Source organism: Spermophilus citellus, assembly GCF_964194105.1.
Source record: "Spermophilus citellus genome assembly, chromosome: 2".
Lineage (NCBI taxonomy): Eukaryota > Metazoa > Chordata > Mammalia > Rodentia > Sciuridae > Spermophilus > Spermophilus citellus.
In genome coordinates this window covers 84570946-84643034 of record NC_138183.1, presented here as the reverse complement: position 1 = coordinate 84643034, position 72089 = coordinate 84570946, and positions in this window count along the sequence as shown.

Sequence of the window (72089 nt, the reverse complement as noted above, 5' to 3'; positions counted from 1 at the left end):
ATCAAAGATGCATAGCCATCTTTATGCAATAGCACAGCTTAGTGGGTGAGTTCTCAGGAAGCATCCCAGATGCCAGAGAGGGAGTCCAGGCCCCTCTCCCATTTTGTGCACTTGAAAAGGTTGCCTTATTACTTGTTTCTTGCCCATCTCCTGCATGGGCAATGAAATTTGGGGTTCCTCTGCATGAAGTGGGCTTGCTGCGCAATAAAGTTAAGAAAAAAGGCAACAAAAAAAATCACACAACACAGAAAGGAATTTGAGGAAGTGAAGGCAGTACAGCTGTTTGATGGTAGGTCAATTTCTACACTGGAAAGAGAGAGGACAGCCTGTGTTTGCTTTATTTATATATGGGGGAAACTTCAAAGGTTTTCCATAGAATGTTCTTCACCAAATAAGGTAGGAGGTGGGCTGTCCAGTTCCCAGTGGGTCACACCCAACTCCAGAGCTATGAGAAGTCTTCCTAGCTGAGCAAAGACTGAAGTCACTTGCATTGTGTAATTCATTAAGTGGGAAGGGCCGCAAAATAGTGTGCAATGCCAGACCAAAATCTCCTGGGCTCAAGGCCCAGTGAAGATGCTAAATAGCTCAGGAGTGGCTTCCCACACTTGTGTCTCTCCTTCTTCATTTCCAAAGTGGAGGTGAAAGTAGTTGTACCTATATCATAGACTTGTTGTGAGATTTGAATCAATACATGTTAAGTGCTTATACACATGCCCAGAGCAGAGCAAGCATCAAAATGTCATTTCTCCTCATTTTATAATCATCATCATCATTGTCATCGTCATATTATCATCATCATCATCATCATCACTGTTATCATCGTTGTAATCATTGCTATTATCATTACCATTGTTATCGTCATCATCATCATCATTATTTCTGGGTAAGAAAAGTAGCTTATAATCAAAGTAGAGGGAGCATATCCAAAGAAATAATAAGTCTGGGTTGGGGAGATGAAAATAATTGCTTTGTATTATTAGGTTCCCAGCGAAAGGATCTATTCTGGGAGTGGAAACAAATGTAGGAATCCTGCAAGGAAGGTCAGACAATAACAGATGTACAGATTCAGGGCTGTTCCATGAGGTACCTTAGGAAAATAACTAGACATATCCTTGTGGCTCCACCTCCAGAAAAATCTATTAAATATTCTTTTAAACCTTGGAACTTATTTCTTCATAAGAAACTGAGAAAAACAGATTACCCCAGTGTTATGGTTTGGATGATTTTTTTCCCTGAGAAGCTCCTGTGTTAATGCAGAAATATTCAGAATTGAAATAATTGAATTGTGAGAGCTATAACCTGATCAGTGCATTCCAGTTTGAATGGACTGACTGGCTGGTAACTGCAGGCAGGTTGGGCATGTCTAGAGAAGGAGAGTCCCTAGAGGCATACACTGGAAGGATTCATCTGCTCTGTGGCCATTTCCCCTGTCTGTGATTCCTGGCTTTTATGACATGAAAAGTTTTTCTTCACCAGGTCCCCCTGCCATGAGTCCTGCCTCACCTTAGGCCCAGAGCAATGAACTCTGCCAACTGTATTCTAAATCTCTGAATTCATGAGCCTAAAAATCTTTTCCTCCTCTAAGTTGAACGTGGCAGGTATTTTGGTCACAGTGACAAAAAGCTGATTAAAACATAAATTGGTACCAAACATTGGGGTCATTACTGTAACCAATCTGATAATGTGGTTCAGAAACCTTTGAAAAGTGTTTGCAAGAAGAATTTGTAAAAGTTTATAGATGCAGGCCGGAAATCCTTCAGGATGTTGTAGAAGGAAATTAATGGGTAATTCTGGTGGGAGCACAGACCAGAAGGCAGGCAGTAAGACTGGGCTCATGAGGTTCCTGAGTGAACTGAGGACTCAATTGGAAATTGAACTAGAGGCTGTTCATGTTATATTCTTGCAAAGAACATGTCCACATTTTTCCTATGTCCAGAGACTTTGTGAGGATAAATTTAAAGGCGATGGTTTAATTAATTTAGCAGAGGAAATTTCAAGGCAGCACAGCATTCAGTCAGTGACAGAGATATTGCTGGCAGCTTTTAATCAAATATACTGTGAGAATTGGGAGCAGAAAATAGAGCTAAAGGATTTTAAAATTTTGCTGTTTGACCAGAAATGTGCTTGTAAAACTGGGGCCAAGGGATATGTGGTTACTAAAGAGATTACAACCACTGAAGACATGCTGAGTATTTCACACAGAGATAATGGAAAGATGGCTTAAGAACAGCTCAGGAATTTGCAAAATCATATTCACTACAGGATCAAGGTTGGAGAAGGGAAAATTCTTTTGAGAAAAGATTTGGGAGAGCTCTGCTTTCATGGATGCAGGGTGGAGGGTAGGAAGTTGTTTCATCATACTCAGCCACTTAGGCACTCAAAGGCCACCGCAGCCATGATTCTAAGGAGCTCAGCTACTGCACAAGCTAAAGCAAACCTTGGCATTATCCACAACATGCTGCTTCTGCAAGAATGCAGAATGCTTAAATTAGGGGTCATGGAGGCTTCTATAAAGATTTCAAATGAAGACCTAGAGGCCTGGCAATGTATAATAGGTTCAGAGTTCCTGTATGCTTTCACTGAGAAGATAATATGTGACACTGTAAGGTGAATGTGAAGCTGAAGCTGAAATGGGGAACCCAGGAAATGCCAGTAACATGAAATGTCTGCTAAGAAAAGCTGCTGGCTGACTGTGAATAGAGTAAGGCTAAAAGAAATCCCGTGTGCTCTGCAACTGGCAGGGTCAAAGGGGCAGAGCTGCATAAGCCCTTTGCAGAGCACCTCTGTCAGCTATGCATCCTAGATTCTACACAAGGGGTTGTGGGACCTATCTGATCAACTGTTTTGGTCTGGTTTGATCCCATACTTTCTTTTTGTGCTCCTAGTCTTCCATTTTGGAATGGGAATGTTTATTCTGTTCAATTGTATAATGGATATATGAAACTTACCTTTGATTTTTACAGGGACTCACAGCCAAGAGTTTGCTTTAGTCTTAGAGGAAACTTTGGACTTGGACTTTGGAGCAATGCTGAAATGGTTAAAACAATGGAACTCTTGGAGATAGGCTTTGTGCATTTTGCATTGTGAGATGAATATAAACTTTTGGGGGCCATGGGAAGAATATTATGGTTTGGATATGAGGTGTTTCTTGCAAACTCCTGTGTTAATGCAGGAATTTTTGGAGGTAGAGTGATTGGATTATGAGAGCTGTAACCTAATCAATCCATCCTAGTTTGAATTTATGGACTGGTAACTAGAGGCAGGTAGGACATGGATGGAGGAGGTGTGTCCCTGGGGGGTGTAACCAGGAAGGGTTTTTCTGATCTGAGACACTCCCCCACATTTCCTGGCCACCAGGAATAGGCAACATTTCTGTTAGAGTCTGTAAACAAGTCTGGATGGCGCCTGGCAAAATGCCAGAGGGAGTGGTTTGTGAAGTAATGCCAGCAAGCCATTAAGTGTGGAGATTCCTTATTTGTCGACTGCTGTATCTAGTTTATGTTAATTAAATAAGCTGTGCAAAATGTATAAATACCTCTGTTGTCCTACAATAAACGGCTCCCACTCCTGCTGTATCAATGTATACAGTTGTTCGTCACCCCCCCCCCCCCCGGCTATTTTGCTGCAGCTGGACTGTGGCACATTTCCTCCACCGCACCCTGTAATTATGATTTACTGCCACTCTTGGGGCCCAGAGCAATGGATTTGGCCATCTATGGACTGAGATCTCTGAAATAATGAACCTAAATAGACTTTTCCTCCTCTAGTTGTTCTTGTCGAGATAGACTAACTAAAACCCCCATTTATTATTCCTAGTTTACTTTTATAAATGGATATTTGGTTTTAGATTAAAACACAAATTCCTCTTTTTATTATTCTAAAACAGTCTAGATAGTCTAGAGCCTAGGATTTAAAGAAACAAAGCTTTTTACAGTTTCATTTTTGAATGTTGACCTTTTAGAAACTGAGTTTACTTTTCTTCTGCTTACTGGTGGTACTAGACCTTCCTTTATCACTGGTTTTCTTGACCTCCAAATGATTCAACTTATTTTGGCTGTTAGGTGTGAGATTCTTACCTTCATATTGAAAAATTTAGCATGGTGAAGGAGGTTGCATATCAGTCAGATTATGAATGGGAATCTGTTCTTTTATGTCTACCTGGCAGACTTTTAACAAGGTATCTAACCCCTTGGATTTTAGGGTTTCTTATCTGTAAAATGGAAGGATTACAAAACTATAAAATTAAAAAAGAATAAATTAAGTATCATGAACAATATGATTGGCATATAACCAATTTTCAATCAACTTTAGCTTCATTTTGTCTCCCTTTTCTGAAAAGACAAAGCTGTTACATATAGTTGTAAAGTGTACTATTGAAACTAGGTTAAGTACATATCTGTCCTTTCACCTGGTTCTGTCTTCTCAGGTTATTACTCTCCAATTCTGAATTAACTCTTAAATCAAAGAATAAACTAGGGGCTGGGTGTAGCTTAGTGATAAAGCACATACTTAGCATGCCTATACTCTGGGTTGAATCCCCAGAACTCAAAACAAAACCAACAATGACAGAAAAAAATCAAACAAATAAACAAAAGAATAAGACCAAGTAAGGAAACAAAATCAATATTCATATGGTACTTGCCTCATGCAAAATATGGCATTTAGTCATCAAGTCAGCCTTGTTAGGGTGATGTTATCCTGTAGAATAGATGATAAGACCAAGCCTTAAAGTATCCCAACTGGCTTATTTAATAATAAATATTAGGGAAGAGTCTTAAATTATTCCTATGACTCTAAAAAGTTCATGATTTTTATTAGACTTCCTCTGTGAGTTCTGAACTTTTAAAGGTAAATGGCATTTCCTTCTTTTTCTAAATTACATTGAATAATACAGTGTCTACAATAAGGTGGGTGTGACTCTATTTTCCTGGGATATAGCAATGAACCAGAGACAAAGTCTTTGCTGAAATGGAACTTATAAACAATGGAGGTGGATTAGGGAGGTCAGAGATCAAGCAAATAAATCTATAACATTTTAAGGGAAAATAAGTGCCATGAAGAAAAATAAGGCATAGTGAATGATTAGAGATTAAAGCATGAGAATGATTAATGCTAGGAGGAGATCCTCTATTATATAGGTTGGCCATGAAAAGTCTTTCTAATGAAGTCACTTTGCAACAGAGTAAAATGAGAAAACAGCATCAACACCATCCATCAGAGAGGTTTCCATGCAGAAAACATGCAAAGGTCCTGTGGCAAAAGCATAGCTATCTTGCTGAAAAACTGAAATATGATCAGAGTGGTTGAAGCAGATTGTCAAAAGAAGAGAATGAAGTAAGTGCTGGTTGAAGTTATTTAGACTGGGTATGTCATGCTAAGGACTTTGAACTTTGAGATGGAAATCACTGGAGATTTCGATGAGAGGAGTTACTTGATCTGACTTAAGTTTGAATAATTTTACTTTGACTGATGAGAAGAATACATTGTGAAGAGAACAAGAACAAAAGCCTAGAGATTAAGAAGTTATTGGAATACTAAGATCAGATACTTTTTTTTCAATTATCTTCAGATCAACACTGTTTTCTTGTACTTCCTAAATCACCTAGTAACTTCCCACTTCTCATTTTCTTGGATAACACCAACCTCTAAACATGGGGGTGTCTTACCAGATATTTAAGGATGGGAAGATCTGGGCACAGATACAATCAGTGTCCTTCCACCCTTGCTCTCACATTCCACTCCTAGTCTTCCTGAAACCTTAACATGTACCTACTTCCCCTGTCATCTCAACACTGAGGCTCCCAGCACAGCCAAGCTGGTGTCCAAATGCCCTCTGAAGGCAGCTGCATGTACTGGGCCAGCTTGTCTTGCTGCAGTTCCCATGGAAATCCTCCCACCCACCCACCTAGAATTCCCCATCAATTCCTTGGCTTTTGCCCTCAAACTCCAGCTGCATCTCACCTCCCCACTACCATCCCAGGGTGGGGAAAACACAGACAATGCGGTCAGCCCCTCCTTCAAGGAGACATGCACCAAGAGTGTCTCAGGGCATCCTACTGTATACCTCATTATAAAGTTTAAGAATGAAGAGAGCATAACACTGACACAGAATTACATTTCTGGACCAAAGATGTCAGTTGTTAAGGCCATTGTTCTGCCTCTCAATGTGAATCTGCACATTCAGAGGCAAAATGCACATGTGCACAAAAATAATACATGATAATCAATATGTCACAATCAATATCACAATCAATATACCATAACTTAGTGGAGAGAGGATTGACACTTCATTAAGTGATTCCAAGACATTTGCTGATACACCCAGGGCAAATTTTAGATCTCTACTTCAAATTTGGCACAAAAATAAATACCAAGTAATTTGAAAAAGATAAGAAAACCATTTCTCCCAAATAAAATTCTTAGAAAAATATAAGAGAATCACTTTAAGATTTCAGGGTAGGAAAAGTCTGCTTAAATAAGATGCTCAAAATTATGAAACCATGAAGAAATGAAGGAAAAGAAGAAACAATTTTTCCTCCTCTTATCAGACTTTGTTCTCCAGAACATGATTAGAGATTAACAGTAGGAGGATATCCTCTATTATATAGGGTGGCCAGGAAAAGCCTTTCTCATAAAATTCTTTTGCAACAGTTAGCAAAAGAGAAGAACTTGTCCTCATACTGTAACTTGAAAGATTTATCCTCTCTATACAGGAAAATTATGGGAAAATTATAACAACAAGACACCTGGTCATATGATTTTATTCTCATTTTCAATACATAGAATAGTTCAGATTTCTTTCTATTAAATAAAAAGAATATTTTCCCAATTTCCTAGAAATCAGAAATACAGGTTCTACACCTGACTATAAAGCACCTCAATTGTTTCTATGAAGTTTAGCCAATAAATTATTTTCCACTTACTTTATAAAAGTTAAACTCAAATAAGTTTATTTATGTTCAAATATTTTCAATCTTTCAAGCACAAAAAAAACCCAACTTTTATTAACATTAAGTCAGATATATCTAACAAAGTAGACATCTAAGGCATGAATTAGAAAACTGGAATTTTAAAAATTCACTTCTATGTAGGTTTTATGAATATTTTTGATGAAAATGAGAAGTCTTGAATTATCAGATATGTCGTGTTTCTTCTGCATTTCATTCTATTAAAGTAGACTTGGACTGTTAGTATCTTGACAGATTTGCAATCTCTCTGGATAAAATGTAACCACAATGATTATTCATATTAATCCTTAGATTTTGCAGAAAAATAGAAAACGTAAGAGTGGTTTCTAAAACCTAAGACTCATGGGAGCCACAATTTTTCTCAATTGCATTTTCTTTTTTCTAAGATATTCAAACTGCTTTGGTGGGATATTGTTCTGTGCATTTTAGTGAGACAAATTGTGCTTGTAAGCAAATGATCCCAGAATGCAGTTAGTCGAGCAACCACAATGCAGTAGAGGAATATATATGTATATGTCTGTGTGCACATATGTACATATACATATGTACTCACACACACAATACTTGTGTCTGAATAAACAAAACAACACTATAAAGAACTGGGACATTCAGTAAGATAATTAGCAAAATACATTCCACTTTTGTTACCAGTGATATATTTTAGAAATTTGTATGCATACTTGAATGACAATGTAGAGACAAAAAGACAGAAAAGGAAGTAAACAGGGTTAGTGAGAGTGGGTGTTGTAAGACGCTGCACTGCACTACAAATGGAGGACACCACACAACACAAATCACCGGAGAGGTTCCGCTTTATTACAAAAGGCTGTGGGTTTATATAGATCTAAGGAGAGGTGACAGGGCTGAGGTAGATAACGGGTCACCCATTTATTGGCAAGCTCTTCCATATGTCAGTTCCGGAGCCCAAGAAGTTAATTCTTATAGGGGCTAAGGTTTCCCACCCTCAGGATTTGAACATTGGCGCCGGCGGGAAAGTTTCACACCAGTGAAAGAAAAAAGAGGAGAAAGAGGGTCATTAGGTGCCATGTTGGGGTTTTTCTCTGGGGTGCTGCTGCCATTATATGTTTTCCCAACTTTCCTCCCTTTTTGTTTTCTTAGAAATTGGGGCGTTGTTGGTCAGATCTGGCTGCTTCCGGCTGTGCAGGGGCAGCGTAGGGCCTAGAAGGGGAAGTGGAGGAATGTTTGGGTGGGGGGCAGGTCTGGGGATATCATGGCAACCAGAAATAAAACCCAGTGGCTATAGACAGCTACTTTGGAAGGGGTGAGGGCCAATGGCAAAAGATTGGGCCAGGACAGTCTGAGTTCAATAGCAAGTTTGGTGAGATGATTCTTGAGAATGCCATTAGGGCCTCTCAATCTTACCCAAGGATTGGGGTCAGTGGGGGATGTGGAGCCTCCAAATGCTGTTAAGGCCTTTGGAAACTAGTTAAACAATCTGAGAAGTGAAGGCGGACCGTTGTCTGACTGGATGGAGGCAGGAAGTTCGAACCTAGGAATGATCTGCTCAAATGAGGATGGAGGCGACAGTGTCAGCAGTTTTCCTGGAGGTAGGGATGGCTTCTATCCAACTGTAAGAGAGTGCTATCCCCAAATTACAAACAGTTAAATCCTGTGTCAAGGCCTGACCAAACTGTTAGGGACTGTCCCTGAAGCCTTGGGGTAGGCTTGTCCATGTCAGCTGTTGAAACCTAAAGAATGTAGGGTCTTCCCATGTGAAGACAAAGAGGTAATAAGAGTCAGGATGCAGATGCACTGTAAAGAAATCAACTTTAAGATCCAGGACAGTAAAGTGAATGGTCAAAGGGAGGTATGAGAAAGAAAAGCATGAGGGTTGGAAACCACCTAGTGGATGGGAATAACTACCTCATTAATTAGGTGGAGTTCCTGGACTAAGTGATTGGCTCCTGAGAGTTTGCATACCAGAAATATGGGAGTGTTGCAGGGGGAGTCTTAGGGACCCAAAGGAAATTTAGTTTGGGGTTTCAGCTGGATTCGGACTCGCTTGTGGTGGGAGGCTATGACCGGTATGGAGATGTCCTAGATCTGGGGATCAACTAGATCAGAGATCAATGGCACAGTAGGTACTGGTGGGTTATTAGAGAGGGTAAGAATTAAAGAAAGAAGGAGATGGGTGGTAGTATTCTTGGGGTGTAGTTGTGGGGTGGCTCCTAGTAATTGGAGAACATCTCTGCCTAGGAAAGGAACTGGACAGGATGGAATGACCAGAAAAGAGTGAGTGAATGGGTGTCCCTCCAGGGCACAGGCCAGCTTAGCAGTTCAGTTTGGGGAGGAGGGTTTGTCATCAATCCCCATAACTGAGACCTGGAATGAAACAGAGGACTAGAGTGGCCAGGCAAGACAGAACAGGTAGCCCCTGTGTCCACAAGGATGGTTATGGACTTACCTGCTGCCTGGAGCATTACCCTGGGCTTGGTGAGGGTGATGGGGGTCTTCGAGTCTGGGCTTCTTCAGTTTTCTACAAACCCCAATAGTTCATGAGAAGGGACTGCCTGACTGGTCATACCCCTGCATAGCGGTGCCGAGGAAGGGCCATCCATGAGACAGTCACTCTTCCAATGTCCTGTCTGCTTACAGGTGGAGGATGGCCTGGGAGGAGGCCGTGGGTTTGGGCATTGGCGAGCCCAGTGACCTTCGCATCCATATTTGAGGCAAGCCTCTGGTGGAGAGGAATGCTGGTTCCCCTCTGAAACTTTTGCTGGAGATGTAGGCCTCAGGGCTGCTGCCAAGGACTGGGTTTGGGGTGTTACTTTTTTCTGCAATGGAGCCTGCTTTAAAGGCCATTTTCACCAGATCTCAGATAGAGGTCTGAGGGCCCTCCTCAGTTCATTTGAGCTTTTTCTAATACCATGAACTGATTGAGTAATGAAATGGGTTGGTAACACTGTAGCCCTGGTGGGAGACTCAAGATCCAGCTTAGTGTATTTGGTGAGAGCCTCTGGCAGGTGGTTGAGAAATAAGGCTGGATTTTCATCAGAATTCTGGGTAATTTCCCTCAGCTTATCGAAGTTAACTACCTTATTAGAAACTGCTTGCATGCCACTATAAGTTATTGAACCATGTGAGCACAGTGACAGCAACCTTGTTGGCCATCTTGATAGTCCCAGTTAGGTTCGGTTAGGGGAACAGCTGCTTCACCTGTGGGGAGAGTCATATCTGTTAAATGAATTTGGTCAGCATGATCTCGAGCAGCCTGCTGAATGCGGGCTCACTCATCTGGGTCAGAGTAGAGGACAGAACAACATGGACGTCGTGCCAGGTAAGATCATAAGTCTAGGAGAGATATTGGAATTCTTTAATATAAGCAGAAGTGTCAGCAGAGAAGGACCCAAGACATTTTTCAATCTGGGAAGGATCTTGAAGTGAAAACGGGATGTGCAATTGGACTATCCCTTCAGCACCAGCTACTTCCCTGAGAGGACAAAGGAACTGTGGGTTATCTGATAAGAGGGATCAGTGGGACTGAGTGTGGGCACTGACAGGAGAAGAGAGGTGTGAGTAGGGGGAGGGAAAGGGCTTATCAGTAGAAGAGGTGAGCAGAGTGGGGTAGGAAGGCTTGGAGGGATCCGCAGATCACACCCATTGCAGCAAGGTGGGACCCATTCTGCCTGCCTGTTGGAACCAGGGCAGCAGAGGGAGGCATGCATGGGGAGCCAGTGAGGGAGGGAGGAAGGGTGCATGTGTCTGGTGGCCAGGCAGACTGGAAGCGCACAGAAAGGGCTTCAGGCAGTGGCTGCAAAGGTGGCAGCAGGGAAGGGGAGGGGACGTGGTACCGCTCGGAGGGAGACCAGACAGGACAGGAGCAAAGGACAGAGAGAAGTTCGGGAGCAGGGAGCAGAGGGCAGAGGGCAGGACGGGAAGACCTGGGAACCTCCTTCTACCCTTTCAGGCTCTGGCAATAGTTAAAAAGGTCCCGGAGGAGATTTGGATCCTTCTGGAGGCCAATGATTGTCATTACCTAGCGGATATGTGGGCCAATCTTGGGTACAGAATCTGATAAGAATTTTGGGCTTGAGATCCAGGGAAAGAGAGAGAGTAGCCAAATTCTTAAGGAGTCACTTGAGTGGGGAGGTTTTGGGAGGTGCCCTTAGTTACAGAGTGGAGGAAGGGACAGCAAAGGGAGAAAAAGAATTAACCCGGGCCGTAGGAGCTTCCTGGAAGCGTAGAGCAGATGGTGGAGGATCACGTGGGCGTCCCGGAAGTGACCAGTCCACTGTGAGTAGGCACAGAGGGCACAGCTCGGTTGTCACTGACGAAGTGCAGTCTGTGTGACCCTGTAGGGTCGAGGCTGCCAGCAAACTGACATCAGGAAAGTTTTTCAACCGGAACAAGAGAGAGTCAAGAAAGAAAGGGACAGAGCTCCAGCAGAATGCAGCTCCAGGCCGGAAGTTCAGCTCCAGGCTGAACACAGCTCCAGTGGGGCAAGTTGCAGTGGGATGCGGCTTCTGTGGAGGAGGAAGAGACCAGGGAGCCTCTCGTGTAAACCCAGAAGCCTCATGCCCCAAAGAGAAGCGGGTCACCAGAGGGTCCACTGCGACCAGTGAAGGTCTTAGAGGGGTGCATTCCCTCCTCCCTACTGGGCATCAGGAGTGTGCCCGACCATCATGGTTGCATTTCCTGCTGCTAGCCCCCCGAAGGGTGTTGGCGAGCCGGGGAGGGGGAACTTACCTAAACCCGATCAGTGGTGAGTGCAGGGAGCCAGCGCCCCAAAAGACAGACAAGGGCGAAATGTGTCGTTGGTGACGGCAGTGGCAGAGATGGGGCTCGGTTTGTCGAGCACACTGTCTCCCAAGTTTCGGCACCACTGGAAGACGCCGCACCTCACTACGAATGGAGGATACCACATGACACAAATCTCTGGAGAGGTTCTGCTTTATTACAAAAGGCTGTGGGTTTATATAGATCTAAGGAGAGGTGGCAGGGCTGAGGTAGATAATGGGTCACTCGTTTATTGGAAAGCTCTTCCATATGTCAGTTCCGGAGCCCAAGAAGTTAATTCTTATTGGGGCTAAGATTTCCCACCTGCAGGATTTGAACATTGGTGCTGGCAGGAACGTTTCACGCCAGTGAAAGAAAAAAGGAGAAAGAGGGTTGTTAGGTGCCATGTTGGGGTTTTTCTCTGGGGTGCTGCTGCAGTTATATGTTTTCCCAACAGGTGTATTGAATTAATTATGGCTAGCAATAAACTTAGCCATAATACATCAAATGTTTCTTACTAACTTGCATTGCTCTCAAAGTAGGTATAATCTTATGTGATAGAACACAGTAACAGAAATATAGTGTCCTTGAGGGTACCTGGAGTAATGTGTCATGGCAGCACTGAGTAATAACTGGTATGGATTTCTCTCAATAGCAAGATGTATCAAGGATAATCATTTGTAATTCCATGAGAGAAAAGCTTGGCACAGCAGGTGCAATGAACTCCTTCATGTTATTTATCCTTTTTAATTGTATCACAGTTTTGTTGAGAGAGCCGATGCTCAAGAAAAACACTTAACTATCCAGAATCTCATGCAGCTAAGAGTAGGGATGTGGTTGATCCCAAGCAAGAGATGTAAATGGAATTCTTCTTCTATCTGAAGAATAGTTTTGCACTTTTTCACATTCAATAGGAAGGGTTGGCTTTGCATAATTTTGCCTTTTACTCTTCTTCTTCCATAGAGGATAGAGTGTGACAGGTGGTGGAGCACAGAATGAGAAGGAACTTGAGCCATTGGTGACTTTCCCAAGTATGTGCTCAATCTCTGCACTTTCTACCTTCATATCTTGATTATAAGAGCAAATAAAATTACCTATTTGATTAAGTCATCATAGATGAATTTCTATTACATGCAACTCAACAAAATCCTAAGGACACAGTAACTAAGAGAGGGTCATTATAAAGAAATGTATCTTAAAATGGCATTTTGTTGAGAGCCACAGCCGAGTCAGAATGACACCTGGCATATTGCCAGAGGGAATGGTTGAAAGGTGCTGCCAGCAAACCATTGAGATGATGATTTGAGTTAAGCTGTATATAATTGCTGTGATGCTGGATTGATTGAGTTGTATATAGACCCTGCTCCAGGAATAGGGCAGCTTCAGGAATCTGCCTCAGGCGCCCGCTACTTTGGAGTTCCTGGGCAGTTCTCCCGAGTAGTGTGTGTGCAGTGCCAGTGAGAGTTGGGGAATAAAGAGTTGCTGTTTGAACCTACAAGGCTTTGTGGCGGCTTGGTTATTTGTGCCCAGCCAGACTGCAGCAGCATTTGCAGGTAAATGGATAGAGTTAGAGAAGATAATGCTAAGTGAAGTTAGCTAATCCCAAAAAAACAAATGCCGAATGTTTTTGTTTGTTTGTTTGTTTTTTGATATAAGGAGGCTGATTCATAGTGGGATAGGGAGAGGGAGCATGGGAGGAATAGACGAACTCTAGATAGGGTAGAGGGGTTGAGGGGAAGGGAGGGGACATGGGGTAATTAATGATGGTGGGATGTAATGATCATTATTATCCAAAGTACAGATATGAAGACACAAATTGGTGTTAATATACTATGTATAAAACCAGAGATATAAAAAAATTTGCTCTATATATGTAATAAGAATTATAATGCATTCTACTGTCATATATAAATAAAAAAATTCCCAAGAAAAAAAGTTTTTGGTAATCTCAACCAAAGGAGATAAGTCAGGGTAACACTTTATTAAATTACATGGATAGAAAAGCTTTTTCCAATTATCTTTCAGTCTTGATGGCTTCAAAGAAAAAGTTTAAGTTTAGCACTAGTGTGTCTTATACAGTTCTCTAAAACTTGATTTTTCCTCTTTGCAGAAAACTGAGATAAACTACAGGCTCAGAACTTTTGTTAAGCATCATTACCTAACTAAAATTTAACAGCATGTTTTGTTTCTATCAAGTTTCCTTTCTTTTCATCTCATTATAGCACAAGGTTAATGATTTTTATGTTTGTGCAAATAACCTAAAATTTCCTTATTAAATAATTTTAAATAAGAATATGACTTTATTCAAATAAAATATTAAATAAATATAAGCAAAAAAGGTACAAAGGGGAAAATTTATACAAAGAAAGGCAATGGTATATAAAGACTGGATTTTGGTACATCGAGTCTAAGGGATATTAAAATTTGGTTCTAGAACTATAAAAATAATTCTAGGTTCACTATTAATTAGGTCAGGGACATATTTTGTTTGCCATTTGAAAGCAGCCTTGACAGAAATTGTACTGTTGGTCAAATATCTTCAGGACCAAGTGATAATTAAGTCAGGAAAATCCATGTGCAAAACATCTTTTCCTACTTCCCTTGTGAGTGAACTCAGAATGTCTCAGGCTGATTTTGCTATTATCTCATAGTTACCAAAGAATTCAGTTTTCAATGTCTCAGATTTTATACTTTGTAATCCTAAAAAAAATTTCAAATATTTTCTCTACAGTTGATAGATTGATATTCATACATCTTGACTTTTGCAGAGAAGAGTTAAAGAAATAATCTGTTGAGCTGAAATTGTAGCTTTGTCACTTTTGGATCATTTATTCAATAACTTGAAAGTTAGTAAATCTTGAGAGCTGAATGCTAAATATCATCACACAACTTGCTTGCATTTGACCTCCCTTCACTCATATATTTTCTGTATCAAGTTTAATTGCTCAGACAAAATAATATTTGCTGGTGAAAATTCCTCTTGTTTGAGATATTTGAGGTTTCAATTTGGGGTATAATCTTATATAAAAATTAAATCAGATCAAAAGTCAAATTGTATAGAAAATTTGAAAACCAAAGCTCTGCTGCTGTGGAAAAGGAAAACAGCTTTAAATTACAAATTATGGCTTTTCTGATTTTAAAGTTTTAGCAGATCTTCTCCATATTCAAATTATTCATGATAATTTTGCTCACAAAATTATCATGGTAAATTTCATATTAGATGTTCAAAAAGGACTCAAAAAATTCCAGAAATTATAAACACTTTGTGTAGTTTTATTACAAAAGTGCTTTCTTTGTATATAAACCATGTGATTTTTCTTCTCAGTAATTCTATCACTCCACTTTAAACATGAATGTATGGAAGTCTATATAGAATCACAGGCATAGAATAATGGATTACTGAATAAGAAAAATTATGACAATAATACAAAGAGAAGAGAACTGTGTTGGAAATGTCTCTTGGGTCTGAGACTTTCAGATGTGGCCAGTACAGACAGTGGCGGCTGGGAGTCAATAAGTCTCATAGAAGAGCCAAGGGCACAAGTAGAATTGGAGCTTTCCCATGTCTTTGGAGCCTGATAGAAAAGAACACAATGGAGGAGAGGATATATTCTTCATGTGGTTAGCTCCCAGCTTACACCTCAATTCTAAAATTGTGTTTTTAAACTTGAGTGAGAAAAGGGCAATGAGCAGGTCACCTGGGTATGGTGGGGATTTAGAGAAACTATGACCTGCCCAACTAAGGTGTCCAGTCCCACTGTGGTATATCGAATATTAGATCCCATGACTAGGAAAGTGCTCTTGGACTCCAGACTGCTCGCCACCATTTCTGGCTGGGTCAGTACATTACAGGTTAATGTGTATTCCTGGACTCTTCTGCATCAGTTCTGCTTAGCATGACCTCATCTTCACCATACCCTCTTTAGAATTAAGTCAAGAGACAGGATCTCTAAAAACCTGGGAATTGGAACACACATCTCAGGGAGAAGTAGTGGGTATGGTGATAAATGGTGATCACTACCTTTGGGGAACATAAAGCTTGGGACAGAACCTCTGTAGAATTTGGGAAGGAAGGGAAGTGATCCAGGTGAGTGTGTGCTGTGGTGGAATCTCAATAATAATGTCGAGTGAATTTCTGCTCTTGGAGGCAGTTTATCTTCTCCCAGGTAGGCTTCTAGTGGCTCTTAGTGTAGAATGCCTTAAACATAACACACAAGTTGGAGCCCTGCCTCTTTTGTACAAAATACTTATTGTCTATTCAGAGATAATGTTGCCTGCTACATCTGCAACTGTTACAAAGTAAGGATATAATTCAAACTTAGTTGGGTGTGCTTATGTGAGCATGAATGGGAGTTTTAAAAGAGATATTATACATATGAATAGATGAGAACAGCAGGTTTTTTTTAAACCATCATATTACATAAAAGAGTCATTGCTGAGTAAATGTGCTACTGCTGACTGTTGGGATGCAGAGCCAGTTTTGAATATTTAAGCAATAATTGACACTGTCTTCAAAGCAATGAATGGCTCCCATGTTGAGACCACATATTGTTATGTTTACTTAGAGGCTGAGTTGATGATAGGCTTTATATTACATGAAGCAAAGAAATGAGAGTATCTGAAAGATGTGTCTTACTTATACTGTTGTTAACACTGAGACAGACATTGATTTCTGAGGTGAATTTTGCAGATTGTGAACTCTTCAGAAGGAAGTAAAATTCTAAGATTTAATTGAGTGAACTGATTAGCACTAATCAAATATGTTTGGAAACATTCATAATATAGAAATGTGTTCAGACAAATGTTATACATGAAGGGAAGTACAAAAATTTTAATCTTTGAAGCAGAATGTACTGGAACTCACATAGGTTTTGCTTTTCCTTTCAAAACAAAACCACAATTTTTAAAAACCTATAAATTTTATTAATTTAAAAAAATTAAGTTTTATGTACTAGGAAAACTGGCCAATTAATTATTTCTTATATCACAGTGTTTTATTTTGTTTCTAAAGCCTAGTCCAAGAAATCAGATGAACATAGCAGTTAAGAGAAATCTAAGAATCGTTGGGTAAAGTAGGTAGGGCTTCACATGTCCAGAGAAAAGACTGGACATTTTTGTCTATCCCTGGGACAGATTTTCAGCTGCAACTCAGTGTCTTCTCTTTATAGGGTTTTCACCTGCTCTAAGTAACAGTTTGGATACTATAATACAACAAATTCTTAAATTCAAGAATCTGAGAATCAAGATTAAGATAATCTAGGCTGATACAAAAAAAAAAAAAACACCTGCATAACAACCACTGTTGCAAGTGGAAATTAACAACAAAAATCGAGCATATGTTGAATTAAGTTAGCGGTAATAACCCATAGACAAATAATAACCCATAGACACACCAAGGTAAAAAGGACTCTAGAAATGGACTGCTTTCTATATTTTGTAATAGTGGGTTGTCAAAAAACTTAAGTTGAGCAGAACTTAAATTTTGACTTTAGGTTCATCTCTGATGAAACTATGAGTATGAAAATCTGGGCATGGAATTTGCTTAGAGAGATCATTGACCCTTGCTCTTTTTCTGAAGATGTAATTTATTGGGTGTTGTGAATTTAATCCATCTAAAGCTCCCAAGTATATTACCTATCTTTCTTTAACTCAATTTCGGCAGCTCACACTCTCTGCAGAGTCCATGAAGATCTATTTAAGCCTCCATCATTCTCAGAACCTGAAGATATTTCACATCTTTCTTTAAATGGCCATGTCTATTTTAGGTGCAACTCCATCTAGCTATGTAGAGCTTCTTGTAGGCAAAGAGAAGTTAAGTGGGATTCTTTGGAACAGATTCTGTTTTCTAAAGTTCTTATATCCATGACATTAACGTGAAAATATAGTCTCTATCTAAAACACCCTACTATTCATTCTCAGGATAAGATACTACAGTTTTACACTTATTCCAAGGCAGCAAAATAGCAAACTAGTGGCAAATAGCAGAACAGGGGTTCCCATACTGCCTTTGATAATCCTGTTATGGGTGTCTTCATGAAGAACTCCCTAGCCACAGATTGTTAAATAATTGCCCTTCCCCCAAAATGTGAATTACTAATATTCGTCAAAAAGTTCCAAGGGTCGGTGGTTTCTGTTCAGACCAGTTTCGTCTGTCCTTTTCTATACTATCTCTGAAGCCCTGTGTTGTGGAGCCTTCACCAAGCAGTAGTCCATTTTCCACTAAGATAAATGTATGCTCTCTACAAATACTATTCAATGCTCATTCCTGTCTTTATGAAGCAAATATTATATTTCTTTTCCCCAACTTTCTTTCAGTCTCCTGCTGTCTTCAACTTTCAAGTTGCCTTAACATGACAGAAATGTATAGGCAAAACCTTCCCCAAGAAGGTGGAAAATAAATGGGTATGATGAGACCTTCAAGGATATCTAATTTAGCAGAACTACAGTAGGGTATTTAATAAGCATTTTCCAGGGATTGTCTGCTAGTCGTTGCCATTCACACATTGAAATGGATGATTATTATGGATGATTATATTTAGATAGACTAGTGTTGCCATAAACTCATGTGTAAAACAATGCAGTAGTTGCTACACAGAGAAGATTATTGTGCCATCTTTACAGGGTGTGTCCATCTTCAAAAGACCATGGTCCACTTACGTCCATTGGCAAAAACAAACAAACAAACAAAGAAACAAAAATCTCCCAAGTGTGCACAGAGCAAAACCATTAACCAGGTTCATGATTTGAGAAAATATTATAGCTTCCTCTTGTAATTTTTTTCCCATAGTTTTAAGGAGTCAATATCTGCAGATGAATAATTCAGGTGATCTTCATTGTTTCTTGCATTTAATTATTTCCAGGGCAAGAGGGGAGATGCTATTGTAGAAAAGGGAGATATACTGCCTTATGGGCTTCCAGAAGGAAATAAAAGGAACAAAGAGTTTGTTGGATATAGAGAGAAACTGAAAAAAGGAGTCCAAACCAGTGACTTCCAAGTGACCATTGACTAGATGACCCTTTACCAGTGATGCATGTCCAAGTCAGTCCACTGAAGTCCCAATAATGCATTTTCACTGCATGGCAGCTTTTCTTAGAGGGTACTCATTAAAACTTTTAATTCCTGATAGCTATAAAGGCTGCATTTAGCATGCTCCAGAGACACATGTCAAAGCTGACTGCAGTCAACCTTGTGCATTTGTGAGCTGGCTGAACCACTGTCAATCATGAACATCCTTCCCAGATAGATCTTGACCATGTGAGATTGTGGTCTTAAGAAAATCTCCAATAGTGGTATAATATCTCCTAGGGACTAAAAGTTGATTATTTCTTATTTAAATTTCAACCTTTGTGAAATGGGGATTCATTACGTAGCCAAATATATTTCAAGTAGCATTTCGCCATTATCCCAATGGCAAAAATTATCCTTAAGTCAGTAATGGGTTCCAACCTCAGCAGAATGTTTGAAATGAGAAAATAAAATAACAAAGCTATTGTGATAAATATGGGTGTTTGGGATAGGCTAATAATTTAGCACTGCCTCAAACAAATAATCTTTAAATATGTTTGGGCATTTATTTTGTGAGGTGAAGGGAACAAATGAGTGTCTTGGAGTTGGTGACATAGACATTATAGACTTTTGCAACTTGTTTGTGCCCATGGTGGGAATATTTAACCAAGACAAGTCAGCAGTGGCAAGGGCCTTTGTTTTGTTTTTTGCTTGTCTCTTTGTTTTGCTCTTTCCTTCTTTACTCCACTGTGTTCTTTGTTGAGTGGATGTTTGGTCAGGATCTTAAGATGGCCCCCGGAATTTCCATCTTCTCAGGTACATCCCTTGTATAATCATTGTGAGAATGAGTGGCCTGTTAAGGTGTGTAGAAATATCAGTCCCATAATTATGTGATATTCTATGGCAAAAGGAAGATTATGCTGAGTGGGCCTGATCTAACATTTGTGCCTTGTAAACACTGAGCATTTTCTCTGACTGGTGGCCCAAGAGGTGGTTGAAGAGATATGCACAAGCTTACATGGAAGAAAGCAAATATCCACGCTGTGAGCTGTATAAGGGGTCACCCATTGAACTGCAGCTAGTCCTGGGAGCTTGTAGTCACCAGCTGACAGGTAGCAAGAAAATAAGGACCTCCATCCTAAACTGAAAAGAACTGAATTCTGCCAATAACTAGTGATCTTAGAAGAAGACCCTGATCCCAGAGGATATCATATTCCAGCTGATATTGCAATTTCAGCTCAGCAAGTGTCTGAGCAGTCTAGTCATTGCCATGTCTAGGCTTCTGACCTATACATTCTATCAGATAATAAATTTATACTGTATTAAGCTACTAAATATGTTACACAGAAATAGAAAACTAACTCAGAGGGAAATAAATTTGTATTTTTCCAGTTATACAGATAGTCATGTGTAGGGAATTGAATAAGCTGGAACCTAGTGATGTTTTAGCAGCCTTTATGGATTCACATTTTGTAAAAGTTCTCTCTCATCTGGACTATTTCATCCTCTGACTAAAACATTTCATTAATCCTCAGAGATTACAAAGTCCAACCAAAGTTGAGCTAGTGAATTCCTATGGACTATACTAAAGTCCATGGTTCCTTTGATCACAAATATTACAGGACGATAATGTCATATTTATGAGATTTGTATAATTAGCTCCAATATTACCTAGCTATGGGTATATACGATTAAAGCATAAATTTAGAACATGAGTATAGAGTATTAATATTTTGTGTTTATTATGAACCAGAGAGTGTGTTTTCCATATGCATCAATTTATTTAATATTTACAAGATCCTATAAAATAGATGCCATTGTTGTCTTCATTTATAGATGGGGAACAAATATTTGAATACATTATGTAAACTGCTTAGCATTTTCCAGCCAATGAAAGGCAGAGCCACAATTCAATTCCAGGTCTGTCTGATTTCCAAAGTACAGAACCCCCCTGAATATTAAAATCTATGGATATTCAAGTCACTTACATAAAATGATATATTGTTTGCATATATCCTACACACATCTTCCCACACACTTTAAATCATCTTTTGGTTGCTTATAATACCCAATACTCTGTAAATTATGTATAAATACTTGTTGTATTGTTTAGGGAATCATGATAAGAAAAATGGCCTGTAATTTTTTTTTCTGAAGATTTTCTAATTGCAGAGGGTTGAATGTGCAAATATGAAATCTAAGGATTGTGACTCTAGCTATGAAAACTTGTAAAATGTGCAGTACAGACAAACTTACAATGTAATATTTTTTTAAAGTAATTTCTTAGGGGAAACTGTTCTCCAACATTAATGTATTATAGTATATAACTTCATGAAATATATGAGATAAAAGAAAATGCAAACCTCAAAAATATTTTAAACCATTGTATTTTTTTCATGACTCAACTATTCCTACATTTTTTTCACATTCCCCTTCCCACCCCACCCCCAGTTCCTACAAGTATATCTTGGTAAAATCTATAAAAATGTATACGAGCTTTTATTATTATTAATGTTTTAAAAATATTCTAATGTTTAAAATAATATATTTTTTAAGAAAAAAGTGAACTTTTATTTTATTTTAAGAACTTAGATATTTGGGGTTGTTAAAATAAGTTCATCATTTTTTACATTTTTTAAATGTGAAGTTAAGAAACAGTGCTTAGATTATCAATTTCAACATTGAAGTAAAAACCTAATAATAAGGAATTCAATGAGTTCTGAATGTAGATACTGATAAGAAATAAGAAGCAATCACTCACACAAATGGCCTTTTTTTCTGGACTTAGGGAATAGGGGTGGGAGGGAAAGGGAGGGAGAAGCGGAATAGCTAGGATGGTGGAAGGAAAGGGTCATCATTATACAAAATACATGTATGGAGATGTGAATTTGGTGTCAACATAACTTATATACAAACAGAGATATGATAAATGGTGGTATAAAGGTGTATTAAGAATTGTATGCAAAAAATAAGAGAGATCATGTATAATGGCATAATTTGGCATGAACATACTTTATATACAGAGTTACAAAGATTGTGCTGTGAATGGATAATCATGAATGTAACGCACTCCACTATTGTCATGTATGTAAGAAATAAAAAAGGGAGAAAATTGATACATTATAATGATAATTTGATGTATAGTATAATTTAGGGCTTAAAGAAAGTGATAATTTTACAAATGTATATTTATCCTCTCAACTTACAAACATTTAAACAGTATATGCATCACAATGATGGAAAACAGGTGTGCTGGCACAGAAACATAGTTGTAATGTAGCATATTCTCAAGCACTGAATAGCTTTACAGACTCCTGAAATTTCTTGTAGTGTAAGTTAACACTAAAGCAACAAAATAATTATCATTTATTAAAAAGAGAGTGTAACTTATCTGGATATAAATTATTCTAGATGTATTCACATCACCACCACTATCTGAAAACGATGGTATTTATGCCTGAATTGAATATTTGTTCGAGCCCTTTGAGACACTACTGGCTGGCAGCCTCTGCTTTGGAAAAAGGATAAATTGGTTTTAGCTCCACTCTGGTGGTTAGAACTAGAACCTAAGCCAGGTAGTTATACTGAGGTCTTTAATTATGTGGTTTTTAAAATTCTATTTTATTCTGTCTTGGAGGAATTAATGTAATTATCATTTAAAGTTGGTTTCTTCCTGTTTGTGTTGCTAGGTACACTTAACTCTATACCAGGAGAGGTTTACAGAGTGCTTCATTTTGGCTTTTTTTTTTAATGTTTCTTAGAAATTTTGAGCTCCTAGAAGCAGTTTAATGGCAGCCATTTGGGTTGGTGGAAGAACCAACAGGGGAGTCAGGCAGAATCTGATCAGGTTCTTTCTCTCATCAGCTGAGAGACAGGACAAGTCTCTGCATATAATGCTCACTTTTCTTATTTGTTAACTGGATATAGTAGTCCCTTCCTGACAAAGTCAGGGTAAAGTGTACATAATTCCTATGTGACAGTTCCTATGAAGTAGTAAATACTCATGAAGCTAGTTGTCTTTTATTTCTATGTCAAGATGAGATTTCCTTCTATGTCAAGTTGATCATGGCCAGGCACTGTCTTGCATTTTGTTGTTATTGTATGTCTGTGAATAGGTACTTGGTGTGCTCACCTCATTATAACTGTTCAATATTTTGAGGGAGATTAACATTATGTGTTACTTGCATAAACAAACCACAAACCATGAACTTCTGCTTTACAAATATTCTTTACTTCTGAACACCTCTGGAAACTGATGTAGCATATTGTTGACTACTGGGAAAGGAAGAGGACTTTCCCTCACTGCTGCCATCATAGCAAATGTGTTTCTACTTTTGTAAGTTCTGTTCTGGAATATTAAAAAGCCAGCCGTTCTTGAAATGGTCTGCAAATTTAAGTTCCATTTATAATATTGTTTCCAAAGGAAACTGAATGTTCTAAGTATCTATTTACTAATATCAGATAAACTTGTACAGAACCACTCATATTTAAGACCCTTTGCTTTGCATAATGGGTATGAACTTTTTGCAAAATTAATACATGCCCAACAAAATATTAGCACTATTTTAAAACAACGGGATTATGAAAGAAATTATAGTTATACATTTAATAAAATATAACTTTTCCCTTACAAAAACTAAAGGGAGTTCTTTTTCTTGCAAATGCTATGCTTTCTCTTTTGCTTTCTTAACCACATGGCATATTTCCTAGCTCAATGTTGCTATAGTTTAAAACAATTTCTTCACTTAAACAATAGTATATTTCCAATGACAGATGTTTCTTAAAACATTTTTTCATTTTTTTCAAATTTATTTAATCTTCAACACTTGACTCGAGTTAACTTAAAGTCTTTATAACCGTTAAAGTCATTTTTGAAAACCTCTTCATCACATGTTAATAGGAATTATGAGCAAAGTGACAAATAAAAGAAAAATGGAGAAGTCAACTTATTCCACAGAAGTGAACATAACAAGTATAATGTGAAGTTCAGGCAAAGAACATGACAGAGTGGGAACCAGCCCAGATTGGAGGGTGGGCCATTGGTAGCAAGAGCATCAGCAAGCAATTATTTCTTATTATCTCCACCCATGCTCTGAGAGATGAACTAGGCAACCCTGGTCTTCCACCTGTGTAAATTATATAAGCAGCTAAACTACATAAACCAAATAAAAATGAGAATTCTGGTTACTATGGTTTGAATATAGAATGGCCTGAAAAGCTCATGTGCGGGAAGTATGGTCCCCAATACAGCAAGATTCAGAGATCGGACTTCAGGCCATGACAGTCTTAACCTTACCCATGGATAATCAACTTATGGATTAACCCATTGATAGCTGAATGGACTGCTTGGTGGTAACCATAGGCAGGTGGGGCTTGGCTATAGAAAAAGGGTCCCGGGGCTATGTCCTTATATTGTATCTATACTTGCCCCCTACCCTGCTTCCTAGCTCTCATGGGCTGCACAGCTTTCATCAGACCATACCTTTTCATGATGGTGTTCTGTCTCATCTCAAGCCCAGAGCAATAGCATCCCTGACCATGGACTACAGCCTCTGAAACCATAAGCCCAAAATAAACTTTTCTTCCTCTAGTTGTTCTTGTCAGGTATTTTGTTCACAGCCACACAAAGCTGACTAACACAGTGGCATTTCTTTCTTCAGCCATTTTTGAATGAGCTGCCTGAACCATATGGTGATGGGGGCATGATACAATGAGCTGTGCAGCATGTGACATCATTTGTGATCATTCAGGAATGGCATTTGCTTTTAAATTTAGGTCTTTGAGAAAGAAAATGGTTTAATTGCTTGTCATCTCAGTGCAGAAGATAAGAGAGAAAAGTGAGTGAAAGGTTTAGATCAATTCTCTTTACTAAAATAGAAATTAGGCATAGATCTAAAAATACAGACGCTATCTCCATTTTTAGGTATGTATTTTGCTAAAAGATGATTAGATGACTTCACATTTAAGAATAAGTTTAAAGTGAAAAAGGCAAGTTTAGTGGATTGCATCATTAGGGGATTAAAGAAAATGTAACTGAAACATCACCTTCAAACATATGGACTGATCTAATTAGTTGATTACTAAGTCAGATTTAGTGCTGAGCACCTTTTATTTTGAACATCAATTTCAACTTAATAGGAAGTTCTTCCTGCTTCTCTGTCATCACAGAAAACAAGTCTTAGCAATTGGGCAATTTATAAAAATAATGAATCAATGAGCATTGAATTAAAGCCTTTTCTGACATTCATGGCAGAAAATGTTATTCAGGGGCATATTTGTAACAGAATAATGGGCCACTGCCCGTTCCAAACAAAAACGTCACCTTTCAATCATATCAAACTCTCCTTCCACCAAAGTCCATATCATCTTTTATTTATTTATTTATTTTTAATTTAGTAAATGCCTGACTATGCTCTTCTGTGGATGTAGAACTCTATGGAAACTGAGTTTGTATCTGTATATAAGTATTTTAATGGAATAAATGAGAGAATCACATTAGCAGTCTCCTGTGATTAGTGATGGACAAAGAAAGTGAGCATTGGTGATCAGAGTGGAGAAACAGAGGAAACATGTGTAACCTAGTATCCATGGGTTTCGTGCAGTTAGAGTTGACAGGTGTGTATTAGAACCAGGGGGAATGGAATGACTTTTCTCTGTCTTTTTCATTTCTCACTTTATTCAGTTTTTAAAGGCTGATGTCATTTCCTCATTTCATTTCCAATTTTTTTCCCATTTCATCAAGGTTCTTTCTCTCCTCCAAAGAACCTCCCCATCCTCTTTCCTCTAGAGGCCAATAATACTATTCATGCAGTGACAATGGCCTGGAGGTCTACTGACTAATAATCTCATTAATTCTCAGGATACCTTTTCAGAAAATATAATCTATAAATGGCAATTATTACTTCAATTTTACATACAGAAAACCTGAGCCACAAAGAATGACATAGATTTGCCCAGGGTTACTCAGAAAATGGAGGCGCCAAGATGAGAATGAATGAAAGCCCAGAAATGGATCCTCAGACGAATACTTTATATTATACACTGTCACCTTGGGCTTCATTAATAGGCTTACTATTGGAATAGAAAATGTCAGATTTCATCTAGAATTATAACTGTATATGTGTTCCAGGATAATGCAATATAAATTTAAAACTTGACATTCTAAAGATTTGAATATATAAAATTTTATGTATTTAATTTTTGTTAAACCCATTTTTATTCAGTAATATCATAATATTGTAAACCAAACTGCAATTCTGTGATGGAGTCTATGAATGTGTGTGTGTGTGTGTGTGTGTGTGTGTGTGTGTGTGTGTGTATGTTGTTCGGTCTGATTGCCATGGCTGTTTGAATGCTTGACTAGTCTATAGAGATTGGTAGTAATTAGTATGACAGACAAAAAGAGCAAATGTAGTCCATTTATGCCCCAGGCTGAACTAATTTTAGTATTAAGCATGAATCTAATATCCATAAATAGGGAATAGTTATTAGCAAATATTGAAGTCAGAGTCATTGTGTAGTTGTAAGGCAAGGTTAAGAATTGCCTAGTTTTAGTGAAACTATGAGTTTTGTTGTTAAAGATCATGTTGATAAGAAAAATGAAAATACCAACTGTGAATTAAACTCATACAAGAAAGTTCATGTCTATCAATTTATAAAGTTTGATCTCAACCTTTCTGATAAATAGTAACAATTATTTAGTACAAATAATTGCATTCAATCAAGAAAAAAATTGTGAGCTTTACAGAATAAGTGAAAATGAGATCTATATACTATGTATATGTAGGCTTAATAACTGTTTCTCCTTTCCAACCATTATATCAATTTGTGGCTTTAAATAAAAGACAGTATATTTGTTCAAAAACTGATTGACTCAAATTTTGAGAACACTGGAAAACTGAAGGCTTGGTAATTTAATCTCAGTGTCCTTTTATGATCTCTTAGGCATTTACATATTATTAAACTATCAGAAGGGAAATTTTGTCACATCACTTCTGGATTAGCAAAGGAATGCAGAAACAGCAGCAGAATTTACTTAATATGTCCCAGCCTGATACCCTTTCCAGAACTTTACTGTAAGAGACTGACTCATTTGAAGAGATAACTAAAAGGATATTAGTGAAAGACATCCACATCCTAGTTGCCATCTTGGACTGGACCAACTACCTGTTATCCACGAGAACTTACATCAATAACTTAACCTCTCAGAATGTATTCCTAACAATTGTATGGATGATATAAAATTTAGCTGTATTTGTCAGCTTTTTGTTTCTGTCGCTAAAATACCCAGCAAGAACAACTCAGAGGAAGAAAAGTTTACTTTGACTCATAGTTGCAGAGGTTCTGTATATAGTTGACTGGTTTATTGCCAGAGCTGAGATGAGGCAAAACTTCATGGCAGAAGGGTATGCAGCAGAAATACTACTCAGCTCACGGCAGGTTGAAAGCAGGGAGCCAGAGCACGAGGAGCCAGGGACAAGAAACATAATCCCCCAGGACACATCTCTAGTGACTTACTTCCTTCAGCCATGCCCCCACTTGCCACAGTCAACATCTTGTCATTCATTCAAGTTATTAATCCATCAAATGGATTCATTCACTGATAAGTTTAAAGCTCTCATAATTTAATCATTTCACCTCTGTACATTGCCTAACATGAGCTTTTAGAAGGACACCTTATATCCAAACCATATCATTAGCTATGTCATGAGAATATTTTAAGTAGATCATTGGTTGATGACTATTAAAAGGGGACAGTAATGTATTGGACCAAAATATAGTGTTAAAAATAATAATGTTGAACATATGTTAGTAAAAGATAATTAGAACTAATAAGCAATTTCAGCAAAGGTGGAGGATACAAGATCAATGCACAAAATCAATTGTGTAACTGCACAAACAATGAACAATGCAAAAATGAAATGAAGAAAGTAATTCTACTCACCCCATAGTGTCAAAAATAATAAAATATTTAGAAATATATTTAACAAAACAGTGAAAGATTTATGGACTGAAAACTACAAAAAACTGTTAAAATAAATTAGGGAGTATCTAAATAATCCCAAGTCCTTCCACATTCATAGACTGGAATGCTTAATATTGTTAAGACAGCAATACTTCCCCATTTGATCTATAGATTCAACACAATGTTTATCAAAGTCAAAGCTGGTGCTTTTTTAGGGGGAAGAAATTGCCAAACTGATTATAAAAGAATTATATAATTCATATGAAAATTCAAAGGATCTAGAATAGCCAGCACAATCTTTGAAAAGAAAAACAAAAGTTAAATGGGAAATGTTAGGTTTATGTCTTCCTTATATATTTTTTAGCAATGTTCTATAGTATTCATTGCATAAGACTTTAACATGCTTGTTTAAGTTAATGTCTAATTATTTTGTTCTTTTTTGTGTTATTATAAATTCAATTTCAAAATTTACCTTAAGGCTACAATAATCAAAATAATGTAGAAAATTAATACAGAATTCAGAACTCAAAAAATAAACACATTTGCCAGGCGCAGTGGTACAGACCAGTAATCGCAGTGGTTCAGGAGGCTGAGGCAGGAGAATAGAAAGTTTAAAGCCAGCCTCTGCAAAAATATGACAAAGAGCAACTTCTGAAACATTGTCTCTAAATAATATACACAACAGGGGTGGGGATGTGCCTCTGAGTTCAAATCCCTGATACACAAAAATGAATAAACAAACTAACAAACATATTTATGATCAATAATTTTTAAATATTTCATTCTGATAAAATATAAACAATATAAAATTTACCATTACAATCATTTTAAAATACTTTTATTAATTATTATAGCAATACATAATAGCTGGGTTCATTTTGACATAATCATAAACCCATAGGATTTAATTTATCCCATTTCAGTCTCTAGTGCACCCTCTTTCCCTCCCTTCTGCCCACCCTCTATTTTCCATACCCTATTGGTCTTTCTTCAACTTATTTACTGTGTTTTATTTTTAATCCATGCTGTGTGTGTGTGTGTTTAATCATTTTTAAAAATTCAGTTCAATAATACTGAATATATTCAGAATGTTGTTGCAATCATCACCAATATCTATCACCGTAACTCTTTTCATGTTGTAAAACTAAAACTCTATTAAACACTAACTCCATTCCCTATCCCACCATGACATGAAAACCACTATTCTACTGTTTGCCTCTATAATTTTTAACTACTCTAAAGGCCTCATATAAGAGGAATCGCATAATATTTGGCTTTTGTTTACTGGTTGTTTTATTTAGAATAATGCTCACAAGATCCATCCAGGATGGAACATATGTCAGAATTTCTTTCTTTTAAAAGTCTATACAGCAGGCCCGGGGATGTGGCTCAAGAAGTAATGTGCTCGCCTGGCATGCGCGGGGCACTGGGTTCAATCCTCAGCACCACATAAAAATAAAATAAAGATGTTGTGTCCACCAAAAACTTAAAAATAAATATTAAAAATTCTCCCTCTCTCTCTTTTAAAAAAAGTCTATAGAGCATACCATTATATGTCTGTCTATACCACATTTTAATAATCCATTCATCTATCAATGGACGCTTGGGTTACTTCCATGTTTTAGCTATCATGAATAATGCTACTATGTACGTGGGTGTACAGATATCTCTCTGAGAACTGATTTCAGTTCTTTTGAGTATCTATCCCAAAGTAGAAATGCTATATCATATGAAAATTCTATTTTAAATTTCTTAAGAAAATGTCATACTGCTTTTCACAGTGTTTATACCATTTCATCTTCCCACCAACAATAAACAATGAATCTCATTTCTTCCTATGTAAACTCTTATTATTTTCAGTTTTTGAAAGTAGTCATACTAATTGATATGAAATGGTATGTCATTCGTAGGTTTTGTGTGCATATCTCTAATGATTAGTGATATTGAGCTTCTTTTCATGTGATTCTTGGCTGTTTGTATTTCTTCTTTTGAGAAATATCTATTCCTGTGTTGTTTCCCACATTTGAACTGGATCTTTTGGTGTGTGGTTGTTGTTAGTTTTAAAAATTCTCTACATATTGGGGCTGGGGATGTGGCTCAAGCGGTAGCATGCTCACCTGGCATGTGTGCGGCCCGGGTTCGATCCTCAGCACCACATACAAACAAAGATGTTGTGTCTGCCGAAAACTAAAAAAATAAAATATTAAAATTCTCTCTCTTTAAAAAATTCTCTACATATTAAGCATATTAACTAAGTTTCAGATAAATGATTTTAAAATATTTTTCCCATTCTGGAGTTGTCCTTTTACTCTCTAGACTTATATGCAACTTTTTAAAAATTTTAAAACATTTTTATAGATCTAATTTATCTCTTTTTATTTTATTGCCTGTGCCTTGCATTTAACATATATGTAAGAAATAATTCTTAATTCCAAGATTTTTTCTATGTTTTCTTCTAGAAGTTTTACAGTTTTAGGTCTTACATATAAACTTTAGGGTACTTTGAATTCCTTTTGTCAGGTAAAGGAACAACTTCATTTGATTGTGGGTGGGTGTGTGTGTTCCTGTGTGTGTGTGAGTCTGGGGGGTGGGCAGAGAGAGAGAGAGAGAGAGAGAGAGAGAGAGAGAGAGAATTTCACTCCTCCCATCTTTATTTTTTTGGAAAAGCTCTCTTTTTTTCTATTTTTTTAAATTTTCTATTGTGGTACTATTCTCAAAAATCATTTAACTAAATACATGAGAGTTTTCAACTGTAATCTCTATTCTATTCCATTCTTTTTTAGCTAATATCACACTGTTTGGAATACTACAGTTTTGTAGAGAGTCTTAAAATAAAAAAGTGTGAGTCCTCTAGTTTTGTTCTCCTTTCAGATTTGTTTTTACTATACAGGATCTTTAATGTTTCATATGAATTTTATGATAGATTTTTCTACTTCTACAGAAAATGTCATTTGGTATTGAAAGAGATCACACTGAACATGTAAATTTCTTCAAGTAGCACTGATATCATAACATTATGGAATATTCGGAATATAAACATGAAATGTTTTCCCAATTATTTATGTCTCCTAGCAATGTTCTATAGTAATCATTGTATGATTTAAACATTCTTGGTTAAGTTTAATGCCTTGTTATTTTATACCACTGTAGTTTAAAGGGACTTGAACAACTAATATGTGTCATTTTTAAATGTATTGTTGCTGTTCAATGTGTTGAACCATCCTTGCATTTCAGAAATGAATGTCCCATGGTCTACTGCATAGTGTTTCCAATGTGGTGTTGAATTTGGCTTGATGGAATTTTGTTGAGAATTTTGCATCAGTGTTCACAAAGGATATTGGTATATAGCCTCTTTATTCTGCTTTACAGCCTGAGATACAAGGTAATGTTATCAACAAGAACAAGTTAGAAATTGTGCTCTTACTTTAAATAGTTCTGAAAAGATTTAGAAGGACTGATATTAGTTCCCCTGCCCCTCCTGCTCCAACTCCTCCTTTTAGTTGTTTAGTATAAAAGATCATTGAAAACCTTAGATAACAGCATATTTAGTCAGGTAATTTATGAGTATAGAGTCAAATTCCATAATATGGGTCAATTCAGATTTTCTATGATGTGATTTAGACAGCAAGGTCTTAAGTTTCTTGTATTTGGGATACTTCATAAGGTTTACTCAAAGAGTTGACACATAGTTTTTTAGATGATACACATAATTATTTATATTACTTTAATAGACATTGCAGTAATGAAGACAGAGTTAATTCTTCTTCACAATCTGGATCTTCTTTAATGTTTATTTAAATTCTTTCATTTTATTCTAATTCCCTCTCTCTGACTTTATCACCTTTATAGTACCAAGAATTGAAATTTGGGGAGTACTATAAATTAGAGGTGGTGTCCCTCAAATAAAAATGTGGGAGACAATGCTAAGAAGTTCCAGGAGAAATGATTTGGTTAGAGCCCTAAACTATTCAGTGGATCAGTCCTGGATGAGACTGAGAAGGAAGTGGAAGAGGTAGGGTATAGCTGCGGAGGAAGTGCATAGGGAGCAGGGATATAAAGATTCCATTTTAGGGGCTGGGGATATGGGTCAAGCAGTAACACACTAGACTTGCATGCCATGGGCACTGGGTTCAATCCTCAAATCACATAAAATAAAGATGTTGTGTCCACCGAAAATGGAAAAATAAATATTAAAAAGAAAAAAGAATTCTCTCTCTGTCTCTCTCTTCTCTCTAAAAAAAAAAAAAAAAAGATTCCAGTTTTGATTTGGAAGTTGGAGGATCCTTGTTTCCAATTGCTTCCTGATCATCCTTGAAACCGATTTCATTAAAAAAAAATCCTCTAAAATTACGTTTTGCCTCCCCTATGACAGCAGAGTACGGACATGGACTAATGTGGACTAAGACCTGTGAACCTGTGAACCCTCAGATAAACTTTTCATCCTCTCTGAATTCTTATTTTATTATTCTGGTTATTTCCTCTAGTCACAACACTGAAATAGCTGACCCAAAGGGAAATTGGTACCAAGGAGTGAGGTCTTGTGGTGGCTGCCCTGACCATGTGGTTCAGAATTTAGGGAAAGGCTTCGAAATAGGTGCTGAAGCAGGCCAGAGACACCCCAACCCCCGACCCGAGAAGACCCTTGCCATCAAGGGGCATAAACCCCCACCCTTTTTGCGGCCTATGTGTTCCTCTTCTTATCAGGGAGCCTTTTGCACAGGAGGGCTTCAGCTATTACCAAAATCTGCAGAAGGCATTGTGGTTCATAGCTTCCTCTTTGTTTGTGAAGTCCAGGTTTACAGAAAAATACTTGGGAAACCCCTGTGTGTCTAGAAGGTGGAGCAAAAGGGGCTTGTCCTGCAAACCTCCTAGACCCCCATCGGCTCACTGTGTATGAAGCCCAGGGATTTTTGTACTCCTGCTTCAGAGGAACTCTCCTTAGGCGAGAGTCACCTGTGAACTCTGTAGTCAATAAACCCGCTTTCTGAACATTCCTCAGGTGTCCAGCCTCTTCTGTCCTCTTCCAGAGGAAGGAATTTCCAGCAGTACAGTAGTGCCTGCTGCCCATGCTTTTGAGGGTCGCACGCGGACAGATTAGGGTCTGATTGTGGTGGGAGCACAGAACACCACCATGGCTATAGGACCGTGGTCAGTGAAGACCTGGCTCAAGAGTGTTCAGAAAGGGCGGAGGCTATTGGCATTTGGAGGAGAGGCCATTCATCTTAGGTTCTGGCCCAGAAGATGCCCGCTTTTTGCTCATGTCCTGAGACTTGCTACGAGGCTGGTTTTCAAAGCAATCAACTTTTCATCTGGAAGCAGAAATGGTAGGCAGCACAGCATTCAGGAAGTGGCATGGGTAACGCTGGAGGCCTATGGCCAAGTTATTGCGATATTCAGGAGCAGAAAGCAGCGCAGATATATTTGAAAGTAGGGCTGGGGAAGTTGCAGTTGTTAAAGACATTACTGCCACTGAAGACATGCTAAAGACTCTTCCCAGAGACAGCAAGAGAGATGGCTGGAGAGCATCTCACGGCAGGCAAGACACCCCCATGTCAGTTTCAAGTGAGTGAAGGGCAAAACCCTCATGAGAAGAGAGCAGTAGGGCCCCCTTTTTTCACAAGAGGGCCTAGAAAGTCTTTCCCACAAGCTCAATCACCGGGACACTCAGAGGCTGCTGCACCCTGGGCAGCTGGATGCTTGGCTTGTGCTGGGGATGGTGGCAGACCTTGATGATGACCACATGGGCCTGATCTCCCGGGAATGGAGAATGATGGACTTGGGGCTTCATGGAGGCCTGAACTTCGATTTCAAAGGCAGACCTGGGAGGACAGGCAGAGTGCAGCAGGGTCTGAATCCCTGAAGCCTGGCAAGGTTAGGAGGAAGCCAAAACTGCAGTGGAGACCCACAAGGTTCCTCAATGCAGGTAATGTGGGACATTTTCCTAGGACAGATGCAGGAATCCACCAAAGACAAGCCAGCAGAAAGGCCACTTGGCCTGCAACCAACAGGGCCATATGAGGGTACAAGGAGTGACATCATCCCTCTGGGCAGAACACACCATGCCATGGGCCCCAGACTCTGGATATGCTGCTACAGGCTTCCGGTGTCAAGCCAGGTTCCAGTCTTGCTTTGGTGCTTGCTGGCATTGTGACTATGGCCCTGGTTGTGTGAATGGAAAGGTTTACTCTGTACCCTGATGTATGTGATACTTGAACATTGCTTTTAATTTTCCAGCGGCCCACAAGTCGAGATTACCTTTGGTCTCAAGAAAGACTTGGGATCTTGGGCAAGACTTGGATCTTGGGCAATGTCAGAATCCTTGAGACCAGGGAACACTCAGGAATGGACTGAATGTACCTTGTATTGTCAGATGAGTGTGAGTTTTTGGGTTCTGGGGAGGAATCTTAGGGTTTCCATTGGGATTCAAACAAAATATCTTGTGGGAGATGATGCAAGATAGTTCAGAGGAGAAAGGAATGGCTTAGAGCCCTAACCTATGCAGTGGATAAATCTCCAATGGAACTAACTGAGTGGTAAGTGGAGGCAGGTGTTTGCAGCTGGAGGAGATAGTCCATAAGTGGTGGGGTTTGGGGTGACCAATTTGTATCTGGAGGCTTGAGTCTCTCTCTCTCTGTCTCTCTCTCTCTCTCCTATCATTTTTGAAAGCCATGTTCTTCTGCCATGCTCTTTTGTCCTAATGTTTTGTCTCTTGTTGGGACCCAAGGAATGGAGCTGGCTTTGTGTGGACTAAGACCTGTGAAACTGTGAGCCCTTAGATAAATATTTCATTCTCCACATATTTTCCTTTTGAGATTTTAGTCACAGCAGTTTTTTAAATCTTTGAAGTAGTGGGATTTTCCATTTAGATTCATTTTCTGGACTTTTTAAAAAAATCTGTGTTTATCTAAATTGCTTACGATTATTCTAGGTTTTTGAGGCTGGTATCTAACTCCTGTTCTTCCTTTCTTAACCTCTCTAGTTAATGATATGCCATGCTTTTACTACTGTACTCGTTTATGATTCATAATTAATCCAGCTAAATATTTGTGGATTTTTTGAGTTTTTCGAATAACCACCTGTTCTTTTGATTGGTTTTTCTCTTTCCTTTGTGTCTATATGTCACTCATGTCTTCTTTATTGTCTAATATTTCTGTTTTCTGTTATATTTGAGTTGTATAATTTGTGGGTTTTTTTCAGTTACTTAAATTGTTAATTTAGTTGTTATGATATCTTTTTTGGTTCTGTTTTCTAATATAAACTTATGTAAATATATTTTTTTAGCAATGCTTATCCTGTAACCCTTGTATTTTGATTTGTTGTAATCTCTTATGTCTTCGTTTCAAAGTAGCTTAGTATTTTTTTTTCTAATGTGCTTTTTCTTTGTTTTTTTATATTTTTTTATTGGTTGTTCAAAACATTACAAAGCTCATGATATATCATCTTTCATACATTTGACTCAATTGGGTTATGAACTACCATTTTTACCCCAAATACAAATTTCAGAATCACATCGGTTACACACTCACATTTTTACATAATGGCATATTAGTGACTGTTGTATTCTGCTACCTTTCCTATCCCCTACTATCCCCCCTCCCCTCACCACCCATCATCCCTCTCTACCTCATCTGCTGTTCAGTTCTCTCCCTTGTTTCCCCCCCTTTCCCCTCACAACCTATTCTATGTAATTTTGTGTAACATTGAGGGTCTCCTACCATTTCCATATGCTTTCCCTTCTCTCTCCCTTTCTCTCCCCCCACTCATCTTTGTTTAATGTTAATCTTTTCCTCATGCTCTTCCTACCTGTTCTGTTTTTAGTTGCTCTCTTTATATCAAAGAAGACATTTGGCATTTGTTTTTTAACTATTGGCTAGCTTTGCTTATCATAATCTGCTCTAATGCCATCCATTTCCCTGCAAATTCTATGATTTTGTCATTTTTTATTGCTGCATAGTACTCCATTGTGTATAGATGCCACATTTTTTTATCCATTCATCTATTGAAGGGCATCTAGGTTGGTTCCACAGTCTAGCTATTGTGAATTGTTCTGCTATGATCATTGATGTGGCAGTATCCCTACAGTATGCTCTTTTAAGATCCTCAGGGAATACTCCAAGGAGGGCGATAGCTGGGTCAAATGGTGGATCCATTCCCAGCTTTCCCAGGTATCTCCATACTGCTTTCCAAATTGGCCTTACCAATTTGCAGTCCCACCAGCAGTGTACAAGTGTACCCTTTTCCCCACATCCTCGCCAACACTTAATGTTGTTTGACTTCATAATGGCTGCCAATCTTACTGGAGTGAGATGGTATCTTAGGGTGGTTTTGATTTGCATTTCTCTGACTGCTAGAGATGGTGAGCATTTTTTCATGTACTTGTTGATTGATTGTATGTCCTCCTCTGTGAAGTGACTGTTCAGGTCCTTGGCCCATTTGTTGATTGGGTTATTTGTTATCTTATTGTTTAATTTTTTGAGTTCTTTGTATACTCTGGATATTAGGGCTCTATCTGAAGTGTGAGGGGTAAAAATTTGTTCCCAGGATGTAGGCTCTCTATTTACCTCTCTTATTGTTTCTCTTGCTGAGAAAAAAACTTTTTAGTTTAAGTAAGTCCCATTTATTTATTCTTGTTATTAACTCTTGGGCTATGGGCGTCCTATTAAGGAATTTGGAGCCCGACCCCACAGTATGTAGGTCATAGCCAACTTTTTCTTCTATCAGATGCACTGTCTCTGATTTGATATCTAGCTCCTTGATCCATTTTGAGTTAACTTTTGTGGATGGCAAGAGAAAGGGATTCAATTTCATTTTGTTGCATATGGATCTCCAATTTTCCCAGAACCATTTGTTGAAGATGCTATCCTTCAACCATTGCATGCTTTTAGCCCCTTTATCAAATATAAGAAAGTTTTAATTTTGTGGATTGATCTCTGTGTCCTCTATTCTGCACCATTGGTCCACCTGCCTGTTTGGTCCACCAGTACCACGCTGTTTTTGTTACTATTGCTTTGTAGTACAGTTTGAACTCTGGTATCCCTATACCTCCAGATTCACACTTCCTGCTTAGAATTGCTTTTGCTATTCTGGGTCTTTTGTTTTTCCATATGAATTTCATGATTGCTTTATCTATTTCTATAAGAAATGCCATTGGGATTTTAATTGGCATCGCATTAAACCTGTAGAGAACTTTGGGTAGTATCGCAATTTTGATGATGTTAGTTCTGCCTATCCATGAACAGGGTACATTTTTCCATCTTCTAAGATATTCTTCTATCTCTCTCTTTAGGGTTCTGTAGTTTTCATTGTATAAATCTTTCACCTCTTTTGTTAGGTTGATTCTCAAGTATTTTATTTTCTTTGAGGATATTGTGAATGGAGTGGTTTTCCTCATTTCCATTTCAGAAGTATTGTTGCTGATGTACAGAAATGACTTTGATTTATGCATGTTGATTTTATATCCTGCCACTTTGCTGAATTCATTTATTACCTCTAGCAGTTTCTTTGTAGACCCTTTTGGGTCTGTTAAATATATTATCATGTCATCAGCAAATAGCGATAATTTAAGTTCTTATTTTCCTATTTTTATGCCTTTAATTTCTTTTGTCTGTCTAATTGCTCTGGCTAGTATTTCAAGAACTAAATTGAATAGAAGTGGTGAGAGAGGGCATCCCTGTCTAGTTCCAGATTTTAGAGGGAATGCCTTCAGTTTTTCTCCATTTAGGATGATGCTAGACTGAGGTTTAGCATATATAGGTTTTACAATGTTGAGATAAGTTCCTGTTATCCCTAGTTTTTCTAGTGTTTTGAATATAAAGGGATGCTGTACTTTGTCAAATGCTTTTTCTGCATCTATCGAGATGATCATATGGTTCTTGTCTTTAAGTCTATTGATGTGGTGAATAGTATTTATTGATTTCCGTATATTGAACCAGCCTTGCATCCCAGGGATGAATCCTACTTGATCATGGTGTACAATTTTTTTGATATGCTTTTGTATTCGATTCGCCAGGATTTTATTGAGAATTTTTGCATCTAAGTTCATTAGAGATATTGGTCTGTAGTTTTCTTTCTTTGAAGTGTCTTTGTCTGGTTTGGGGATCAGGGTGATGTTGGCCTCATAGAATGAATTTGGAAGAGCTCCTTCTTTTTCTATTTCTTGAAATAGATTGAAAAGTATTGGCATTAATTCTTCTTTGAAGGTTTTGTAAAACTTGACTCTATACCATCTGGTCCAGGGCTTTTTTTGGTTGGTAGTCTTTTGATGGCTTCTTCAATTTTTTCCTTTGTTATTGGTCTGGTTAAATTGTGTGTGTCTTCCTGACTAAATCTGGGCAGATCATATGACTTAAGAAATTTATCGATATCTTCACTATCTTCTATTTTATTGGAATATAGGGTTTCAAAATATTTTCTAATTATCTTCTGTATTTCTGTATTGTCTGTTGTGATACTGCCGTTTTAATCCCGTATGTTAGTAATTTGAGTTCTCTCTCTTCTTTTCTTCGTTAGCATGGCTAAGGGCCTGTCGATCTTATTTATTTTTTCAAAGAACCAAATTTTAGTTTTTTCAATATTTTCAATGTTTTTTTTTTGTTTCAATTTCGTTGATTTCTGCTATAATTTTAATTGTTTCTTGTCTTCTACTACATTTGCTGTTGTATTGCTCTTCCTTTTCTAGGTTTTTGAGGTGTAGTGTGACTTCATTTATTTGTTGGTTTTTTTCTTTTTTTGAGGAAAGACCTCCAAGAAATGAATTTCCCTCTTAAAACTGCTTTCATTGTGTCCCATAGATTCCGGTATGTTGTGTCTGTATTGTCATTTGTCTCTATGAATTTTTTTATCTCCTCCTTTATGTCTTCTGTAACCCATTGATCATTCAGCAACATATTGTTCATTTTCCATGTGATGTAGGATTTTTCCTTCCTTCTTTTATCATTGATTTCCAGTTTCATTCCATTATGATCAGATGTGGTGCATGGTATTATCTCCACGCCTTTATATTTACTAAGAGTTGCCTTATGGCATAATATACGGTCTATCTTTGAGTAGGATCCATGTGCTACTGAGAAGAACATGTATCCACTTGATGATGGTTGATATATTCTATAAATGTCGGTTAAGTCTAGGTTATTGATTGTGCTATTGAGTTCTATAGTTTCTTTATTCAGCTTTTGTCTAGAGGATCTGTCTAATGGTGAGAGCAGTGTGTTGAAGTCACCCATAATTATTGTGTTGTAGTCTATTTGACTCTTGAACTTGAGGAGAGTTTGTTTTATGAATGTTGCAGCTCCATTGTTTGGTGCATACAAATTGATAATTGTTATGTCTTGTTGGTGGATGGTTCTTTTAACAGTATATAGTGTCCTTCTTCATCCCTTTTGATTAACTTAGGTTTGAAGTTGATTTTATTTGATATGAGTATGGCCACTCCTGCTTGCTTTCAAGGGCCATGTGAGTGATATGATTTTTCCCAACCTTTCACCTTCAGCCTGTGTATGTCTTTTCCTATCATATGAGTCTCCTGAAGGCAGCATATTGTTGGATTTGTTTTTTTGATCCAGGTTACTAGCCTATGTCTCTTGATTGGTGAGTTTAAGCCATTAACATTTAGGGTTACAATTGAAATATGATTTGTACTTCCAGTCATGTTTATTTATTTATTTATTTTAGTTTGGCTAGTTTTTACTTTTTGGTTATTTTCCTCCCCCTTTACTGAGATACCTCCTGCTGTTAGTTTTGGGCACTATTTTTCAATTCCTCTTCTTGTAGTATTTTGCTCAAAATGCTTTGCATTGCTGGTTTTCTGGCTGCGAATTCTTTTAGCTTTTGTTTATCGTGAAAGATTTTCATTTCATTGTCAAATCTGAAGCTTAATTTTGCTGGATACAGTATTCTTGGTTGGAATCCATTATTTTTCAGCGTTTGAAATACGTTGTTCCAGGATCTTCTTGCTTTCAAATTCTGTGATGAAAAATCAGTTGTTAACCTAATTGGTTTACCCCTGAATGTAATCTTCCTCCTTTCTCTCGTAGCTTTTAATATTATCTCCTCGTTCTATACGTTGGCTATCTTCATAATTATATGTCTTGGAGTTGGTCTATTATGGTTTTGAATGTTTGGGGTCCTGTAGGCTTCCAGGATTTGGCAATCCATTCCATCTTTCATCTCTGGGAAGTTTTCTAGAATTATTTCATTTAATAGGTTGTCCATTCCTTTGGTTTGATCTCTAGGCCTACTTCTATCCCGATGACTCTCAAATTTGGTTTTTTTTTTATGACATCCCATATTTCTTGAATAAATTGTTCATGGGATTTAAGCATCTTTTCTGTGTTGACTATATTCATTTCAAGTTGATAAGCTTTGTCTTCATTATCTGATGTTCTGACTTCTACTTGATCTAGTCTATTTGTAATATTCTCGTTTGAGTTCTTAATTTGGTTTATAGTTTCCTGCATTTCTAGGATACTGTTTGATTTTTTTTTAAGATCTCTATCTCCTGGTAAAGCTCGTTCTTTGCCATTTGAATTTGTTTATTTAATTCATTTTCAAAATATACTTTTTTTTGCTTGGACTTGCTGTCTCATGTCTTCTCTAATATTCCTTTCCATCTGAGTTAGGTATGCCTTGAGTTCTTTCCCTATCCCTGTTTCTGATGCTTCTATGTCCTCCTGTAGAATTAAGTTGTCCTGCATTGTTTGTAATCCTTTTTTCCCTTGTTTTTTCATGATGTTCACGCTACTTTCCAGCTCTATTTGATTGCTGTGTTTCTGCTCTCTTCTATAAATTTGTTTTGGTTTTGGTTTTTTATATCTCTGTTGTCTCTCCTTTGTGTTGGTAGACTTTGCTTGCTAAAGTGGATTCCGCTGGGAAGGAATTCCGATGGCCGAGCTCCAGTGACATCACCTCTCTGCTATGGCGGGCCCCAGGCTCCTTACTGGGGTGTCCGAATGTAGGGGTGGGACTGGACTGTCTCTGGTTAGTTTCAGCTCCCGGACGCCAGCGGCCGGGTGGTCTCCACCAGCCCAATTGTACTGGCAGCCAGTGGGCGATTGGTCGCCGGTGGGCGAGCGGTCTCCAGCTGCCCATTAGCAGCTTCAATGGGCTGGCTGTCGCTGGTGGGCAGGTGATCTCTAGCCTCCTAGTCGTGCAGTCGGTCGCTCGCGGGCAGGCAGTCTCCAGCTGCCCAGTCGCGCGGACAGCCGGCGGGCGATCGGTGGCCTGCGGGCAGGCGGTCTCCAGCCGCTCAGTCGCAGGGGCAACGGGCCGGCTGTCGCTGGTGGGTGGGCGATCTCTAGCCGCCCAGTTGCCGGGGCAATGGGCCGGCTGTCGCAGGTGGGCGGGCGGTCCCCAGCTGCCCAGTCGCGAGGGCAACAGGCGGGCGATTGGTCGCTATCGGGCGTGCGGTTTCCAGCTGCTCAGTCGCAGGGGCAATGGGCTGGCTGTCGCTGGTGGGTTGGCGATTTTCAGCCACCCAGTCGCAGGGGCAATGGGCCGGCTGTTGCTGGTGGGTGGGCAATCTCTAGCTTCCCAGTCGTGCGGTTGGTCGCCTGCCTCCCAGTCGCGCGGGTGGCAGATGGAGTTTCGCCGGTGGGCGTGCGTTCTCCAGCCGCCCAGTCACGAGGGCCTGGCCTCTAGTCCCCTGGTTTCTCCTGCTAGTCCTGGTTTCTCCTGCTATATCAGATTTCCCCTGAGTGATGCCTCTTGGCAGTTCAAACTGTACTCTGGGCCTGCCGTTTGTTGGGCGTGGAGGGTGGCTATTGAGAAAACCCCTGGCACTCTATTGTTTTGATTTTTTTCCGCTTGCCCCTCCCCCCACGCTGGCAATACAGGTTTCGTTTTCCCCGCTGATGGGAGGGGGAGTTGAAGGTCGGATGTCTCTAGTTTTCCCTGCATCTTTATGCAGTCTTGCTCTGATAATCCCTCCCCCGGAGAGCCTAGGAGATTTTTTATTCGAATTCCCCACTGTATGGGAGATGAGCTGAGTAACATGCACCTGTGTTATTGTTGCAATCTGTCAGAGAGTGGCGGTGGTTACTTCAGCTCCCCAAGATGGTGGCCGCTGGTTTCCTTGGTGGAGTTTCCGTTGTGAGGGATAGAACTGTCCTGTTTCCTTCCCCGTCTGAAATCCTGAACTCAGCCCGGGGCTCTGTGAGTGCTTAGGCGGCAGGGTTCCACAGAATCTGCAGTAATCTCCCTGCTTGCTGGTTGCTTCTCGGTGGCTCCCCGCCGTCTGTAGCTGTGGGGTGGGCCGCGCGGATCAGTCAGCCTGGATCTCTGGTCGCATGGTTGACTCGTGTATGAGACTCAATTACCGGACCTCGGTGCTGGAAATCCTTCCTCTAGGTTTCGGTGCACCCCCATTTTGCTGTAAGTTCCTAACAAGATAGTTTTTTGTCGTTCTAACTCGTTATTCACCCGCGCAGTGGTGCGGTACTTGGGGTGTGATGCATTCTATTCGCGGCCATCTTGGGGATCTAGCTTAGTATTTTCTGTTTCCTCTTTTTATTTATTCCTTGTTGTGTTTTTTTATTGTATTGTTTTTAATTTTCACCAATTTATAAACTTTCCAGTTTTGCTTATCTCTTTCTACCTTCATTCTGTTGTGTATGAGGAAGATATTTATCTTTTTGTATTGTTGAGGGTTTAATTTGGCATAAGATATGGTCAGTTTTCTAAAATGTTACATGTGTACTTGAAAATAATGTTTATGTTGATATGTTGAGTAGCATAGTTTATGCTTTGCTTTTAGAGCTGGTTGGTTTATTGTGTTGTTTAAATTCTCCATTTTCTCACTTATTTTCTGTCTGATTATTCTATCCATTATTGAGAGTCAGTTATTGAAGTCTCCATTTATTATTGTAGAATTATCTATTTTTCCTTCTTCCTTTGCTAGTTTTTGCTTATATCTTTTAATAGTTTAACATTGGAGGTGTAAATGTTAGTGATTATTGTATCTTCTTGCAATATGGAAACTTCTATTAGTATGTAATGTCCTTCTTCTTTTTGTTATATTTTTTATTTGACAGCTATTTTGTATAATATTAGTTTAGTCATGCCTACTCTCTTTTTGTTTCTATTTGCATATAGCATCTTTTTCTGTACTCTCACTTTCAATCTATTTGTGACTCTGGCTCTACAGTGAGTCCCTCATAGACAATGTATAGTTGGATAACATACTAGATTGCTTTGAATTTAAAAGATAGTCCTGCAAAGATAATAAACAAGTGGTTATTAAGCACATAAAAAGTTATTGATATCATTACACTAATGCAAATCAAAATCATAAGTAACTTCACATCCAAGAAATGTTGCTAAAATTAAAACTATAAATAATATAATATGAAACATTGAGAATATTGATAGGTTAGACTCCTCAAAGTTTTTGAAAATTAGTTGAATAATTCCTAAACAGTTAAGCAAGAGTTATTCTATGAATCATTAATTTGACTCCTAGATATGAACCCCCAATAATTAAATACTATATGCAGTTAATAATTATACATGAATATTACTACCAGTTTTATTCATAATAGCTACAAAAATAGAAACAAATCAATGATGAATGGAAAAACAAATGTGATCTGACTTCAAAACAGAATATTGCTCATCCTTACAAAAATGAACACTGAACTGGCCTGAACATGTCCCCTCCTCTCGCCATGCACAAAAGTTAACTCAAAGTGTATCAAGGAGATAGATATCAAATCAGAGACTCTGCGTCTGATAGAAGAAAAAGTTGGCTCCGATCTACATATTGTGGGGTCGGGCTCCAAATTCCTTAATAGGACACCCATAGCACAAGAGTTAATAACAAAAATCAACAAATGGGACTTACTTAAACTGAAAAGTTTTTTTTTTTTTCTCAGCAAGAGAAACAATAAGAGAGGTAAATAGAGAGACTACATCCTGGGAACAAATTTTTACTCCTCACACTTCAGATAGAGCCCTAATATCCAGAGTATACAAAGAACTCAAAAAAATAAACAATAAGAAAACAAATAACCCAATCAACAAATGGGCCAAAGACCTGAACAGACACTTCTCAGAGGAGGACATACAATCAATCAACAAGTACATGAAAAAATGTTCACCATCTCTAGCAGTCAGACAAATGCAAATCAAAACCACCCTAAGATACCATCTCACTCCAGTAAGGTTGGCAGCCATGATGAAGTCAAACAACAACAAATGCTGGCGAGGATGTGGGGAAAAGGGTACTCTTGTACATTGCTGGTGGGACTGCAAACTGGTGCAGCCAAATTGGAAAGCAGTATGGAGATTCCTGGGAAAGCTGGGAATGGATCCACCATTTGACCCAGCTATTTCCCTCCTCGGAGTATTCCCTGAGGATCTTAAAAGAGCGTATTACAGGGATACTGCCACATCGATGTTCATAGCAGCACAATTCACAATTGAAAACATGTGCTTTCTATGCAAAAAAGAACCAGTCACAAAGTGTCATGTTATATGATTCTATACATATAAATTGTCCAGTATAGGCAAATCAATTGAGACAGAAAATACATGAGTATTTTTTAAGTAATGAAAAGAGATTAAAATATGGAGACACTGCTAATGAATTGGGTTTCATTTAAAGGTGATGAAAAAGCTCTATACTTAAATAGTGCTGATGGTTTTAAATATTTGTGAATATACTAAGAAGCAGCAAATTGCACACCTAAAAAGGATAAATCTTATGCTAAATGGATTATATATACAATATACATATATATGGTATATATGTATGTATGATATATAACAAATACATATGTATCATTAATGAATATGTACTACACCTATAAATTAAAAACAAGAAAGAAAGACCTTAACAATTTGTAACAACCCTAAATTTCTCACTATCTTACTCAATATTAATTGGAACTGAAGGCAAATGTTAGCATTCCAACATTATGTGGAAGGGATAAACTTTTCCTCAAATTAAATTGGCAGTTTCCCAGGAAATATAATCAATTTTGGGGATTAGGGAAGACTGAAGTTACAGAAGTTGAGGAAATGTCCATTATGGGCACTTATAGGAAGGCCAAGAAACTTCATCTTTGGCCCAGGAAGAGAGATTAATTAAAGATCACAGGAGGAATTAGATAAGGAATAAACTAAAGTAAGGGAAGATAAAACTTTACAAAAATAGCCTACATTTTCCTCAAAGTTTTGCCAAGATTTGACATTCATGAACATATTCCTCTCCAAGCCATTCTATCTATATTTTAAGAAGGAATGATTTTTAAATTTTTTTCTTATATTCTTCTTTGTTTATTACAAACATGACACAGCACAATTAGTTTTCCCTTTGTAATTACATGTCCTTCTACATTATCTCAAGTACTGCAAACAGATCTTTAACCTCAGGTATATTAAAATTGTGGAATAATTACATAGGTATAAAAGTAAGATATGGGAAATTCATCATGATGTCCAGTTCATGAAAAATTGTGTTTCCTATACTCACCAGGTTTAGATGCTTATCAGGGGAAGTTGGATGTAAAAATCTCCCTGGGCTGTTAATTCACCATGAATGACACTAAATCATATCATAGTCTTGTGTCTAATATGCTGTAGTAATATTATTTTAGAATTACATTTTTACAGAGAAATATCTACTTAGAGAAATTAACTTTTAGGTCATGTCTATATGACCATAAGAAGTGTAAAAATTTCATTGTACCCATGGGCTATCTTAATTAACATTCTGCAAGAAGTAACACCAGGTCACTGCCCTTGGCATAGTCATAAAGATGTATCCCAGCAGAAGTGAACTCATCATTCTTTTTTTCTTTTCTTTTCCTTTATTTCTCCAATAAGATTATATTGTGTTTCCATAGTCACAGCATAGCAGATCAGTTCTTTTGAACAATTAGTTAAATTATCCCAAAGCAGAGAGTTGAATAGTAGAGGGGGTAGTATTTGACTTGGATTAAATCAAGTTTAGTCCCAATATTTGTCATCAAAACTTAATATAGTTCTATAAGTTTTAAAATTTTTTTGACATAGAAAACTTCCCCCTTCCTTCTTCCTTTACTTTCTCCTTGTTTTACTTCTCTTGTTTTCATTTTTTTCCAACCAATACTTCCTATCTCACCCTTATCACATTACTACATAGAATTGTGTGATCTCATTGTCATTACTGTATCTGACTATCTCCCCAAAGAGGCATGAACTACAAAGTAAAGATTGAGTAGCTCTTCTGGGTCTAGAACAGTCATTCAACAGAACCTTCTGCAATAGCATGGATGTTTGAAATCTGCACCATTACTACTACTAAGTATTTGAAGTGAGATTTGTACAACATAGGGACTGAAGTTTAATTTTATTTCATTTTTAAATAATTTAAATTTTATTATTTACATATAACTACTGACTCCTATTTTGGATAGCACCAATTTGAAATTTTCTTTTAATCTTATATAAGTCAGTTCCTAATATATTTATATTAAATATGCTCCATCAATTTTGGGGACCACCAGATTTGCTTTGAAAAGAACAAAGATATAATTATTTGGCCTATAAAAGTGAATTCATGTATAATACAGCATATATGAATCATCAAACAGGAATAAAATAAATTGCATAAGTTCTGGGTAGCCTATCAATTCCCTTTTGACTTGGTAGCTTAAAAATCCGTAGTTGTAGGTGGATTTAGTTCAGATGTGCTGTAGGTGATCTTAACATTCTTGGTCTTTTGAAGCTGATAGTTCAACCAATTCATGAGGATAACCTTGAAAAGTTTGAATAATGCCATTAAACATGGTAGAATCCATGTAGAACTAAGTCCAAATTCAAGAGGACTTGCCAGGGCCAGCCCTGGATTAGGCAGTCTTTCTCATCTCATTCTGGCAAAAACTTAATCTTCTGGAACCTATCTTTGAACAAAACTGTTCAAAATAATCCTAGAAGCCTGGCAAATCCAAAGATTGATAAAGTATAGGCTGAGTGAACAGAGATGCTACTGCCTGCTAATTATTTGGAAGTGTATATTTTTTGTAACGTATGTTGTAAAACAAAGGTAAGAATGCATATCTCTCACTGTGTACTAAAAGAAGCATGAACTTCAAAGGGGAAAATTGAGTAACTGCAGAGCAGTCATTCAACAGAACCTTCTGCAAAAGGAGAAAACATTAGTAATAAATAATCTCCATTTCAGGCTGATGATATTAATTATAAAGCACCCAAATTCTTAGCCTAGACTACCTTAGTCCTGGATTTGCGTAGGTTTTAGCCTAGCTGTCCTTCCCTTCCTTCCTTCTTGTCTTTGAATCAAAGCCTTGGGTTTCAAAGTAGAGAACATTATCATTTTATCAAACTGTTTTCTATTGTTTTGTAATAATCTCCCCATTTTAAGGTACATCTAGAAAATTTCCTCTCAATATTCGCTATTAATAGAATTTTTTTCTGAATTACTTTCCACATAGCACTCAAAATAGTGATTACTAATAAATAGAATTGGGTTCCCCAAAACACAATAAAGATATAACCTATCTATCATCTCAGTAAGAAATATTGTTTAGCTGTATTGAGAAAATATACTGCTACTGAATATTAGCATACTGTGTAATTTGAGAAAAAAATAGCATTTTAAAGTATTTTATTGAATGTGTCACCTTTATAACCAAGAACATATCAATTTAAAAGCTGCTGGAGGAGGAAAAATTGAGAAATAAACTTTTTCTGAAAAAAAAAACCCTTTTTTTTCTTTCTGTCTCCTCCTCCTTCTTCTCCTCCTCCTTCTCCTCCTTCTTCTCCTCCTCCTTCTCCTCCTTCTTCTCCTCCTCCTCCTCTTCCTCATTCTTTTGTGTGACAAAGGCTTTATAGGTTGATATCATTAAGTCCTTGTATAGACGAGGAAAAAAAACCTCAAAGTAGTAAAAAACATGCGCTAAAACAAGCAGCTCATTACTGCCAGTTAGAATAAAAGCCCGTGTTTATTTGGTTCTATGGATCAGTAGGAAGTTTTGACCAGAAAGACTGAATTGAGTTAATAATGAATTTATCTATATTACTCAACTGACTGGGCTCTTTCCAGTTGCTGTTTCTCTTGCAAATGTCCTATCTTGGTTCCTGTTTCATTTTTCTATGTCTCTCTCTTGTCTCTCCTGTGTGTGTGTGTGTGTGTGTGTGAGAGAGAGAGAGAGAGAGAGAGAGAGAGAGAGAGAGAGAGAGGAGAGAAGAGAGAGAGAGAGAGATGCTGAGGATAGAACCCGGGAACCCAGGGCTTCACTCATGCTTAGCAAGCACTAAGCTACAACCCCAGTACCTCTCTTTCACTTCTTGTGATCAAAGCAGAGCGATAATATCAGTCATTGTTCCAATGATATATTAAGTAACACCAACATACAGGGACAACATTCCCTGTAATCAAAAGGAAGAACATGTTCTTTAAATAAAATTATTAGTTGGATATAGTAAAATTACCTGAAACACAGTTTCAACTACTGAGAACAAAACAATAGCTATAACTTTTTATTATCATTTACCTGTTTTTCTAAAACTGCATTCCAAAAGGGATGACAGAAAAAAACTTAAGAAAACTTCATGTTAAGGTTTAAATTGCAATTGAGATGTCCAAGGCTAGTATTCCTTTTCAAAATGATTATGCCTAAGCTTTACCATCTTTTATGGGGTTGCTATAAGCTGAAACAGATTTTACAATGCTACTTAACTACTCTTGCATCCATAACTCGTGTCAATATCAGAATGTCAGTCTCCAGAGGCTGCAACTACAAATTAAATATTTTATATTCCTTTAGATACCTAGATAGGTACTTGTATGTTATAGAAATTCAATAATGTAACTGATTAAAGTTTATAATTCAAATACATATTTGGTAAGTTTCAAATAATTGTTTAGGAATGTGACAAGTATATTTATTAATCTATCCACATATTTATTGAACTATAGAAAAATATTTGAAACCTGCTATCAATGCTATCCTTAAATTTTGGAAAATACAATTTCTAGATCTTCCATTGCTGTGGAACTCTTGATCAGGCGTCAAAATTTTAGAGAGGAAAACCATTGAAAGAGAATCTGAAAACTCTTTTATAAGTGGAGAGAGGAGAGTTTTATTTATTTTTTTTAAAAGAGGATTTCATATAAGATAATCAAGTTGTACCATTCTCAGAGAAAACTGATTTGTGTTCCCCTTGGAGGGATAAAAAAAAATTAAATGTAATTGCTACATAATGATGAATTATTTGCTCCACATCATGCCTAACTGAATGGATATTTCGTTCTGATATTGTAGCACATGTAGTCTAAATCATTGAGGAGAGTCCAACAGAGCTAAATTAGTATATTTTAATAAACTTACTTATATATCAAAATAACATAAATATATTGGTAATATTATACTACATATAAATATACATTATATACATACATATATATCTTTGTGTGTATATATGTATATATGTGTATGTATCTCACTCTCTCTTTTGTTAGGAATTACTTAAAAATCTGATTGACATTTTAGTAGTTAAGGGTGAATATGCTCATTGCTTATTGCTGTGTTAGAAATCATCATAGCTCAGCACTGTAGTGCACACCTATAATCCCAGGAGTATGGGAGATTGAGGCAAGGGGATCCTGGATTCAAAGCCATCCTCTAAAACATCAAGGCATTAAGCAAATCAATGAGACCTTGTCTCTAAATAAAATACAAAATAGACCTGGGGATGTGGCTCAATGGTTGAGTGCCCCTGAGTTCAAACCCTGGTACCAAAAGAAAAAAGAAAAAGAAAGAAAAAGAAAGGAAGGAAGGAAGGAAGGAAGGAAGGAAGGAAGGAAGGAAGGAAGGAAGGAGGGAGGGAGGGAGGGAAGGAAGGAGGGAAAGAAGGAAGGAACCATAAAAAAATTGATTTGCAATAATCATCATTTATGATGTCAGTCCTATGAATCAAGAATTCAGTAATGACTCAACTGGTGATTTTTATCTCATGGTCTCTTATGGGACTGTAGTTAGACATTGACTTGGGCTACAATGATCAAGACTTGACTGGAGCCAGAAGGTCCACTTCCAACACAACTTATTTTTTAATATTTTTATTATAATTTGTTATATATGACAGAAGAATGCATTATAATTTATATTATGCATATAGAGCACAATTTTTCATATCTCTGGTTGTACACAAAGTAGAGTCACACCATTCATATCTTCCTGCATGAACTTAGGTAATGATGTCCATCTCATTCAGCCACCTTTCCTACCTCCATGCCCCCTCCCTTCACCTCCCTCTCCTTTGATTAATTGAGAGTTATTCAAGGTTAACAAATCAGTGCTGGTTATTGGCTGGGGACTGCAGCTCTTCTTCACATGGATTTTTCCACAGGGCTACTTGATATTCTCCTGCTATTGTGGTTGGCTTCTCATAGAACAAGTGATTCAGGAGAGAAAGACAGAAATTGTAATGCCTTTTGGGACCTATCCTCTAAAATCATACATCTTTACTCCCACTGTGTTCTATTGATCACTCAAGGTAAGTCCTGCATTAATGATGGACAATAAGATTATTGGAAGAGGAGAATCATTAGGGGTGGTATATGATGCTGGTTACTACATTAAAATGGCTCTTGTATTTGAATTTTTTCTGGCACTCCTTCCAAAATGTATTATTTATGTTCCTGCCTAGAAATGGTATGCTTCCAAAAAGTGAACTTTTTTTTAATGAGGTCAAGACATGAGAAACATCCTTGTAAATATTGTGCTATAGAACAATAAAGATTTCAGATATTATTGAAGGACAAGTGATCCTCCACAGAATTGTGAAAAGAAATATACTCTTTAATTGACATGCCTTTGTTATATCACATTGATATCAGAAGTGTGTTCAAGTGTGCCTTTTTTTCTAAATACTTCCAGATTAACTTTTTATTAATACATTTTCTTTTATTTTCTCCAATGGCCACATTTGCTCTTCAATGTCATTTTAAATGGCTATCAATGGTTTCATATCCTGCATATTTGCTTATATCACCAGCAATCCTTTCTCTACTGTTTCTACTTCGACTTATTTCTCATCTTGCCACTTAAGCCAGGATTATGCAGGAAGTAAAATTTCCAAGTCTAGATCAGAATAATACTTTCTGAACTGTCCAAATGCCAACATTTGTCATCTTTCAATCATAAGCTTTTTCATGTGCATAAAAAAACTTGAAGTTAGGATCGGACAATTATATTACTGGAGATTAAGCTTTTCTAACCTCCAAAATGCAAAAATATCTTCATTCTCCCACCACTTTTTCTGTAGGTACTATCAATTAAGTCAACTTTGTGGATCAATCTCTATCCTTACATGATATCCTTATATCCTTGGTCATGATATCTCTGGTTATTCTCAGCAAAAAATTTTTAAAATACCCTTCAGTAACTCTGAGTCACCAATCTTGAGTTTCATTCCACAGTAATGATCAACTATGATCTTCATTTAAAGCAAATAAGTTGACTTCATTTAAAGCATAGGAGTTTTAAAATAAGAAAGAAAGGATTTGGTTGATTTTTTTCCTGTTTCCTTAACCAGGACTTCTCTCTTATCCTCAGCTTGCCAAAAGAAAAGTTTTCCTTGGTTCATGCAAAAAGAAGTAACAAGAATGAATACTTGATTTGTAATCTCTTAAACTATTTCGAGGCTTCTCTTGTTCAGTCTTCACTTAAAATTGATTTTTCCTCTTCTGCTGCTTTGCTGGATTCATGAGTTATCTTGCTTCACTGGTATGGAGGACAGAATAATAGCCTTCAAAGATGTTCACATCCTAATCCCCAGAACCTGGGAATATGTTATCATTCATGGTAAATGGATTCTCCAAATGATAAAATTAAGAATCTTTTGATTTTCATAAATTATCCCCATGTGACCCATGTCATCACAAGAGTTCTAAGGAGGAGACAGAAAATTCCCAGGAACAAAAGGCCTTGTGATGATGGAAGAGGGAGAGAAAGAGAGAGAGAGGTAGGCGGGGATGAGGGAAGTATTTGAAGGTGCTCTGCTACATGCTCTCAAGATGGAGAAGGGACCAGAGCCAAGGGACATAGATGGCCTCTAGGAGATGCAAAAGGCAAAGAAAGAGTCTATTCCCCTGAAATTTTCAGAAGGAACAGAGCTTGACCACACCTTGAATTTAGACTTTTGGCCTGCAGAGCTATAAAAGTATAAACATGTGTTATTTTAAGCCACCTAATGTTTTGTAATGTGTTACAGCAGTAATAGGAAACTAGCTCAACTGAGAATCTCTGAACTGCAGTTGCTCTCATACAGGTGACTGAATCTTTCCCAGAATATTGCTTTGGATCCCTGCCTAGGTCCTGGAGCATCCCCTGATATACCATCAGAATCTTCTGGTGAGGTTCCTTTGCTTCTCCAGGTGAGATGCTAAGATGACTCCAGCACTACTCCCACCTGAAACACAAGGGCTTGCCTGTAGGTGGAAGTCAAGTCTTCTTAAGTGCTATGTTTTACTCTCTCAGCCTACTGCAGCTACTTTCTTACCTTTCACCTTTCTTCAGCATGAGTCTCCCCATCATCCACTCAGCTCCCCCAAGTTCTACAGGACTGGTGCCAGAACAATCCTTACCAAAGCCAAGGTAAAAATAAAGAAATTTTCTCCCCTCCCTCAATGACATCTTTCACCAGAGAATTTTCTCTTTAAATCATCACTACCCTCTCAGTATCAGCTTCAGAGAAAAAAAAGAATTACAAAATATGTTTTTAGCATATGTTATCTAGCTCCTTTCTCTGGAATATGGCAATCTTTGCCAACTATTTCCTTCATGACCTAATGGAAAATGACATGTAAAGAATCCCCTTGCAGAATACAACAGACACTAGTATGGCAATATGTAAAAACGTGGATGTGTAACCGATGTGATACTGCAATCTGTATACGGGGTAAAAATGGGAGTTCATAACCCACTTGAATCAATGTATAAAGTATGATATGTCAAGAGCTTTGTAATGTTTTGAACAACCAATAATAAAAAAATTCACCACTACAATACATATTTACAGTGACAAAAAAAAAAAGAATCCCCTTGAAACATCCTATTATGTTGATATCATTCATTTAGGATCAGCCATTAAAAAGTTAAATAAATTTAGATAATTACCAAAACAAACACACAAAACCCCTCACATTAATCTTTCTTTACCTTGAAATTATTGTTCTTTCTAAATACACAATTCTCAAGCAAGTCAATGATCCAATTTTCAATATTACATTATATGGATGTTGGCTAGTGAAGCAGAATAGTTGTGGCCATCAGAGATTTAAAAAAAAAAGGAGACATCCCTGAAAAACAACAGTTGAATTGTTAAACTTTGACAGTTTAACTGTATAAGGGACAGTGATGAAAGAAATTAAAGGTATACGGATAGAAAAAGAAGAACTTAAATTATCACTATTTGCAGATAATATGATTCTATAGCTGGAAGACCCAAATTCCACCAGAAATCTCCCAGAACTAATAAACAAATTCAGTAATGTGGATATAAAATCAAAACCCATAAATCAAAGGCATTTCTGTATATCGATGACAAATTGTCTGAAAGAGAAACTAGGGAAACCACCCCAATTACAATAGCTTAAAAAATACTTTGGAATAAACTTAACAAAAGAGACAAAAGACCTGTACAATAAAAACTACAGAATGCCAAAAAATAAAATAAAATAAAGAAGACCTTAGAAGATTGAAAGATCTACCTTGTTCTTGGATAGGCAGATTTAATATTGTCAAAATGACCAATACTTCCAAAAGCACTATACAGATTCAATGTAATCCCAATCAAAATCCCAATGACATTCCTCATAGAAATAGAAAAAGCAATCATGAAATTCATTTGGAAAAATAAGAGACCCAGAATAACCAAAGGAATCCTTAGGAAGAAGAGTAAAGATGGTAGCATTACTATTCCAGACTTTAAACTACACTACAGAGCAATAGTAACAAAACCAGCATGGTATTGTCACCAAAATAGACCTGTAGATGAATGGAACAGAATAGAAGTCACAGAGACTAACCTACAAAATTACAATTATGTTATATTAGACAAAGACACCAAAAATTTTCATTGGAGAAAAGATAGCCTCTTCAACAAATGGTGTTGGGAAAACTGGAAATCCACATATAACAAAATGAAGTTAAAGTTCTATATCTCACCATGCACAAAACTCAAAGTGGATCAAGGACCTAGGAATTAAATAAGAGACCCTGCACCTAATGGAAGAAAAAGTAGGCCCAAATCTCCATCATGTCAGATTAGGCCCCAACTTCCTTAATAATACTATTACAGCACAAGAATTAAAATCAAGAATCAATAAATGGGATGGATTCAAACTAAAAAGCTTCTTCTCAGCAAAAGAAACAATCAGTGAGGTGAATAGAGAGCCAACAGGATGGGAGCAAATCTTTACCACAAGCACAACAGATAGAGCACTAGGATATATAAAGCACTCAAAGAACTTAACACCAAAAAAAAACAATTACTAAATGGTCCAAGGACCTGAACAGACATCTCTCAGAAGAATATCAGAAGAGGATATACAATCAATCAGCAAACACATGAAAAAATGTTCAATATCTCTAGCAATTAGAGAAATGCAAATCAAAACTACTCTAAGATTTCACCTGACTCCAGTCAGAATGGCAGCTATCTACAATCCAAACAACAGTAAGTGTTGGCGAGGATGTGGGTAAAAAGACACACTCATACATTGTTGGTGGGACTGCAAATTGGTGCAACCAATCTGGAAAGCGATATGGAGATTCCTTGGAAACCTTAGAATGAAACCATTATTTGACCCAGCTATCCCACTCCTCAGCTTATACCCAAAGGACTTAAAAACAGCATGGTACAGGGACACAGCTACATCAATGTTTATAGCAGCACAATTCACAATAGATAAATTGTGGAACCACCTCATATGCCCTTCAGTAGATGAATGGATAGGGAGACCTTGGTATATATATACACAATGGAACATTACTCAGCATTAGAAGAGAATAAATCATGGCATTTGCAGGTAAATGGATGATATAATGAATATAAAGAATATTATAATGCTAAGAGAAGTAAGATAAACCCCCCAAACCAAAGGCTGAATGTTTTCTTAAATGAGGATGCTGACACATAAAGGTGATGGAGGGGAAACATGAGAGGAATGAAGAAACTTTAGATAGGGCAAAGGAGAGGGAGGGGAAAGAAAGGGGCAAGCAGGTAGAAATGATGGTGGAATAAGATAGACACCATTACCCTAAGTACATGTATGAAGACACGAATGGTGTGAAAATACTTTGTGTACAATTAGTGACTTGAAAATTTGTGCTCCATATGTGTAATATGAAACAAATTGCATTCTGCATTGTGTATAACAAATTGGGATAAATCAATAATTTGATAAAAAAGTAAACAAACACAAAAATAATCAGAGTGACTATGCAAGTTAGCAATCATGATGACAAATGTCACATTTATAGTCACATTTATGTCATAGTTGAAAGTAAAGTGACCACAACACTTGGAGAGACCAAGAGATCTTTATTGCAGCAGTGAGAAAGAGGAGAAAAGAGAGAGAGACACAGAGACAGAGAGAAGCAAGAGAAGAAGAGAGGGAAGCAAGAGAAGAAAGAGAGAGCAAGAGAGAGTGAAAGCAAGAGAGAGGGGCCCAGCAGGAGGAAGTTTTTATAGTCAAAGTCTAATGAGGTCTCTGGGTCTGCAAGCTGCCTTGTTGGTGTACAGTGATTGGATTATACGGTAGTTGCTAAGGGTGTCATCTTCTGTCTTCAGGCAGACAAGGCAGGGGTCAGATGTGGTTTTCTGTTGCACCAGATGGGTGGGGGTGGAGTGTTCAGCCTTGAGTGGGGTTGAGTGTTCAACCATGATGCAAATAGGTGATAAAGGACCAGACAGAGGGAAGTTTGAGTATGTGGGTCATCCTGCAGCTAACATTCATTCAGCCTGCCCTGCAGACAACTTAGTTCAGCCTGCCCTGCACCTAACAATAGTGATGTTCACAATGATGACACAGAGTAATGTTTAAGGAAAAAAAATGCTAAAACCTGATTCTCTAAACATACTAATTATATGTAATTTATTTTGGGGAGGAAAACAATGAAAATTTCTAATACAAAAATGAATGTGTTTATCATTTTTTTCTCCCATATGAACTCATTTGATATCCACATGGAATGAGGCAGTAGTAGCTATAGTAGATAATAATTATTGAGCAATTTGTTATGTGACAGAGATAGTTATAAATGCTAAACATAGGTGATTCCATTCAGTCCTCATCACAACCCTGTTGAGAAAACTAGGGTTTTGGAAGATTGAGCAGCTTAGCAAATCTCACAGCTAGAAAGAAGTAGACATAAAATTCAAGACTGGTGTGATTGACTTTAAATTCCCATAACCTCAGTACAGTATTACCTCTTAGGTAATTTGCATGATGTATCTTCATGCACATTTTTAAGAGGAAGATTGTTTTAGTCAACTTTTTTGCTGCTGTGACTAAATGATCTGACCAGAACAACTTTAATGAAGAGAAGTTTATTTGAGAGCTCATGGTTTCAGAGGTTTTGTCCAGAGAAGGCTGGCTTCATTCCTAGGGCCTCAAGATGAGGCTGAACAACATGATGAAAGACTACGACAGAGGGAAGCATCTTGCATCATCAGGAAGCAGAGAGAGAGAGTCTTCACTCTCAAGATATAAAATATATACACCATAGCCATGCCTCCAATGAACCACTTCCTCCAGCCGCATCCCACCTGCCTCCAGTTACCACTCAGGTAATCCCATCAGGGTTTAATTCACTGATTAGGTTAAGACTCTTGCATTCCAATCATTTCTACTCGGAATCTTCTTGGATTGTCTCACATGTGAGTTTTTGGGGGACATCTCACATCTGAACCATAACAAGGATCCTAGAATATGTTGACATTAAATATTTTGCCCAGGATGTAAAAAGAGTACACTAGAGCAAAAACCTACCCTTTCTGATTTCTAGTGTATATTTTATCACATATGCTGATCCCTTTGATCCTTGTGGGAAATGCCCTATTCCTTATTCATTTAGAAACATCAAATGCGTCGGTATAATTACAAGACAAAATATTTTTTTAATTAACAAGCATATTTTTCTGCTGAATTTATAGTACACAATACTTCCTTATATAAGGTTATGAGACATCTCATCACTTCACAAGAGGATTTATTCATAAGAGAACAATATATTAAGAGACTCAGATTTATATCTTTTGTTTTCAAGAGAAATAGTCCAACTATGAAACAATAATAAAAAATAAATAAATTGTCATTCACCAAAGGTCAGTTTTCCTTGTCTCTCAGAAACTATGGAAATGTATGAGAATCTGGGGAGACACGGAGGAGGAAGATGGTTAAGAGTTTTGGACCTGGAGAATTCCCTATTGATGGATCAAGTGGACAGGAGGGAACCTGAGCAAGAAATCTTCAAGCTCCTCAGAAAAAGCTCTGACAATGCCACCAGAGATGCAGGTCAGCTCTTGGAGTCTTCTTGTAAGTCAACATCAAAGTGATTTTACAGATTCAGATCCATGATGGTGGAATAGAGGTGGTCATGTTCCTGGCTGCTTTGTGGCATGAGACCAAGAAAGCAGACAGGCAGCTTCTTCATAAGGTGGCTAAACAAAAAAAAAAAAAAAAAGGAAGGGCGGACTCAAAGCAGACCAGAGACACAGAACACTGGATATAATAAAATAAAGACAAAATGGGGCAGAATCTCTAGCCAGAGAGGTTCCTCCATGAGTATAAAGGAGGAATAAGGGATTTAAAGGAGTCTGCATTTTTTAGAGGCCCAAGGAGTGTCTGGATACAGAGCATTTAGAGAACAAGGATGTTACCCAAGAAACCTAAAGGACTCACTTCCCAAAAGCTGTGTGTGGGGAAAGAAGCTGCCATCTCTCCACATGGCATGTAGAGAAAAAAGGATGGGACAATTTTGCACCTGCAGCCAGCAGCTGGCAATAGAGGAATCTGATTCCTGGCAATCCTGAGTTTGGCCAGAAATACAGGCTCAGTAAGCACACCCTGCACAACATAGAGTGTGCTTAAGTGACCAGGAGAAAAGCAAATGTGGAGAGAGGTTTTTAGAGGGGACAACTGGTCACAGAAACACACCTGGTTCTAACCAACCACTTGTAGGACCAGTTGGGAGAGATGCATCTGGCTGATAACTTGAAAGGGTCAGGTGGGAGAAATTATTTGGAGACTTAACTCAAGACCAGGAAATGTGGGGTCTGCAGGTGATGTAGGGGACTAAGAATTGGCTCTCCCATCACAAGAGTGGAACCCAGGGGAGATCTCTGGGGTAAAGACTTCCAGCCTGCACCAGCAAGTACTGGGCATTGGAAGAGAGACATGCTAACTTAAAATCTCCAGACCAATTAGCATTCAGTGAAGAGCCTGGAGCCCATCTAAGGCTAAACCCTGCCTTCAGGAATTCCACCTACTGGATTACCTCTCTCAATCCAGGAATCCAAGGGGTGGAGCATCACACTTCAGAAGGCCCCACCTAAAACTGCTGAGAAGCTGAGAATATTTTGAACTCCAATGGATAGAACTCTTTTCATCAAGATTTTTTCTTTTCTTTTCTTTTTAAATTCTTTCACATTGTTTGTGACCTTAAGGGTATATAGACATTTATACAATTTTCTATTTTTTTCTTCTCATCTCTAGCATTTCTGAAGCCAGTTATTTTACATGGATTTGTATTTTTCTTGTGTGTGTGTGTGTGTGTGTGTGTGTGTGTGTGTGTGAAATAGGGTGTTTGATTAGTGTATTTTAGTTTTGTTTTGTATTCTTTTATTTTTAATTTTTTCTCCTTTTGGCTTTATGTGTCTGTGTGTGTGTGTGTGTGTGTGTGTGTGTGTGTTTCTTTCTTCTTCCTGTTTCCCTTGATTCTCTCTTTTCTTCTAATAGCCAATATTTATCATTTTCTCTTTAACTCTTCCCTTAATCTTTTCTTCTGTCTTCTCTCCTCTTTTCTCATAATCATCACATCCTGTAACACTTGTGTTCTCTCCCTGTCCACCAACTGAAAATCTAAACCCTTTTGCAAACTTGCTCTTTTTATTATAGGCAATAACTGACCACTTCTGTTTATTGTGATAATTAACATTGTAGTTGTCATAATAGGAACTATTTTGTTTTTTGCTGTAAACTATTTGCATTGGTAGTTATTATTTGTCACCCCCTAAACAGTGAGGTACTGGACAACTTCAGGGGATACTATAAGTCCACAGGATAGAATCTTTACTGCCTCAGATCCATACTGTTAGATGGGCAGATACACAAACTACATAAAAAAGCAAGGGAACAAATTGCCTCAAGCAAACCAAGATATTACAATAACAGAATCTATTGACACCACAGTGGAAGAAATGTCAAAAAAGGAGTTTAGAATCAGATAGTTAAACTGATCTGTGAAGTGAAGGATTATGTAAGAAAGCAAATGCAGGTAGTAAAAGATCACTTGAATAAAGATATAGAGACTCTGGAAAAATAAACAAGCAGAAATCCTTGAAATGAAGGAAACAATAAACTAAATTAAAAATTCAATAGAAAGCTTAACCAACAGATCAGACCACTTGCAAGACAGAAACTCAGGCAATGAAGACAAGATATATAATCTTGAAAATAGAGTTGACAACTGAGAGAAGATATTAAGAAATCATACATAGAACTTCTGAGAATTATGGAATAATGTAAAAAGACCAAATTTAAGATTTACTGGGATAGATGAAAGCACAGAGATACAAATCAAGTGAATACACATCTTTTCAATGAAATAATATCAGAAAATTCCCCAAATCTAAAAAATGAAATGGAAAACCAAATACAAGAGCCTTACAGGACCCCAATATGCAAAATTAAAACAGACCCAAACCAAGTTCACATTAAAATGAAAATGCCTTGCATAAAGAATAAGGATAGAATTTTGAAGGCTGAGAGAGAAAACCATCAGATTATATTTAGGGAGAAACCAGTGTGGATCTCAGCCGATTTCTCGCCCCTGACCCTCAAAGCTATGAAATAACATACACCAATCTCTGAAAGAAAATGGATGCCAACCAAGAATCCTATATCAAGTAAAATTAAGCTTTAGATTTGAAGATGAAATAAAAGCCTTCCACAATAAACAAAAATAAAAAAGAATTTGCAACCAGAAAGTCTGCACTTCAGAATATTCTCAACAAAATATTCCATGAAGATTAATTGAAAACAAAAAGTGAAAACCAGCAAAGGGAGGAACTACACTAAAGGAATAGTCAATCAACGGAGAAACTAAAGTAAAAACTAGAAATAAACAAAATGACCAGGAACACAAATCATATCTCAATAACAACCTTAAACATTAATGGCCTAAACTCATCAATGAAAAGACATAGACAGGCAGATGGGATATATATATATATATATATATATAAAATATCCACACACTAAAGGTAAAACATATCACTCACATGGATCATGTAAACAAGCAGGAATTTCTATCCTAATACCAGGTAAAGTAGACATCAAGCCAAAGTTAATCAGAAGGGACAAAGGACATTTCATACTGCTTAAGGGAATTATACATCAACAAGACACAACAATCATAAATACTTATGCTGCAAACAATGGAGCATCTGTGTACATCAAACAAACCCTTCTCAATTTCAAGAATCAAATAGACCAAAATACAATAATACTGGGTTTGAACACTTTTATCCATATATATGAATACAAATATGAATATGTAGTAAAAATATACCTGAAAATATTTAAATGAATATGGATTTATAGTTATTTTTCTTTTGAGATAAATGTTTACAATTTTGGTAAGATATAGGATATCATTATGTTTCTAAATATATATGAAAATTCATGGGTAGGATTTTGGTTGTCATTAAGGTACATACATATATAATATATGAATGTATATAAATATATATATGTGAAATGTATATAAATATATATGTGAAAATATATATGGATATTCAATGTAATATTTATAATTTTTGTTTAAAAGGCTCATGATTACAGGTAGGGTTAGGTTTAGTTCTGAGTTATAGCTTTGGTTTTGGGTGTGAGTTACTTTTGGCCCATATATATATCAATATATGAATATAAATATGAATATAGAAGTAATATATCTCAAAATTTATACATTTATATTTTTTAAGGTAAGCAGTATTGTTATATGTGAATTCTGGATTATGCCTATGGAAATAAGTATGTATGTATATATATATATATATATATATATATATATATATATATATATATAATACCTTTTTGTGTGTGTGTGTGAATTTATATCCCCAATGCATAGGTACATTCTATTTATATGTATAAAATTTTCTCTGAGGTGTATTCGTAGATATAGTACTAATGTAGAAAAACAGGGTTAGTTTAAGGATTGAACTTTTTTATACATATATAGGAATACAAATATGAACATACATGTAAAAATATATATGAAAATCTTTAAATGAATATAAATTTGTATATAATTATTTTTCTTTTGAGATGGATTTTTTAACTTGTTTTAATAATGTTTATGATTATGTAACTGAGTATATATGAAAATGCATAGGCAGGAATTTGGTTATTGTTATATATATGAATGTATATAAACATATATAGGAATATGTATGTAAAAATATATATGAATATTCAAACTAAAAAAATAAAATAAATAAGGGAGAGATCTTACAGTCGTCCTTCCTATTGTGTTAAGAGGGGACCTCACCATAAGAATATCTCTTATTGATCAACAGAAGTGATAACAAGGCTATGAGACTCTGCTTGAACCCTTTTCAGTTATGCCTCATGCTCAAAGCAATCTTAAAATGGAGTATTTCATAAAATGTCCTTTACCTAGTGCAAATTTCCATCCAGGGCAGAGAATATGCTGGGACCCCTTGGGACACAGTGGCTATATAGAACAGATATCTAACTCTACCTACTCCTGAACACACTCCCCCCATGCTATGCACTAGACTATGTGAGACTAGAGTCAATATGAGCTTTCCTCTCAAAGCCCAGAAGAAAAGAAACATAAAAATAGGCTAATTTGGTTTATTTGGCATGCTTAATGTATACTATTCCACTAAATTATTTTATCTTTGAGGTGACTATAGAAAACTACAATAGGGTTTTCTTTCTTTCTGGTTCACAGTTTTTCTTTTTGTATTGCTCTCACTTTACTTCAATTAGGTGTTCACTGGATGTTGGTCTACTGGCAGGTTTACTGGAGAAACTTAGAACCTATTCAAAATGTGCTGAACACTAAAGCAATTCTCCCCATTCTTTCTCTGATCATAGCACTAAAATGAATTGAAATTCTGCAATACTCTAATGGAAATCCATAAGATGACCACTTTGGCTAAATTGCTATTACTTGGAGCTAAAGGATTATCCTATGGGTTCCTAATGCCCAAAGCACTAGGCACTCCAGCTAAAGAAAATTATCACTCCTACCAGGTAGAACATATCAAGAGCCGTCTGCAATCGAACATGAGTGTCTATGTCTTGTATCAGCTTTTCTCTTGGTCTTACAACCAGATACTTTGAGTTTACTCTTTTTCTTTTTTAATCAAAGAAATAAGATACTTTAAAATATTTTATTGTAAGAGCTTACATCTCAAGGTTTTTATTTTGTTGTTTTAAAATCTTGCTTTTACAAAGCAATTGTAATTATTTTTGCAACAAAACTTTTCAAAAACGACAAGAGTCTTAAACTGCTGGAAGCTGGAGGGTGTCACTGGGCCTACAAGAAGCTGGGGATAGTTTATTTAAATAGTCATACCAACTAGTCATGTGCAGCTTATAAATTACAGTTTTATTCACTTTTTAAATGCCCTGCTCACTAAAGTCTAATCCAGCCTTCATTCTTTATTTGTCTGCTCAGATTTTAGAGTTTTCTATTAGTTTCTAGGCAGAAAAGAGAGAGCTGTCACAATTTTTCATGCTCTCAGAAGGCGGTTCACAAAGCACAATATTAATTCTGGAATTTTAAGGTCTTCTTGTAAAATAAATGAAAAGAAACCTTCAAAATTTGTTAAGAAACTGGCTTGCAAGTAAACCAATTCCGATAGAAATTAAAATTCCTATATAGAATGAAAATAGTTCAGTCCCCATTCCAGCTGTTTTCAGCTTTTTTACAACAGGTAGTTGAAAATAGGTCTAAAACCTCTGATAACACTTTTATCCATGCATATATTAATGCTTTGGTTCAAAGACTCTGGGCAAATCCAGTATTTCTAAGAAATCAGTTTGAAGGATGCATGTCCATCCTGCTTTATATTTAGAAAAAAAATGTAATTGCTCTACCACTGAATGAAGTAGTTGAAGATCACTATTCACTTTTGCCTTCCAGTTTAACTTATAATAAAATATTTAAGCTAATTTTGCAAGAAAAGTTGATATTTTTATGACAATCACCTACTTTTCAATAAGTCCAACCTTTCTTGCTATTTAAAGGCAAAGAAAATTGATGAAAAAGAAATGCAGTAAAAGCTCATAGGGAGTCATAAAAAATTAATTCTGTGTAGAAATACGTAGACCATTGTTTTAGAAACGGTATCTCAAATTAATGTTTCCTTTAGTCACTAGATGTGCTCACTAATTTTAACAGTTCAAATTAGAATGGTTTCTTTCTCATTGTTTTCTGATAGTTTGATTCTTGCACCAGACATCTTTCTTATTCTGGTTGGAAGGCTCCCTGGAAAGCTCTGGAGCCAATTACATCATCATAGTCCCAGCACTATGGCAACATAAAGTTCAATTTGTAAATGAGGCCATAGAGTCACCAAGAGGTCAAGAGACATACTCAATCTGCATGGGCTGCCTTAGCCAAGCTGAAGTTTCACCCTGGAAGCCTACCTTATCACACTTAGAGCTTTAGTCAAGTCCAGTGCTCACTTTGTATTCTAGATACTATGAACAGTCTGCATTCTCCACATGACCATCAGCTCCTGAAAGACAGGGGTTGAGTGTCTTTCATCACCACCTTGCATGTCCTTATTATCCAAGAGCTGTCAAATGAATGCGACTAAAAAGGAAAAAAATAAAAAAAAAAAAACTTCTAATTTCAAAAAAAAAAAAGTATAAAAAATTCTCCACATTTCATCAAAGATTTCATGGAATTCACTGGTGCTGCTAATGGAAAACATTCAAGGACTTCAGATTTTTTTTTATTTTTTTGCTAAGAAAATGCAAGTTACACATATGTGGGAAGTTTATTAATGTGTCTGGTTTTTCATCATTATCCCAGAATGTGATGTTACACAAAGGTGACTTTTCAGCTCCAAAATTTTGTTTTCATTCCAATTATTCTGATAACATTTTTAATGAAAATCTTTACCTCCTTAAACAGATGGAATTAGCATAATTCAATTTTATCTTGATGATTCAAGGTCATGAGAATTCACAGTGATTTTTGTAAGGAAAAATAAATGTGTTCTAAAATTGAAAGTTAAGATTAATCAGTGTTTATTATTAAATTATTTTGTTAATACTTAAGAAAAAAGTAGATTCTAATGTATTATTGAATTTAAAATAGCTACAAGTAGAATTCAAAGTAAGATTATTTCTTCTAAGTCACTAGGGTAAAAACTTACATAGGACAAAAAGAAAGGGTTGAAAAACCCAAGGAAGCACAACTCTCAATTAAAAAGAAGACTTCTGTATTATTTATTAGTAAACATAACTGTTAGTTTTCTTTCTGTACCTAAAATATGCAAAATAAATGCCAATGATTAAGTTGCTATATCAATTCAAAGACCCTGGGATTGGGTCAAAAGAAAAGTCCAAATATATATTGCTGTATTCTGAAACAGAATAACTATTTCAATTTAAATGTCCATGAAATATTTTTAAAAAGCTAATTTACTAAACTATGACAGAGAACCATTTCACTACTGTTTGCCACAGGCATATTAGTGTTCCCTACATAAATCGAATCAACGTCTTTAATCAGTTCAGAAAACTAATTGTGAATAATCCAGAACTAATTAAGAGAAACCATGTTCAACTTTCTTTTCTTCTGGAATCATTCCTATTTCTGTGTGAATAAATCATTGCCTCTTCTGTGAGGGAAGCAACCAGTTGGAATAAAGTTTATACCACCGCTCCATATAAGTCTTTATTTTTGGAAGTTTAAGCACACAGCAATATCAGTAGCCAGATCAGACTTAGTAAGAAAGATCCATGTTGGGGCTGGGGATGTGGCTCAAGTGGTAGCGCGCTTGCCTGGCATGCGTGCGGCCCGGGGTTCGATCCTCAGCACCACATATAAACAAAGATGTTGTGTCCACTGAAAACTAAAAAAATAAATATTAAAAAATTCTCTCTCTCTCTTTAAAAAAAAAGTCCATATAGATATAGCCTCATCCTCATGCCCACCAGCTAATTTGTACATGGACAAATTAGTCAGAGAACATATTGTTTTAACCTCCCTGAAAACAGACAGTAAGGATACACGTGATACACGTTTTCGCACTTTGCTCATTTAAAGAGTTTTGTCCATTTAACCCTTCCTCTGAATCATTTTCCACCATCTTCCAATCCTGTATCTTTCAAATCTCTGATTACATAGTTCCAAACAATTAGCAAGTGCTCACTATGATTTCTAAGTATTTCTCAATTGAGCCAAAGCTAAAAGCTAAATGTGCTGCTTGAAGTTCTCCCCATTTGGGGAATTTCCCATCCCCACTATTGTTCAGGGACAAAATCAAGTGGGGCTGGAACTCTGTTGCCATCCACCTAATGTTGTTGCCATAAAATTATGCAAAATCATCTGAAAACCTGGTTTGAGGTTTTGATTGTCCAGTTAACTGGGCACAAAAAAAAGCAGCATGAGAATATAGTTGAAGGTTAGAGAGAAGAAACAACACAAGAATTATTGTCAAAGGGGTCTGGATCAACTGTTCATGCAACTTACTAATTTTAATGCTCCTTGGACTTTATGGAGACTGGTTTATTATATACCACTGCAATGTGATAAATTTCTCCTCAGAGTGGAATAGTGGTTCAGATAACACTGTTTCTAATAAGTAGCTGAAATTCCACTGTTACATGATATTTCCCAATTAAATATTCATTCCACATATGGGCTCACAAGTAAACCAGAAGCTCTTGCTGAAAAAGAGACCTATATCTTCATAAGGAGGCATGCATTAATTCTTAACATCTTAGAGTCTGTGCCTTGTAAGAGACTTGCAAGACTCCATGTTGCAGCTCTATTTATAATTACAGACACTTCATATATTATTACATTTATTAGGTCATCTATGAGCAGGAGCACAGATTGGACTTGTTGCAGAACTTTCACCTTGTTTCTACTGGAATATGGCAGCCACATGTGTTACTTAGCACGTGAGTCATCTAAGAGGGAAATATTACTATACATCTTTGGTCTTTCTAAGGCTGTTATTTAATTACTGGTCTCTGTAAGAGTATTTAAATTGTAATATTTCTATGATAGATTTTCTTTTTTTATACAGCCTTTAGGGATGTAGCCTACAGTTATCTTGAGGAACTGCTGCCTATGGAGAAGGCCACTTCAGGACATCACTAGCAGGTGTTTCAATGCCTTTGTTCTACACCTGTGAACTGCTTATTGCAAGAATTCCTGTGCATGGTCTTTGGTCTCATAGACCAAGAATTAAAACCCATCAATATTGTAATAGTTAAGAAATGATGTCAAATTTCCTATAAAAGCCTCATGTAATCTCAGCCTAGGGCCCAGAACTTCAGAGCACTAGCTCATCTCCATCTGCCAGTGAAATAAACCTGAATTCTCCAGCCTTCTGAGTGATGCTTGGTCTCTTGCTGAACTCAATTTTCACAGTAATATTAGTATGTAAAAATGTGTAAAATGGTTTTTGGGCCAAAGGGTTCATAAAGTGTTGTGTTTCTTTTATAGTGATAAGCATGTAAAGAACATCAACTTGTCTTTTCCACTGAAGGGATATGGTGATATGATTCAGACTACCAAAATCTAAAACTTTACTGAATTTTCCTGGAGTATGTCTTTAATTTGCTCACAAAGGCATTTAAAATATCCAATGTTCCCTATTAATCAAGTCCAAAGATTTTAGTGTCAATGACATATTGAGCTATGTGACATTCTAACCTCAAGATTATCAAGATATCAGCTGAGTAGGACTCTATTATAGCAGAGAGTAGGACAATTAACATAGCATTGAGGGAAGACTGTGAAGGTTCTATGTTGACTTTGTCAGATAAAATGATCTCCTCCCTATGAACCTTGAAAATTGGTACTGAAAGCAAAGTAATGTTCAGGTCAATTAGCCACACGCTACAATCTAGGGTCCATGAATGATTTACTTTAGGAAAGATGCTACATCTAGAACAATGGCTACATATGGAGTCACTCTCTAAGATCATGATAATCTATTTACCTTCTATAGTGGCAAAAAGATCCACCTATCTTCTATATAGGCAAAAAGCCACTATAAATATGTATGTGAATTATTTTGTCTTTGGTGGGGTCACTAATCTTTGCAATTCCCCCAGATATGGGGTATTGCTTAAACTTCACTAACTTGGTAGGGAGGGAATGGGATGTACCAAGCCTTCTTAATGGACCTTCTTGCTATTACTGCTGATTAGGGAATTTCCACTATTGTCAAATATTTCTATTCTAATCAAATGCTTAGGAAGTGGGCAAATAATCACCATTTGGGTTCAAGGACTTACTGGGCCATTGTGACCCAAACTTGAGTGACCTCCATTATAATCTAATTTGACAGATAAACTAAAATAGCTTTTTTGAATTCTCTGTAATTAGTGTCAATTAAAGGATATGAAATCTTATAATTGCCAAGTTCTGGCTATTTTCTTTTCTATATGCATAGTCACTCGGTGGTTGCATGTTTTGGAGAAAAATATTTGATATGAGAGTTAAAATACATATAATATAGGCTTGTCATAGCATTTAGAGTCCCTTCATCAGGAAGATCTATCCTAGCTTGGCCAAGTGGAACATGCCTATACTCCCTGCTACTTGGGAAACTGAAGCAGGAGATCACAAGTTCCAGACTAACCTGGGCAAGTTTGCAAGACTGCTCTCAAAAGGAAATTTTTAAAGGGCTGGTGGTATATCTCCATGGTAGAGTTCTCTCTTAGTATGTGCAAGCTCCTGAGTTTGATCCTCAGTACTACAATAAACAACAAACAAACAAACAAACAAACAAAAACTCAAGGATCTCTCCTTCTCTTCAAGCAAGGGGTTTGAGATAGTTGGATTTGCTTGTGAGTGGAAACTGAGGCTGTGATTCTGCATTAAGATGATGGAGTCAGACTACTTTCTCTGTTGCTGATGTTTTACTTGTTATAGAAATCAAATAGGATATTTGCAGAATGCCCAACTATTCCATTCCTAAGGATGCCATGATACTTTGGTAAAAAAAAAAAAATATTTTAATGAATCCTTTGTTACCATTCCTGGAAGTTTATCAGTTGGTTTCTACTATACCAGCAATCTTTTTCTCTCATAAGAATGAGAATAACTACTAAAATAGTAAATAGGTTAAGGATGCCTGAAAATATTTTAGGTTTACTTTTTGCATACATCCATGCTCTTCTTCTGATTTTATTCTTGCCTTTATTTTATAAGGTCCACTATAATATGTATTGTGACTACTGAAATAATTCCTGATAACATCCCCAATATCCTTAACTTAATCACAATTACAAAATTCATTTTGTCACATGAAATAACATACACATTGGTTTGTAGAATTAGGTTATAGATATTTTTTGAAATATAATTATTAAAGGGTTAAGTAAAATGACATGGAAAAGTGTCATATGAAGCCACTAATGCATGGAGTCAATGTAATATAAAATATTCTTAAAAAAGAAGACTCCACTTTGTTTTACATAGTAAGAGAAGATATTGAAAATTCAGTTTTTAGAACAACCTTCTATGTGCATTGTTACAGTAAAAGATTATATTTTTAATTGATTAGGACTTTTTATTTCATTGAAACAAACTTTGTCTTAATCATTCATATTAAACTCATAATACAGAAAGAAATATATGCCTCTCTAAACAAAATAATTACCTAATTGAAAACAATCTGAAAAATAAAAATTGCATCATAAACTCTGAGAGAGAAGTGAGCCAAAATCACCTATAAGGATTATTGATGGTCATCATACTACTCTTATTCTCTGATGAAAAATCAATTAAATTTCAGTGAAAAATATGAACTACATTGGTGATATCTATATTATCTATAATGTGAAGTATTTGAGAATATACACCAATGGCATCTCATTTGCTTTAATTGCTTTAATTCTCATTCTCTTCTATAGCTATTTGGTAAAAACAGTTGAGATTGAACTTCTTGAATTTGTCTTTGTGAAAAAAAAAGCAAGTGAATTATTTTCATTTCCCCATCTCAACCTTCCTGTGCAGGATTTATCAAAACTGCATTGGCTGAATAAAAAAAAACCTTTTTCATATATAATTAAATGATGTGCACATTGGAAAAATATCACAGCCCAATGATAGTTGAATTGGGGGTATCCTTTCTCTTGGCCAAACCTCATGAAAAGTTTTAGGCTAGGTAGGAGAGTGATAATTAAACAATTCTGAAGCATCATTACCCAAGCATGTGGAAATTTCTAGGTTCAGTGAATGGAAGAATACCTTTTATTGATTCAAAAATACCAAGCCAGATGCAATTACATATTCTGAATGTTTTCCAATGGATAATTTTTTGGTGCTAGTCAGAGTAATTACTGAGCAAAGAAGAGATGCCGTCTTATTTCAGAAGGGACAATCAAGAAGCTTCTGCCTCATCAGTAAACCTTTACTAAAGGCTTAAAAATTGCTTAATTATCAAAGACAATTTCTCAAATTTATATTCAATCATCAACAAGTTTTGCTTCAATCTAAACATACTTTTCGTTTGTTTGTTTGTTTTTGTTTTCTTTTTGATATCAGGGATTGAACTAAGGAGTGCTTATATACCTACCCACATCCCCAGATATTTCTATATTTTATTTTGAGGCAAGTTCACACTAAACTGCTCAGGGCATGGCTAAGTTGCTGAAGATGGCTTTGAACTTGTGATCCTCCTGCCTTAGTCTCCCTAGCAGCTGGGATTACAGGTGTGTGCCATTGTGCTTAACTTAAACATAGTTCTTTTTTGCTTTTTAACGCCCAGGAAATATGTGTCCACCTAGAATCTCTAGAAATTTTGAAATTTTGGCCAACAACTTTTACCAAATCCAAAGTTTATTTTAATTATCTTATAATATGAAATACTTCATTTATGTGTGTGTGTGGGTATACTATTTTTCCTTCTAAACAACTATTTTTCTTCTTTTCTTTGACTGGAAAAGGCTAAAAAGTATTTTAACATTATGGTTTTCTTTCCTGTCTATGAGTGCTTGCATTAAAATAAAGAAATATTATTAAAGTGTTTCTTATCCATTATTTTTAACCAGACAAGTAAAACTACCAAGAAATAAGAAAAATTGAAAAAATTCACTTGGAATGAAATCATATGAAGGAAAATCTTTACCCAGTCATAAGGGCAGATAGAGTAAACTTCATTTCTAAAGATTGAGATAAATTAGACTGCATTTTAATTTGCCGAGGAACAGAGAGATGGAGAAGTGAAAGGGAGTTCAATATGAAAACATTCCCTTGAGATGCTTCAATTGGTTTCTTGTTCCTTATCTCTAACAGAGAGAAAACTACATATTTAGAGTAGACACTCACTCAGAAATGATATTCACCTTGCCATCTGGGTTGTCTCAGTATAACATGCTGTTTTCCAATGAACCCGGATTATAATATGAGGGTATCAGAACCCACTTCTGATGCATCTTTGTGGAAAATAAAAGAGAAAGAAATATGCTAAATGACTGCACAAGATAGGCAGCACTCTGAAGAACTTATATTTTGAGAGAAAATATTCAAGAGTTGAACATAAGCAAAAGCTAATAGAAAAAATTCTCAAAGACTTGGAGATAAATTATATGATTTTGAGACCTAACTTCTATCTTTTCTCTCTCCTCCTCCTCCTCCTCATCCTCCTCCTCCTCCTCCCCCCTTCCTCCTCCTCCTCCTCTTCTTCCTTCTCCTCCTCTTCCTGCTCCTCCTCCCCTCTTTCTCCCCCTCCCCTCCTCCTCCTCTTCCTTGTTCTTCTTCCTTCCCTCCCTCCCTCTCTCTCTTCCTCCCTCCCTTCCTCCTTCCCTCCCTCCCTCCCTCTCCCTCTCTCAAAGTAATATAATTTTAAAGTAGCATACCAATTTTTTTCTCTAGCCTTCTTTTGGATTAAAACAAGTATTATTCTTCACTTAATGAATCAATTTAAGCTGTTCTTGAAAATAAAACATTTTTGACAACTTCAAATAAACTACATTAACAGTTGATTTTGATGATTACTAACATACTTACTTGTAGCAGAAACTTCTGAATTATTTTGTAAAACAAATGAGAGTGAGTGACATGATTCTGCTATCTATGTGCTAGAAGAATGTAATGATGAAATTCAATAATCTTTATACTGTACTATATTGTGAACTTTGGTGTTTCTACAAAGATGTTTCTGGGGAGAAAAGTTTCCCAAGTGACATCAGGGTAAACCATTTCATTTTGTCTCTTGTGTATATAAGTTTTCCACATATTATGTGAATAATAATGCTATATCTCAAAACATTCCAAAGAAAGCTAAATAAATCTGTCACTCTAGAAAATAAAATCAGAAAATTCAAAGAAACCACTTTCTCAAAAATTTAAGGTTTGTTTCTATTGGCATAAAAATCTAGATATTTTGTGGAGTGTGAAATATAAAGGTTTATCTCATTATCTCTTTATTTTCATGATGAGATAAATGGACAGCAGATCTTTCTTCACCTCTTGAACTCCTAGCCATGGGTGAAGGAACCACAAGTTTTCTCACCTCTATCAACCATTTGTGATCATGTATAAATGATTGGCATGTGAGCTAAACCTTCCTGGCGAAAGCACCTTCGAAAGGGCAAACATTGCTGTATTTATTACTCAGTAGTCCTGTCATGATTTCCCCTTCTCTGACATCTAACAGATAAACTCAGGCCAATGATCAGATAGTAAGTTGGCATCATGGCTGATCACCACAGACAGGGTGGGGGCACTGACTGGAGAAGGGTGCTAAATTTCTGGATCAAAGAGTTTGGCTTTCAAAATTTGAGGGTTTCACGTGTACATGGAAAGTGAACAGCACACAGAAAAAATTGTTTGGGGCAATTACACTAATAATGTAAGCAAATAATACTCTCTCAATTATTTGAATATGGTAAAGATATTTTTAAATGAAGTCTGCATTACTTTCATTTTGGGCAAGAATCCATACC